Source organism: Hermetia illucens, chromosome 3 (assembly GCF_905115235.1).
Source record: "Hermetia illucens chromosome 3, iHerIll2.2.curated.20191125, whole genome shotgun sequence".
Classification (NCBI taxonomy): Eukaryota; Metazoa; Arthropoda; class Insecta; order Diptera; family Stratiomyidae; genus Hermetia; species Hermetia illucens.
This window is the reverse complement of record NC_051851.1, coordinates 8,208,018-8,280,106: the sequence shown is the minus strand read 5'-3', so window position 1 is coordinate 8,280,106 and position 72,089 is coordinate 8,208,018. Positions and strand designations below refer to the sequence as shown.

The 72,089-nt window shown below is 46.2% G+C and overlaps 1 protein-coding gene across 2 annotated transcripts; it reads left to right on the top strand.

The window, feature by feature from the left end:
* The first annotated feature begins 20,519 nt into the window (after window positions 1-20,519).
* Window positions 20,520-68,795, top strand: LOC119653018 (ninjurin-2-like). 2 transcript variants are annotated; one of them, XM_038057457.1, is made up of 4 exons: window positions 20,520-21,073; window positions 68,158-68,334; window positions 68,393-68,609; window positions 68,667-68,795. In XM_038057457.1, the coding sequence occupies exons 1-3, from the start codon at window positions 20,858-20,860 to the stop codon at window positions 68,588-68,590; spliced, it is 591 nt and encodes a 196-aa protein (XP_037913385.1). In that variant the 5' UTR covers window positions 20,520-20,857; the 3' UTR covers window positions 68,591-68,609; window positions 68,667-68,795. The 2 variants fall into 2 exon arrangements, with proteins under 2 accessions (XP_037913385.1, XP_037913384.1); XM_038057456.1 differs by having other exon boundaries at window positions 20,520-21,118.
* The last annotated feature ends 3,294 nt before the right edge of the window (window positions 68,796-72,089 follow it).

The following is a 72,089-nucleotide window of genomic DNA, read 5'->3' as shown; positions in this document are numbered from 1 at the left end:
CCCGAGTAAGTAGTTCTGCCCCCTAGCTGGCAGCATACCTGCGTCCTAGGTAGTAGCCTCGAGAAAGCTTCTCGGTGAAGAGCGAACCGCGAATGACCGGTACACGTCGGGACACACTGGGAGTCTCCGGAGCCGTCGACAACTTTCTGTCGGCGTCGACGGGGTGATATGAGCCTAGCTCTGCCAAGGTGATAGTTGCGACGTGTATCAGGAGCCAGCCCCTTCGGGACCCTGGTCGGGAAGTGTGCATTGAACTGGTGTTAGTAGACCGCGTTGCCCCGAGCGAGCGCTGATCCGTCCGTGAATTCCGGGATCAGCTAAGTGTAGGTAAGGCCTCAGGGAACTGGGGTAGGGGCTGTGTCCCCGAGGGTATACCCGTTCTTGACTATTGCGGCCCGCTCCCTTGCACACGATGCGCTAGTACCTTTTTCATGGAGAATATTCTGAAAATGATAAAAAAAACGACGAAACAACAGACAAGGAGGAAGAGCTGGGTGCGTTTGGGCGGAGCACAAAAATGCATCGTTCACCGCAGCGATCAGTCAAAGAGGCAACGAGGGCTGATATACTCGATGAGACACCGGGGCGCCCAAATAAAGAGGAAGCCTCACCAAGTGGCGCGACTGACCGTGCGGAGATGGCAACTCCATTACCTTGCAGTGCCCCTGTTTTGGAAGTAAGCTCAGTGAGAAACGCTAGTCCTGAGCAGATGGATTTGGACACAAATCGAGTGGAAGTGCATTCGACCGTCCTCGCTAGAGCCGAAGAGGAAAGGCTCATCAGAAAGTGCGCAGCAGTGGTGAAACGTATGCGGTCGGCAATGTTCCTTCAGAGAAACTTCAGCAAAGGCGTCAAAAACGGACTGATGGAACTGGAGGAACTACTGGATCGCATTTCCTTTTATAGACGCACCTGGAGAGCAGCGGAAGACGATTGTAGAGCAGAAACAGTCGCACTCCCCGCTGAGAATGCTGCTTGCGTCAAACGGACCGCAGATAGCCCTCTGGAAAGTGAACAGGGGAAAAAGCGGAAAGAGGACGACGTACCTGAAGGAGACTTTATCGAAGTAGTCTCCAAGGCCCAAAAAAAGAAGGCGAAAAAGGATAAAAAGAAACAACGGACTCCGTCGGCAGAGACACGTCTGTCCAAAAACAAGGAGGCTGCCAACCCAAAGCCAGTAGCGGAAAAAACGAGGAAACGAAGAAGGACTAGACCGTCGGCTCTGCTCATTAAGCCGACGGAAGGCAAGACATTTGCGGAAGTCCTTAGTGAAATCCGCTACAGGATGAAACCCGAGGAGAACGGAGCAGAGGTGCCTTCGATACGGAAAACGAGGAGTGGTGGAGTTCTCGTCGAACTGGGCCCAAAGACGACCATGTGCTCTCTAGAAATACGGGATCTTGACTGCCTCACAGAAAAGTAGAGGAGGCGCTAAAGCATGAATGCCTAGAGGTAACCAATGCCCGGATAGGTATTACCTCTGTAAATGCTCGAGGCCAAAAACTTGCCGTGGTGGATGTCCCCGAGCAATATGCGAGGAAACTCCTTAACAGCGGGAGAATCAAAATCGGATGGGTAGTATGCAGGGTACGAATGCGGATAGTCCCCACCAAGTGCTACAGGTGTCTGGACTATGGAACACGTCAGCAGCTTGCAAGGGTCCGGACAGGAGGACAACATGCCGGAGATGCGGCCAAGCGGGTCATCAAGCGAAGACTTGCAGAGTTGTGTTCTCTGCAGGGATCGTGGCGCGTCTGGCGAAAGCGTCGCACACACTGCGGGCTCGGGACGGTGTCCGATCTTCAGGGCGGAATTGGAGAGGGCTAGGGTGCGAACGTCATGATCCGCATTTTGCAAATTAACATGCACCGGAGTGCAACCGCTCACCAGTTGCAAGCACAGTTCGCTGCGGAAGTAAATGCTGATTAGCGATCAATACCGAAACAAGGACCCGTCCTCATGGTATCTCGACTTATCGGGCACCGCTGCCATCTGGGTTCGGGACGACGTTCGACTTCGTGTTCTTGCCGAAGGCCGGGGGGACGGATTTGTCTGGATCCGGTGTTTAGGGATAACGTTTTTTAGCTTTTACCTGACGCCGAATGAGTCGATTCCGGACTTTCAGCGCCGGCTTGATGCTCTGGAGGACGCCGTTTCGAGCACGGAGGGACGAATCCTAGTTGGCGGTGATTTTAATGCCAGGGCTCTTGAATGGGGCATGCCTCAATCAGACTCCAGAGGGAAACGGATTCTGGAAATGGCGGCGAGAACCGGGCTCGTAATTTTAAACACCGGATCCACGCCAACGTTTCGGCGCCCAGGTTGTGAAGGAAGCATTCCTGATATCACTTTTGCGTCGGAATCTCTGGCATCATCGGTGGACGGGTGGCGAGTCCTAGAAGACTTCTCGGCAAGTGATCATCAGTACATTGCGTTCGAAGTGTTTGACGCTACTTGCCGGCGAGCACCAACACGACGTTCCCCCTTCGCAGTCCGTCCTTCTCTATGGTGCGGAGGTATGGGCTGATGCCCTTGACAAGGAGGTGCATCGTAAATGCCTCGCTCAAGTGCAGAGGCGGGGAGCTTTGCGAGTGGCGTCTGCTTATCGCACCGTCTTCGAACCGGCTGTGATGGTGATTGCGGGAGTGATCCCCGTTGCCCTCCTTGCCAAGAACCGCAAAGCTATCTATCGCCGTAAGAGCGAAAACTTAAGAGAAGTGGTTGCCCGTGAAGAACGTCAACGCACCCTTAACGAGTGGCAACTTTCTTGGCAAAATGAGCTAAGGGGCAAGTGCACTGCGCGGCTCATCGACAAATTAGACCCATGGTTGAACAGAAAGCACGGTAAGATTGATTACTTCCTTACCCAACTTCTAAGTGGGCATGGAGGTTTTCAGTCTTACCTGCACAGGGTTGGGAAGGCGCGATCTCCTGATTGTGTGTTCTGCAATAGAGTGGCGAATGACGCTGAACACACCTTTTTCTCTTGCGAGAGGTGGGACGGCCTCTGCCAGCAGCTTTATGCAGACACAGGGGAGCTCTCTCCAGACAACATTGTCAAAGAGATGCTGAAGAGCGCTGGCAGCTGGAATCGTATTGCGCATTATGTTCGGGCTCTTCTTACTACGAAGAAGATTGAACTCGACCGGCAGAGGGATCGGACGATAAGGGGTTCCCTGAACTAACAACAACTCCCTTCCTCCCCTCCCCTACCGTTGGTGAAAGGAATTCCCTGACTTGAAGGCTCCCAAAGCCGGAAGAGCGGGAGGGCTAGCCCGAAGTAATGTGTCAAAGGCTAGTTCTCTGATGACAGGGAGGTGTTTAGTTGGTAGTCCGCCAGCGTGCTGTTGCGGGAGTCCAACACTCTGTGCGTAAACGCATTCACCTACTCTACTCCCAAAAAAAAAAAAAAAGTCGGAAACCCTCTTCAGGATCAGTTGCGTGCCCTCCCGCATATCGTTGGAGCAGTGTTGTCTAAGGCACTCGTTCGTGCTTTCGTCGGCAAAGTATCCTTAACATGTTACAGTTCCTTGCAAGGATGTAGTCCTTACAGCTAGGAGGAGTTTCCTCGTAAGCTGGTCGCACTGCTCTGCATCGTAACTGCAAGGATTGGTGTCGTCATACAATACTCATCCATCGACTTCGATAGCCTTGGCTGCAAATGAAGGCTTAGCCGTTGCCGGCCGAGCCTACCTTGTAGTCACTTGAGCCGAAGAATTGGGATCGTCTTCTGATGATCCTCTGTCGCTTTGGTTTGGCCTTAGGCGTGGATGCCCCAGACGGTCGTTTCACTTCAACATTTGCACAATCTGAGGCTGTGTTTTGTCCGAAGGCGATATGCCCAGAGGCGGTTTGCCAGGAGGCGGTTTGGTCGGAGGCTGTTTGCCCGAAGCGGTTTGTCCGAAGGGTTTTTTGCCCGGAGGCATTGTTTTGCCCGAAGGCTGTTTGCCCGGAGGTTGTTGGCTGATTCCCACTTGAATAAGTGGCGATTCTGAGTCTAGTTTCAGGTTCTCCAGCAAAAAACTCAGGGTTGCCCCTTCACTCAGGGTTGGGCTAGTTGGGTTGATTTTTAGTTACTTCATAGTTGGCTGCCATGGCCTTTGTTTTATGGGGGAAAATAAGTCGATCTCGATAGAGCCTCTTTTGCGGACAAGGTTAGTTGAAACTGGGGGTCGCCTGGTACCCAGAGTTGGGTTCACGGCCACATCTCAACCCCTGTGACCATTTAGCCGTCTGAACTGTGGTCTCACCATGGCTTGGGGTTTTGATTACTGCTTAGCTTCAGTTGTCACTTCTGGTTTCTTGGAGAATCCCCCTTAATGAGCTCCCTCACCGCGACAAGGTAGGTAATCGAGGTCAAGGGAGATAACAGAGAAAGTTTGGAGATTCACGAATTTAATTTAATAATGTATGCCTAGTACCCTAGTTTTTCTTGTCCTGAGAGTCTCCCGCATTCTGCTTTCAACTGGAACTGGAACCATATTTTTAGAAGTTCATCCAGAGACTTTCATTACCCGCAAAAAAAATCCTATTATTTCCGATTTCCACGCGTATCTTAAAAATATTGAAAGAAAGTTTGTCCTCGCATTTCACAAAGAAAGTTGACTCTCAAAAATTATCTGATATGTTCGCGATTGTGTTTCCTATTTCAAGCAAAAAGCGTTCATCATGTGAAAGGCACTTTTGTGTGTAGTTACTAATGAAATTACTTTATCACGACATCATTGAATTGGTAGCCATATCTATAAATACACGGGCCCAGATAAGGAATGACGATCTATAAAGTTCCAGATTTACCGCATTGTTCTCGGTATTTTCGGTTAAGTGCTCTTACTGATTTCGCCTGATAGCTCTCCCCCCCATCAGCACCATCAAAGTCGCGGAAAATAGTGAAAAAGGAATTCACCCACTAGAAAACAATCTCTTCAAAGATATCGTTCCTCCAAAGAGCCGTATCTAAAATGTTATCAAAATGTTTTTTAAAGTAAATTACATGATTGCGGAAAATACCTATAATTGGCCTAACATGAAAGACAAAGGCAACTACACGACAAAGTACACCGTGGAATCGAAAATGAAAACAAAGACAAGGCTCCTAGGCACTACCTCATATCGCAAGGACCCATGGACTGAAGCGGTGCCAGGGACGAAACGGCGGAGGAAACAAACAGTCAAGTAAGATTGGGACACCAAAAAAAAAATACAAGAAATTTCATCTGCGGCATTAATCGGAATATCAACAAAATAAATAAAGAAGAGAAAGGAAGAAAAAACTTCCAGGACGAATCTCAAGATGGAACTCTTCAGAGAGAATCCTGAAAAGCCTTTGGCGAAATTTACTGCGTTCTGCTTTCTGGTCCTCGCAATACCCACTCAGCTCAGCCAGCTGGATTAAGAACAAGGAGTTCAATTCCGCCGAAACTTAACAGGCACATCGGTATATCCTTGTACAGGTATATGACTGGCTGGCCTTAGGCATCTAATTATGAATCTTATCCATCGGTATCTTTCCATTTTTATTTTTTCCCAACAGCATTAAGGAGCTTTCGACTGAGGTATTATCCTTATAGTATCTGTGATAGCGTGAATGGAATCGGGAGGGGGTAGTGATTAAGGTGGAATGAACTGAGAGATGTTTTCAGATTTTTCAATTGCTCAGGGATGAACTAAATGTAATTATTATTCGTTTAGGGAGGTCGATCATACGCAGTACTAAGATTATTGAGGCAAGCGTTGGATTTTATTTGGCATAATATGGTTTGGATGGATTTTTCGTTCCTTGGAGACCATTTCTTGATTGGCCGGAAATGTGTGGATTAAGATACGGATTTTCCACGAAATTTAAGTGACAAAGAGATTGGATTCGGGAAAAATAAATAAACAAGGTCACGCAAGTAGGCTCAGTTCCGGAAAATAGAGGTGGCAAAATCTTTCCCCAAAATTATGATGTAAGTTGTAATTGAACATGATTTCAGGAGGTGTGAAAGTAGGAATTGAAGAATGAATGAAATATGATCCCAATTTATTTCCTCCCTGAAGCCGCCAGATAACAGACAAAGTAAGCATTAACGGGGAGATAGGAATATTATATGATTTCAGTTCGAATACGGAGTTGATTACTTAAGTGCTCCCCTTGTAGGGCCCGCGGCTTCGCGACGGGAGAGGAATTTCATTCGCCATTTTTGGGGTAATTTTGCTAAAATAATGCATTTTGTAGTGTGCAATTACCTTTCGCCGCATATTCCATATTATTGAATGAATTCCGGCGAATTGATCGTGACAAAGGGGAATGATCTGCCGCATCCGTCAACTTACTGCGTATGTTGCTGTCAATATGAACTCTGGAAGTTCAAGGCAGTGTTAGCAGCACCAAGACCGGTTCGTGTTGAACAGATGATTAGCGGCTGGTGAACAGTCAACGGCCCGAGCGCCGTGCTGATATTGTGACTGTAGGCGTTCAAAGTTTCACACGGTTGTGAAAACTCCAGGAAAAAAGTGTCCGTGGGAAAATTAGAGATTTGGAACAGTTGAGAAACGCTTGAGTTCTGGCATTAATTATATTATTCGTTTAGGAGAAGAAGAATATAGGCAATACGCCAGCCAGATACAGGATAGTCTTATGTTTCGTTAGGCAAAGAGTGGTGAGTGATAAACATGGAAAAGGAGGAGGAGCGAAAAGGTGTCCGCAAGCACCGGCGTGAGGCGAGCCAGCGGCGCGAGGCTCCAATTCGGATCGTTTTTGGATGAGATGTAAAAGTTGGGATGGTGAAAAATACGCAAACAGTCCAACGAAAGCGAAACAATAGCGACTTGGAGATTATAGTCTCTAATATTGGAAGTGCTGTCGGTCACTGTTACCGGTATTTCCCAAGAGCAACGACAGGACGTTTTTGACTGTTCAGGAGGAAGAAACGGCGAGGGACTGAGAGGGTGAAATAAAAGCGACTCAATGCCAGTGAAATTCTGTTCTCGTGCGACGCAGGGGCTTCGAAAAATTTACCAAGCGAAGTGTTTGTCATGCATGCGACTTTAAAAATTCTCTCTGTCCATGTAGGGACGGAGCCCGTATTCAGGCGATACCTTGGCTCCCATAGTTTATATCAAAATACAAATGATAACGGACACTTCAATTAGCAGTGTCATACGAAATGGAGGTTGGCAGTATCTGGTTTGCGCGGAAAGCGATCCACAAACAAACGTGGGCCTCTCCAGACGGGATCACTTTCAACTAAATTGACCACGTGTTGACTGGACGCCGCTACCTCTCAGCCTTGATGAATGTCAGAACAAATAGGCTATCTCGTTGGCATGGTGCTCCGAGCTCGAATAATAACACCACCCGTAATCCCCTCTGACAATCAGGTGAGAGGTCACACTGAAATAAATTTCGAATGCTGCAGATCCTGCCGCGCCACATCACTCCGCCCCCAGACGAAACCTAGGGGGTTTCGGCGACGGATCCCCGAACTTCGTTCGCCGTTAATCCACAAAGCGGACACGACGCTGCTTCGGGGCGCACACGGGTTTCAGCCTGGACAAAGAGACCGCCTTTTTGTGACCACCGATCTCGAGCTGGAAGAAATGCTCTCCCCTCTCGAGAACGCGGTACGGGCCCTCATATGGAGGCTGCAGCGGCTTCCGGACGGCATCCGTCCTGATCAGCACGTGGGTGCATGTGTCCAGTTCCTTGGGCGAACAAGCAGGTATGGACGAGTGTCGAGTGGGTGGTGGCGCTTTGATGCGTCGGAGATTGTCCCTCAGCAGACGCACCAACCCCGACTCCGTGAGACCCGATCTCTTGTCGAAGACCGGATCGCTTGGGAGTCTTGGGTTCTCCCCGTATACCAGCTCCGCGGGGCTGGCAGCAAATTCCTCTCGGCGGGTTGTACGAAGGCCGAGTAGGACGGGAGGCAAGACTTGAGTCCAGGACGGGTCGTCGCGTGCCATAATGGCGGCTTTCAGCGTCCGGTGCCAACGTTCTAGCATCCCATTGGATTGCGGGTGGTATGCAGTAGTCCGCTGGCGTTTAAAACCCAGGAGTTTGCCTAACTCGGAGAAAAGGGTGGACTCAAATTGCATTCCCTGGTCAGTGATGACCACTGCAGGGACGCCAAAGCGAGGTATCCACTCTCGGCAGAGGGCTTCGGCACAAGATTGCGCCGTTATGTCTTTCAGAGGTATTGCCTCAGGCCACCGCGTGAACCTGTCGATGATTGTGAGGCAATACTTGTAACCGTGCGAGTCTCGCAAGGGCCCTATTATGTCGAGGTGTATCGTGTGGAAACGCTTGGTAGTGCGGGGGAATGAGCCCACTTCTTTCCTTACATGCCTGGAGACTTTACACTTCTGGCATGCGATGCACTCTCTGGCCCAGGAATTGATATCCTTGTTCATGGAGGGCCAGAAGTATTTTCCGGTGACTAACCGGTTTGTTGTCCTGATGCCGGGGTGCGCCAAGTCGTGAACTGCGTGGAACACTTCCTTGCGAAATGTGGCCGGAATGTATGGCCGAGGTCCCTTTTCCGAGTCTTCGCAGCAGAGCGAGAGGTTTGAGCCGAAGATGGGCAACTCCCGAAATTTGTATTTGGGGTTGGACTTGAGGCTCTGAAGTGCTGCGTCATCCACCTGCGCCTTGGCAATAGCCGAGAAATCGAGTGAGGCGGGGATGTTAACTTCGGAGACACGAGACAAAGCGTCAGCAACAATGTTGTCCTTCCCGGACACGTGCTGGATGTCTGACGTGAACTGGCTTATGAAGCTCAGGTGTCGAAGCTGACGAGGGGACGCTTCGTCGGGCTTTTGTTTTAAAGCGAACGTGAGAGGCTTATGGTCCGTGAACACTGTGAACGGCCTGCCTTCTAGGGAGAAACGGAAGTATTTGATGGACAAGTACGCGGCGAGCAGTTCGCGATCGTAGGTACTGTAGTTCCGTTGAGCGGGATTCAACTGTTTCGAGAAGAAGCTCAACGGCTGCCAAACTTGATCCACCTTTTGGTGAAGGGCAGCACCTACTGCGATGTCAGAGGCATCAACAAAAACGGCTAGGGGTGCATCTTGCTGAGGAAATGCCAAAAGTGTAGCATCGGCCAGTTGCTGTCGGGATTTGTTGAACGCGCGGACAGCCTCTTCAGACCACACAATCTCTCGTGTGTCTTTTGTTTTGGGGCCAGACAAGTACGCGTTCAAAACGGACTGGTGATGGGCGGCCTTGGGCAGGAAACGACGGTAAAAGTTTAGCATGCCCAAGAACCTCCTCAACTCCCTCACTGTTTTTGGACGCGGGAAGCTTGTGATTGCTTGCACCTTGTCTGGGTCGGGCTGTATTCCTTCAGAGGAAATGGAGTGGCCGAGGAATCTCACCTGTTGTTGAAGGAATTTGCATTTCTCAACGTTTAGGACTAAACCGGCCTCAAGGAGACGTTGAAAAATGCACTCGAGATGGGCCAAGTGCTCAGACTCAGTGGAAGAAGCGACCAAAACATCATCCAGATAGACGAAACAGAAATCGAGGTTTCGCAGGACTGAGTGAATGAACCTTTGAAAGGTTTGCGCCGCATTGCACAATCCGAAAGTCATTCGGGTGAACTCGAAGAGTCCAAAGGGTGTGCATATTGCCGTCTTTGGAATGTCTTCAGGAGCTACTGGGATTTGGTGGTATGCCTTGGCTAAGTCCAAGGTCGAAAAGATGCGGCAATTCGCGAGGTGATGCGCAAAGTCGTGGATGAGTGGAATCGGATATCGGTCAGGAACAGTCTGTGCGTTTAGCCTTCTGTAATCCCCACAGGGACGCCATTCGCCATTTGGCTTAGGGACCATATGTAAAGGGGAAGACCAACAGCTGTTTGAGGGCCTGCAGATACCCTGTTGAACAAGTTGTTCAAATTCTTTCCGCGCGATAGCCAGTTTCTGGGGTGGTAGAGGACGCACCTTTGAGAAAATCGGGGAACCAGTAGTATTTATGTGGGGCTGCACATTGTGCTTCACTGGTTTGGAGAGACTACACTCGGTAGTAATCTGGCTGAACTTTTGGAGGAGTGTCCGAACACGAGAGTCGGTGATGTCTTCCAAAAGAACGGAAAGGTTATTGTCAGCGTGAGATACCATTTGGCCCGACGAATTTAGGTTGGTTGTGGGGTCTATAAGGGACTTATTTTGCAAGTCCACCAGCAACCCATAGTGACACAAGAAGTCTGCGCCTAATATGGGGAAGCTGACATCCGCCAGGATGAAACGCCACGGAAACGTCCTACGGAAGCCAAGATTCACGTCCACTTGCCTGTACCCGTAAATATTGATGCGGGAGGAATTGGCTGCCGCCAGTTTGAGGGGTTGTGGATATAGTTGATGATGCCGGGGTACGGGAAGAACCGAAACCTCCGCACCCGTGTCGACGAGGTAGTTGCGCCTGCTGAGGGGGTCGAAAATAGTTAGGCGACGTGGCGCTGCGCTCTGGGTGGCCGTCGCCAAGACCCCCCGCGGACCTAGTTTTTTGCGGTAGGAGCGAATTTACAAGGTAGCGTACATCTTGTCGCTTTATCTCCGAAGTTACGATGGTACCAGCAAATACCTTGGTCCGCAGGCTGTCTTGACGACCTGCTACCCGAACGCCCTTTTCGGGGCGGTTTTTAAGTTTTTAAGTCGAACTCGTCGCCTTCCTCTTCTTGTATTAACACTTCCAAGCACATCTCACCTTCATCTTGGGGTTGTTGCTGTGCTGTGGTTTCTGACGTTGTTTTTGTTGCTCTGGTGTTTCTGAAGTTGTTGTTGCTGCTCCGTTTTTGTTCTCGGCATTTTCCCTTCGAAAGATGCCAAGTGTTTAATGATTTCCTGCTGGCAACCCAATTGCTGGGTCATGGCGGCCTTTTCTTGCTTCAACTCCTTGATTCTTTCGAGGAGGCTTTTGTTCACTTCCGAAGGGCTCGTGGTTCCCTCTTCCTTTGTATGACCTGGGAGATAAGGCGATTAGGATCTGTTTGGGCTAGGATGCTTCGATGCAGGGTGCTTGGCAGGTGTCGTAGAGGATCTGGTTAGAGATGTATTTGGAGCGGTCTTCGTTTTTGTAGGCGTTGGAGCAGTGCCGGAGTTCTGCGGTTTTTGAGTCCGAGTCGTTCGATTTGGGTATTGGAACTCTCCGATCAGAAAACAAAGCCGAAAATGAGGAGGGGATGTATAAGCTATTTGTAGCAAAACAGCTTGACTTTCAGAGGTGTTGGGATGTTGTATTTCAGGATTGGGTACAGGGATTTGAAGGCACCAGTTGTACGGTTTAGTGCTCTCGTGATATGTGCGAGGTGGGATAGGCGGGAATTGACCACCCCAAGGAAGGTGACTTCATTTACGGTAATGGGACGTTGTGAATTTTGAGGGATTTGAGAACTTCGGAAAGCTTAGAAACTAGTCCGTATTGCTATGTGGAATCGAAAACTCTCTTCATGTCGAGGAGACAGGTTATGGTCGGCGTGTTCCCGTTGAGATCTAGGAGGAAGTCCGATTGAGCATGCTCAACCGAGTGTTCTGGGTCGGTTGGCGAATTGAAAATCGGAGAGTGAATGTTTGGAGTCACAGCGCTCGTCAATGATGATTTTTATGGTCCGCTCGAAGATCTTGGCGGAGGATGAAAGGGTCCAGATAGGCCTGTAGCCATTGGGAGTTAGAGGATTCTGGTTCTTTTTTGGGATGAGAACTATCCGAGCACTGTTGGGAAGTGGGTATTGATCAGGTAATGGTTGATAATGGAGGACATGATGGGAGCAATGCTAGAAGTGCATTTCTTTAGGACGATCAAGGGGATTTGATCAAGCCTTACCGATTTTTTGTTTTTTGTGGTGGCGGTGGACGCTATGACGGAGTCTGGACTGACAAAGTGAATAGGGAGGATATTTTCGCGCTGATTTGGCTCGGCGATAGTTTGATTGAACGATTTTGGGTAGGTTGAGAGGGGCAGAAGGAAGGGACGGAAAGAAGTTAAGGTTTTTTCCGCTTACCTCGTTGTCAAAACATGGTTCACGGAAGTGGAGGGTGCAGTGGTATGCTTGAACGAAGTGGTCTGCGAGGACGTTTACCCTTTCTGTGGGGCGGATGTCTTGGAGTAGGATCGCGTTTTGTTGGACTCATTGCCTAAACGCGGGCAGGTTTTCCTCAGTTCCCTGTATATACCAGGGTTCAGTTCAGTGTTGGAAAGGCGGTTGTGGAGATATTTGTTGTAGAGGGTCAGGACTCTCTCGCGGATGGACTTGTCCAGTTAGCGAATTTCGGAAAGTATCTATTTCTAAATAGTCCCCGCTTGAGGGTTTTTTTGTATTTGATATTGTTTAGGATATCATCAGGGAGGGTAATGAGGTTGCAGTAGTTTAAGGGACGAAATGGGATCAGTTCGTCACATATTTGCTGAATTGCTTCAGTGTATAGACGAACTGTTTGGTCGATGCTGTCGTTGGAAGCTGTACTGCTGGATGGGGTTATAAGGTGTTGAAATTTAGATTTGAGGGCTAGTTTGATCCGTTTCCAATTTGTGCTTTGGAAGTCTGGGACTGAGGGTGGGGTAGAACGAATGACCGGAAGTTTGATATCTAGAATTATGGCATCATGGTCACTGATGCGGGGACACTCTCGAGGAAGGGAAATGTGTTTGGGTGGGGAATAACAGTTAGGTTGCTGTTAATCAGGAGGTGGTCAAGGTAGGAATGGTAGTAGCCCTTGCTGAAGGTTGGAAGGGTTGGGTTGGAATGGGCTAGGTTGATGGTGGGATGGGTGGTTGTGAGGAAACGGTGGAGTTGTTCCTCGTTCTTGTTCGATCGTGCATTGGTTAGGACAGTAGACAGGCGAGGAAGACCGAGTTTAATTGGGATTTGAAGGAGATGGGTGTGGCTTCAATTGATTTGAATGTGTTGGGAGGTGGGTGGATTTATGCGTCTAAGCATTTTTCGGAGATGAGAACGGCCGTTGTGCCGCAGGTGTTGCGGCCCTAGGGGTTGGCCAGTGGTCGGTCAATCCGGAAGAGTTTGAAATTGGGTAAGGATGGTGTGTATATATACTTCAACCCAGTTTCATACAGGAGAACGATGTGGGGTTTCTGCCAATAAATAGCTCGAACTCGTATTTGCGAGTACGCGTTACTTGCGGGCAGCTCCATTATCGGACCGAGCAATAAGATTCTCAAATTATTGAGGGAGCATGGAATCGCTTACATATTAAATACACTAACTATAACCGGACGATGATCTAATCCAGCCAGCATGCCTTGTACATCAATTCACAAAAATTGAAAAGAAAATCAATGGAAACACTTGGAGTCGAAACAAGCATAATGCCTCCTCTACGCCGAAAGTAAAAGTCTTTCCAAACTCTGAGTAATTTCAACAAGTGCCTACTCTCGTTGTCACACAATCTCAAGCGAAACCGACGCCGGAAAGAAATTCAACACTGTTAATTCCTTTGACAATACCTTAGCGGTTTCGATCCGTCCGGACAAGGTTCGACGAATCCCCCAAATCCTTCACTTCTTCAGGCAGTTATCTCGCGGCAAAATCTTCGACTTCCATTCACCGCGGTCCAAAAGTCTTCCTCTAAATTGATTGCAAACAGAAAAGCACTGTCAGTCACTTGATTTCCCCTGGCCATCAGCCGTCTCTCGATCAGCCGGTCTCGCTAAATTTGCTCTTGAACTTCTCGAGTTCATGTTGCGAGTAATATGGACAGATTATTCCCCCCGAATACGGCAGATCATTCCCCTCTGTCACGATCAATACGCCCAAATGCAATCAATAATGTGCAATGTGCGGCGAAATTTAAGGTAATTGGACACTATGGAATGCATTATTTGGTCAAACTAATCCCGAGAAAGGCGAATAAACTATGGCTCTCGTCACGAAGCCGCGGCCACTACAACTGTGATAACACAGGCCAACTGATGTCGTGAAAATATGAAAATGAAACTGATACCCCGTGGAACATTCCCGAAATGTATGCGAAAAAAATTATTTTGTCTCCTTAACAGGATCTCCTTACTGACATTTGAGTCATCTGTTATTAAGCATTATAGCTAAATATTCGTCCTAAATTAAACAATTTTTTTGTCCTGGCTAGTTAGTTAGTTTAGTTAAATGGGGGGAGCCGCAGCTCCGAGCACTCAGGCCATTATTAGGCCCATTGTACTATCCCCGTAAGTTGCCTATTCAATGGCTTCCCGCCTACGGCGTTCGCAGGCTTTAGCGAATCTGAGAACATTCTCAAGAGGTAGAGAGTGTGCAGATTCTTCATTGAAGAAAACGTTGCCAAGGTGTCTTCGTCTGAGATCTGAGGATGCCGGGCAGCTGCATAAAAAGTGCAGGGCAGTTTCCTCCTCCTCCTCACATTGGCTGCACACAGGCGAAACCACTACCCCAATCTTTTCCATATGGTAGTTTAAGGGGCAGTGTCCCGTCAAAAGCCCTACTAGGGTTTTCATGTCCCACTTCTTAAGGGACAACAAAAATGCCGCTCTAGTGGCCCTAGGCTCCTTTACAAGGATTTTCGCTTGCCGGCAAGAGTCCAAATTTCTCCACTCGGTTGCGTGAATCCTTGCAATTTCACCTTTCAGAGTAGACTTGACAGTAGATGGTCGGATTCCAAGAGCTGGTTCTGGGCCCACCATTGTGGATCCAGACCCTCGGCGAGCCAGTCTATCAGCCCCCTCATTACCGGCGATGTTAGAGTGCCCCGGCACCCACATTAGGAATGTTTCGTTCAGTCGGCCAAGTTTCAGCAGCACCTGACGACAACTCCACACCAACTGGCTTGATATGTTGTTGCCATCTAGTGCTGATAATGCCGCCCGACTGTCGGAACAGATTCGAATGGTGCGACCCCTCCATTTTTGTCGCAGACATTCTTCTGCTGCCAATGAAATGGCATATATCTCCGCCTGGAATATGGTCGTCATTTTTCCGAGGGGTCGGGCCAGTTCTATAATCGGATTCTCCGAGAACACGCCTGCACCCGATCCATCCTCCGTGACTGACCCGTCGGTGAAGATTATTAAGTCTGTAATCTGAAAAGACTCATGGCCACTTGTCGACCATTCTTCTCTTTCGGTGATTACGACAGTGTATGTCTTTTCAAAGACGAATCTGGAAACCATATGATCGGTCGGCATCAGGGCTACCGGATGTTTTTCAAGGAATTTCCATATAGACGCATGCCCGTTGGATTGGCCGCCTTTCCACGCCCCAATGGTATCGAGCCTATATGCGTCGTTTGCTGCTTTCCGTTTCACCTCCAAGTGGATGGGGGGTAAATTTAGGATGGCTTCAAGTGCCGCAGTCGGCGTAGTACTCATTGCTCCAGTAATACTTAGGCAACCAAGTCTCTGAATCTGCGTTAGCAGCTTCCTGCTGTTAGCAAAGTTCAGTCTTGGCCACCAGACGATGCATGCATACATCAAAATGGGTTTTATTATGGATGTATACATCCAATATATCCGTTTAGGTGAAAGTCCCCAGGTCTTACCTATCGCATTCCTACAGCACCAGAGCAATCTGCAGGATTTCTGGTATTGTTCCTGGATATGATGCTTCCACGTTAACTTGGAGTCGAAATGTACTCCTAAGTACTTGACTGTTTGTGCCAGCTGGATTTCCGCCCCTGCTAAGGTGGGTAGCGTATAGCTGCCCCACCTGACATTCTTAGTGAACATAACTAGTCCAGTCTTTCTAGCGTTCACCGTGAGTCCATTGCGGAGGCACCAGCTGTGGATTACATGCAGAGTTGCACTCAAGCGGTCACATACTGTGTCCGCAAACTTGCCGTTAATTATTACGGCTAGGTCGTCCGCAAATGCTTGCGCGAAGACTTTTTTGTCCTCCAGGAGCCACAGCAGGGTATCCATCACCCAGAGCCATAACAGTGGAGAGAGAACCCCTCCCTGTGGGCAGCCCCTGAGACATCCTGCTTCAATAGACTTCTGGCCGACCGATATGTGGATTTTTCTCCACTCTAGCATGTGAAGGATCCAACTGATTAGCAGCGGTTCGATTCCATGCTGTCTTGCCGCATCACAAATTGCCGCAAATGAGGCATAATTGAAGGCACCTTCGATGTCCATGAATGCGCCTAAAGCGTATTCTTTATCGGACATCGCCTTTTCAATTTTTGCCGTAAGTTCATGGAGTGCTGTCTCCGTGGATTTGCCTTTCTGGTAGGCGTGTTGCCTATGGTGAAGTGGCCATTTAGGAATGTGTGTATCCCTTATGAACCGATCTACTAATCTTTCTAGTCCTTTTAGCAGAAAGGACGTTAGGCTGATCGGTCGAAAGCTTTTTGCGTCTGTCTAGGTGGGTTTTCCTGGTTTGGGAATGAACAACACCTTCACATCCCGCCATCTAATTGGAATATAAGCGTGTGCTAGGCATGCCCGATATATATTCCGAATGTGTCGACCCAGGGCATCCATTCCTTCTATTACTAGCGCAGGAATGATGCCATCCGGACCTGCAGACTTATATCTGTGGAACGAGCTAAATGCCCATTTCACTCGCTCCAGTGATACTACTTTGCATGCCAGATTCCAATCTCTCGGCTGAGGGCTGTATGCACCTGTTGGCCCCGAGATTAGATTTGGATGCTGCCTGGGAAGTGTACTTCAAGCAAATGATTTGCCGTTTCTTCGTCGTTTTCTGTGTACTTCCCATTCTGTAAACGTAAGTAACCCAGTTTCTGGCTACGTTCTTTGACCAGAATCCGCTTCAGCTTTGAGGTTGCCTCAAGAGAGTTAGTCTCTTCGCAAAAGCGTCTCCAAGATGACCGTTTGGCCGATCTTATGCTCTTCTTTAGAGCCTTCTGTGCCTCTTTATAGCGATTCCAGCTAGTGCTTGATTCGCCCTTCAGAGCACGATTAAGGAGCATCCTTGTCGTTCTCCTCTGTTTTGCCAAATCCGAGTTCCACCATGGTGTTTTACCCTTCTTTGGCATCCTGAGTGGACAGCTTTCTTCGAAAGCTTCTCTCATGCTAGTTGTGATCGTCTGGGTTGTCTTCTCAATTCCAGCAATGGATTTGATGCGCCTCCCAGGGATCGTGACTCGGCCGTTCAATTCTGTTTGATACATTACCCAATCTGTCTTCCTCGGATTCCGAAATGGAGTGGGTGGAGGTAGATCCATGCCCATAACGAAATCAATGCGTCTGTGATCTGAGAGTGTGACATCGTTTGATACTCTCCACTCTCCGATCAGAGCCGCGATGTCAGGAGATGCCACCGTGATGTCGATGACCTCTCGCCTGACCACGTTGAAAAAAGTGGGTTCATTACCCACATTTAGGATCTGCAAATCGGTTCCTACTAGATACTCCAGTAGTCTCGATCCTCTTGCATTGATGTTCGAACTTCCCCAGCATATATGGTGAGCGTTGACATCACATCCTGCTATTACCCCCATGCCTCTACTTTTGGCATATTGGATAGCTCTGATGAATGTTCCACTGGGAACGTCTTCTGCGTCGTAGGGGAAGTATGCAGAGCACCATAGTATCTCTTTATCTCCCTGTTGACTTTTTATGGTTAGCTTAGCCGATGTGGTGTCGCCATCACATAGATCGTTAACCAGGTTAGCCTGGAAGTCTTTGGAGACTACCATGCAGGTGCGGGGTCGATCGCTTCCATTGGCATACAATAGGTCAGCATGTTGGAAGTTTAGGCCCCTGACTGCCCCACCAACAACCCACGGTTCTTGTATGAGGTATAAAAATGTCTTGCAGCTATTGATCCGACGACTGATAAGTGCAGTCGCCGCTTTACAATGCTGCAAATTTACTTGGGAGATGTGGCACCTCATTTACGTTTCAGATGTAGATGCCGGGGGCTTCATGTCCCCTTCAATGGTTTTAGGAGCCGACACTTGTAACGTGACGGTCCCCAGCCCATAGTAGAGCCGGCAACCCGATTTTTCCCGAACTATCTTAACATCAGGTTCGGGAACGCCGATAGTGAGAAAAGTTCCCGGCCTATCGGTTCTCTCTCCTGTTTTGCTGCCTAGCAGCAACCAGGTGGAAGTGTTAAGGTTGTTCTGTACACCCAGTTGTTCCAGAACCCCGACACCATTTCGCTCTTCTTCTGGAAGCCAGAGAAAGCACTTTTTGATCGATGGCAGCTCAGAGACCCTTTTCAAGGTTAGTCGCGCACCCTCCCACACATCGTTAAGGGAGGAGCAGTACTGCCTGAGCCACTCGCTCGTGTCTTCGTCGGCAAAGTTCAGCCGTAACATTTTACGGTATACCCCTACCGACTCAAAGCAAAGCTTAATGCCTTGCGCGGACGCAGTCCTTACAGCTAGGAGGAGTTTCCTTCTAAGCTGTTCGCACTGCTCAGTATCGTAGCCGGATGGATTAGAGTCGTCATACAGGACCCATCCGTCGGCTTCGATAGCCTTGGCTGCAAATGAAGGCCTAGCCGTTGCCGGCCGAGCCCTCTTTGCCGCCTTTTGTGTCGAAGAGTTAGGATCGTCCGAGGACCGCTGCCGCTTCGGTTTCCCCTTAGCCGCAGGTGCCCCGAACGCTCCTTTCCCCTCAACCTTGGCACAGCTCTTTGGTTGTGCGTTGACCGGAGGCGGTTTGCCCGAAGGCGGTTTGCCCGAAGGCGGTTTGCCCGGAGGCGGTTTGCCCGAAGGCGGTTTGCCCGGAGGCAGTTTGCCCGAAGGCGGTTGTCCCGGAGGCTGTTTCCCCGAAGGCGGTTTGCCCGAAGGCGGTTTGCCCGATGGCAGTTTGCTGTCCGTGGACAGGTGCTTACCCATGGGCAAGACTTTAGCCTCAGCAGGTGGCGCCGATTGGAGCCTGGGGTCAGGAGTACTGACAGAAGGGGCCTGCATCGGCTCATCCGTTAAGGACTGGGTCCCAATTGAATTGGTTCCCACTTGAATAAATGGGGAATCTGAGTCTAGACTCATGTTCTCCAGCGATGAGCTCAGGGTTGCCCCTTCACTCGGGGTTGGATCGTCACGACCGAAGTTTATTTGTGTTTGCTTAGTAGATTTGTGTTTTTGTTTTTTTATTTTTTCATAATTGGCTGCCATGGCCTCAATTTTTCCGGGGAAAGTAAGTCGATCTCGGCAGAGCCCCTTTTTGCCGAGACAAGGCTAGTTGAAACTGGGGGTCGCCTGGTACCCAGAGTTCACCGTTTGCGGCCACATCTTAACCCCTGTGACCATTCAGTCCTCGGCACGGTAGTCACACCTTGGCTTGGGGTTTTGATTACCGCTTGGCTTCAGGTGTCACCTCCCGTTTCCTGGAGGATCTTCCTTACTGAGCTCCCTCACCACGTCAAGGTAGGTAATCGTCGAGGGAGTCCTGGCTAACTGTGATTCCTACGATTTAAATTGGGATCACACACATTTCTCCAAAGTAATTTTCGTTAAAATATGATAAAATTCGATCCCACTTCTTCTCAGGTCGTGGAAGGTCCTGGACTATTCTCTACCCTTATCCAATTGAGTTCAGGATATTTTCTGGTGAAGAATAATTTCTGATGGAATGTGGAATTTTGTCATCCTTTTTTAAGCAATTTTTTTTTCTTAATTTGAAATTGAAGCCATTATTTTCACAGCTTGCGTAAAGTATCTGCGTCTCATTATCTTATCTTAATGAAATAAATCGAAAATAAATTCTTATTTCAGTTGAATTTTAAATGTACTGAAAATTAAATTATTGCATTTTGTCCTCTTCAATTGAAGAAAATTCCTTATTTCGACATATCTCACCTCAAAAAGGAAGTATTTGCTCCTTTTTCTAATTGAGGAAGCTATAGTTCAAGTTCAACAATATCAGCCTCGCGCAGATAAACTTTACATGCAGGAGGCAAACCAAAACAATTTGGTTATTCCCCGAAGCATGCCAAGAAGAAAACATCCCTTTACGCAAAGGTAATTATCCCATTCCCTCCCAATTTCGTTGGCCATAAATGACCTTATTTTTGTTAGTGAACTTGAGTATTGCCTAGAACTGAAGGGTCCTTAACTAGATACGTTTTTGCCCACCATGAATACAACACAAGGACAGAAAGCAGGAATCATGACCAAATGAAAATGAAAGAATTTTGCGCGATAGGTACGTGGCGTGAAACTGATACTCCCTCAGGATTTATAGTGTCGGGAATCGGCCCTATTGGATTTGTGTTTGGTATATGGGTATCTACGTGTACGTTAGGTTTCATTGCAGGATGTGCAGAAGAAGATTGTCGGGAATGTAGTTGAACGAGGCTCCCGAGGAAGCTTTGAGTAGAAGACTATCCAAAAATTCGGCTGAAAAAAAGGGAACTGGGTTGAGATGTCCTTGCAGCTCCCTTACCTGATCTGACGTTGCGGGATGGAGAGTTTGCAACCACATAAGATGCAATAGCACTCACTTTCCCCGATTCATACACACTTTCAATTTCCCAATTCTCAATATATCGCTATCGGTACACTATCGGGAAACGTACATATGATATCGCCCATGCCTCTTATCACTATCGCTTACCAAAGAAAAGCCACTTAACGCTCCTCGAAGGTGCCCATCAGCAATTCGATTTCCCACAGGTGTAATTAGTTCACGCTTGGACGCTTATGCGATTGTTCACGTTTCGTTCGTGGTAAGGCTGGTGTTCACCCTCCGTTAGGGCAGAAATTGGTACGGCAGATCCACCTGGACCCTTCAAAAGTGTTTGCTCTCGGTGCGTGGAGTGTTTTTCATAGTCGTTCTGTTGGCTTTCGCTTCATTTCGCCATTTTCAAGACTTGCCGTTTTCCTTTCTGTTATTCATTGAGGATTTAGTGGGCAGAAGTGCCACTCGAGTATCTGAACGGAAAGCATAATTTTAGCTTTTCAACTTGCCATATATCCGAGATAATTTATCATGGCCGAACAGGAAGACAGGAAGGAAAGTTCAGCAGCCGTAACGGCCCCAACTACTCCTGTTATTTCACCAGCTACAACCCCAACACCACCGGCCACTTATGATGAGGAAGCTGCTATAGGTGGTGGTGCTAGACAGGCGGAAGGTGCAAACAATGTGGCTAATAATAACAATAGCAATAATGAGGAGAGTTCGAAGGTGCAGCAGGAAGAAACGGTAGGGGATGGTAGAGATGAGGCCGACTTTAATTTGATCAAAATTGTAAGCATTAATTCTTGTAAATATCAATGCATTGTAGATAATTCATCGCTTATAATGATGTTAGGTTTAATTTTAAGATTTTTTGAAGATTTAAGGTTCCTAGCTTAAGAAATATGATAGTTGCATTTCGATTAATAACAGATTTGGGTTGGCCTTTTGAAGAGACCTCAAGGTGGTGATGGATGGGTCACGGCAGCGTGTGGGATTCTCACCCACTAACCCACCGCCCCACTTCTCCGCTCATATCCTTGCGGAACCACCGTGAAGTATTACTTCGCGAGGAGGACTTCGGTTTACACCAGCACAACTAAGTCACCCGTTCGTCGCGCTTTCTGCGCTCGTTCCAGTTCCTGCAGCCTTTCCTGTATTGCAGTTACTGCTGCGTTTATTGCTGCGGACTTCAGCATCTTCTCCACGAGTTTATGGGGTCTGATAACTGCGCTGAGGGCGTCTGCAAAACCAATTAATGTTGCCTTCCTTGGCACGCGAGGGCCGATCCCTCCATCATACATTATGTCCCACAGCAGGGGCCTTAGTACAGAACTTTGAGGAACATTTGCTGTCACAGAAGAAGAAGGAAACTCTCGATCATCCGAGCTAAATAACCAGGGACACCCAGTTTAGCCAGGGTGCTCTTAATCCAATCCCAGTTTGTCAAGTTGAAGCCATTCCTAACATTCAGCGTCACCTCGGGCAGCACGTACCAGCGGTCAATGCCTCCCGCGCCACGGTCTACGACCGTTGTAATGGCATCGTTTGTGAACCGCGCTCTGCGATTGACCACGCGCTATATATCACCCTCTACAACATCTTCCTCATAGTGTCTAAAAGACAGATAGGGCGATATGAAGAGGGTGCATCAGGTGGTTTTAGGGTCTTCGGTAGCAGAACCAACTTCTGTCTTTCTGACTGAGCGGGAACACTCCTTCCACCATGCATGTTTCAAACGTACTTATCAACCAAGTAGGGCTTAATGTGGGCTTAATGTTAGCTGCCAACTTTAGTACTTTGTTCGGAATCTCATCCAACCCCGGAGCCTTATTATTCCCAATTCGTCCATAGGTCTCCCGTAGTTCCGCTTCGGTAACCCCTGGGATTGTGAAGAGGTCCTGTTGAACCGTTGATTGAGATTCACTTTCTTCCTGTTGTTTGGAAAAGAATTGCGATTATTTTGAACTCGTATTTCCCTCAGGGCACAACTGCTTATAGCAATTCCGCTTACTTTCCTGTATAGCCTCCTTCTTAAGGTTACTTTGAAGATCGCTGTTTTCCGTCTCTGACTGCCGATGTTCTGGCTTCCCACTGGTCCTTTGGCAAACCCTCCTCGCTCGCAGTCACGATGGTCTCAATAGCGCCATTTCATGATTCCACCAGTAGTTTGGTTTCCCACTGTTGTGAAATTCCCGTCGCAGCATTGTAGAGTCGCATGCTTCAATTCCCTGTTGACATAATCGGTTCACTTTTTCCAGCGCCATTCCCTTCGGGTCGTAGCTTCATTCTAAAGCCGCTAGGAACGTCTCTTCCTCGAAAGCTGCAGTGGACCACCTAGCTATCCTGGTTTGTCCGCTTCTGTTACTCACTCGACTGTCACCCTCTCCTTTTCTGATGTCGAGAAAGATGATGGTCTCTGTGGGTGTAGAGATCATTCACCCGCCAGATCATTCCTCTCGCCAACGCGGTACTGAGGTAAGTTAGATCGACGATTGAGCCTAGCTCTCTTCCTCGGAAGGTGGACACGCATCTAACGTCGGTTAATACAATGTCCAGCTCCGCAAAGGTTTCAAGCAAGATTTGGCCCCCGGTGTTTGTTACTTGACTTCCCCAGTCCAAGGCCCACGCGTTGAAATCGCCGGCAATGATTTTGAGGCTGTGGTCCTTAGGATCCAACACCAAGCTGTCTAGCATCTTCTTAAATTGCGCTAATGTTGCACTTGCTCTTAGAAAGCCGGCTCCTGGGAATGCTATTGCTTTTTGAACGGCTTCTCGTCTACATGCCCATATTGCCGTCTTGAGTTGATTCGCAATGGTTGAGATTGATTTGTATCAACCTCGGCATATAGCTCCCTCTTATATGCTGGGCACCTTCCACCACCTGTAACGTGTCGGTCGTCCACTCCCTTTTTTCCCTTTGCACAATCTGCATTGTGGATCTTGCCTGCAGTCAGTCAGTTTAATCCCTGATTCCACCGGCAAGCTAATAATAGGGGTCTGCCTTCTTCATCCTTTTGATGGCACTTTCTTCTATTTCGCTAAGGTTGAATTGTTCCTTTAGAGCAGGACAGATATCCTCTCATTATGTGACCTCGTCTAGGTCTTTACACTCGATTACTGATGCTTCTGAGCTTTCGCGTCAGCTTGCTCACCTATCACCTTCTCCACCTGGCCGCGAAAACTATCCACTCCTGCTAGCTTTGTTTAGCTCCAGCATCAGATCCCCCTTTTGCGTATGCCTTATACGACTCACACTGCCGCCTAAGTCTGTCAATTCCGAATGCACTTTGACTTTCCGAAGGATATGGGCGTAGCACATATCTCCTTTCTTAGAAATAATGATTTTTTCCGGACGAATGTTCTTTTTCTCCTTCTGCTGCTTTTTGCCGCTCAGCTTAGTACATTCTTCGGGTTTACGAGCTGTAAGCTCTTCCCCTTTTTCAAAGTTGGGGCCGTAATCGAAGAACTACCGGAAATTTTCGGCGAAGAGGGCTTTTTCTTCTTGGCCGCTTGTTGGACACCAAGGGATTCACTTATTTTATCCCTACTCCATTTGCTCGCGTTCTCGCCTACTTTATGTTGGGGAGGCATCACCTGCGTCTCTCGTGTGACTTTGCCACATGACGCTTGGGCGACAAATTAATGCCACGTATCAAAACCCTGATATTTTGCTGGATATTCCGCCTATCCTTAATGAACTCATAGAGTTCATTTATGAAATAAACCCTGTTGTAGTTTGCTGCCTTCCACGATCGTCTTTTACAGCATCGATAATTATGTCAGTCGTCCTCCATATTTGGTTTGATTTCTGGGTGTCCATCCCATAGGCAATTTTTTTCTATGGGTGGGCATTTACTTCACACTTACCCCGGCCTGCGCATAAGCATGTCCAGCCAAGCCCATCTCCTGATGCGCGCATGTGTATGCCCATAACGCATCCACCGAGCGTTCCCTTATATGCACCAAGGGACGCGCCTGATGGGAGATTTGGCAACTCTACACAGGCTCAGGGTGGAGTCTATGAGTCCTTTCAGCTGGCGACATGAGTGACGCGGAAAGCTTCCCTTTTGGAGCTTACTCTTTGTGGAGTGAGACTTTTTCGCTCCGCAGGAATCCGGCTTTATCAATGTCAAACTTAAGAGCAAGTTGGTCAAAAAGGACTGCAGAGCTTTTGGGGGAAGACCCCTATCCCCCACTCATAAGCTGCCCAGCCCAAACCCCACACTCGCTCAAAAGAAAGAATAGTTTCTATAATCAATATCTGTTTGCGATATTTCTAGCGAAAAGTTTAAGAAAACTCCCTTCTTAAAGGGGATATACCCCAAACTTCCTGTTAATCACACTTCCAATATCATTTTCTATGCCCATTATACGTTCAGGAAAATCTTCCCGGGGCATATCGACAGAATTACTCTCGAAAATGGCATTAGGTCGAGCCTAGATAATCTTAGATTCTCTAAATTAATCAGGGGTCTCAGTATCAAAGGCATCTTAAATGTCAAAAAGCCTGGTTTCGGACGTCTTAAAGTATTTGTTGATAATGCTAACACTTTTATTCAAAACTCGAAAGTCAGAGTCCTTCTATGAAGATCTTTCATACCCTAGGCTTTCACCGATAAGGAGATTTTGATGGACGCAATCACTGAATTGACACTCGCCAAAGTTAGACGTCTCAACAAGAGAAACCCTAAAAAAACACAGGGGTTTATACTGTTAACATCCGCAAAGTTTGCCTTTTATGGTTCCGACTTGCTGGAACACATTATATTCGGTTACACCTGGATTCCCGTCGAATACTTTGTTCCTAAACCCAGAAATAAATACACTGTTAACCAAGCATTAAGGGGTACAAAGACCTACTCCTAAATCATCGTTGTGAAGGTCCTGAATAAGCAAAAGTCGAGTCTGGGCAGACGCGACACACCTCCCAGACGTCACGTCCCTCGCCAGTTTCGACAGCCCTGACGGTGGGCAGTCTCCCCTGAAGGCCTTAACTAAGGCTCAGTCAGATTATAACCTCATTGATAAATCTAGGATGGATGGATACGGTAGAGTCGCCATTACGTTTACCAAAAGGATCCGTTTCCTCAAAGTTCATTATCAGACGGACATGGATATTATTATCGTGAAAACAGCAAATTTAATCCTTAATCTAATCATCGTCTTGGCAGGTTTTCTTCCTTCTACTGGCAGGGAACTTCCGCGAGGTCAGGCAAAGTGTTCTAATCACTGGGGACCTTAATTCCAGCTGAAATTTCTCCGGTGATCTCTTCACTGCCGCCAAGTGCCGAGCCTTGGAGAAAGTTGCCAGCAGCTCTACTTTTCGCCTGCTAAATAATGTAAAACCCACGCTTGTTAAGTCTCCCCCGCTGGGCCAAATCCTACGAGCTTTGTCTCCGACACCACCATGTCCAATTCAGTCTCCATGAACTGGCCAAGGGGTATTCCTGAGGAAAAGATCGTTAACAGTCACCACGGGTCAATCCTCATCCAAAGTAACAAAGTCACCCGAAACAATGCGTCCAAAATCGGGCACACTCACTTCCACCTTAGGCTCTCCATCATCATCCTTCCCCTCGGTATTCAAAACACAGCAGAAACTATCAAAAACAAAATCAAATTTTCAACTTTTAAATGAAATGGCAGGGGATCTACCCAGAAACACTGGTGGTGCGCCGAGCTTAAGCCTCTCTTCCGGGCCAAACTGCTAGCCTTCAGGAATTTCAGACGGTTGACGAATCATGATAATTTCTGGCCTCGAGTCGTGAGGAAGGCTAAAACAAATTTTGATATTTCCAATTGAAAATACTCAAAAGAATTTTGAAATCAGATTAACTGGCTCAAATTTCTTCAGGACCATTATGAACATCTGGATGCTTGGGATGACACAGAGTGGCTCCGTTTTCTGAACCTTATGAAAAGCCACTATAATAGTGGTTCCAAATACTGCCCCCTGATAATTCCTGTTGTCTCTCAGCCTTTCTCCCCGCTTGAATTTCAGGAGATCCTTGACAGGCATAAAAAACGCTCAGCCCCTGGCACGGACAGAGAAATTTACACGGCCTCTTCACATAAGAAGTGGAGATTTACCAATATGCTGATGACTTCTTTATTATAGTCTCTCTAGATTCCAGGCGAAGTAGTAGATACCCTCCGCCAGCAGGACGATCTCTTCGTAAAGTAATGCATCTCCCTCAAACTGCCTGTCAACCTTGAAAAATCCTGCACGATTGCCTTTCCCCGTTCTTGCATGGTTGTATTTAGACTGAACATTAATAACGTCCAACTTGAACATAATAGATTTATCAGCTTCTTGAGCAGAGTTATCACGGCTTCTCTCTTGGTAAAGGAGCACATTGATTCCATCTCGGCTAAAGCTAAAAAGGCGACCAAGGTCATTAATTTCGTTACAAGAGCCAGCTGTGGTCTTCATTCGATAGACCCTTCAAGTTATTCAGAGGGATTGTGAGACTATGCCCCTTCTTCGATTTTTCCTCCCAAATACCTCGAGAAGAAGATTTAATCCCTATTGACCTCATTGTGCCCACCCCGGCTTATGTCCTCTTTGCCCAAGCCTCCTCTCTCCTTGAGAAAAACAGTGCTGGCTGCAACAGAAATTCTATACTTCGCACAGCGGAAATTTTTCAAATGAAAAGGTGGACGAGACCGCCGGACCAGTGTCAGACCTCGAAGTCAGGTCGGTTTCTTCAGCGCTGGGAAGCTTCTCCTAACTCTGAGGTAGTTTTCCGAATTTCGTATGAGAATGCACCATGGGTTAATTCTCATCCAAAGCAATAAAGTTACCCAAAAAAGTGCGTTCAAAATCGGGTACACTCACTTCCATCTTAGGCTCTCCATCATCACTCTTCTCTTCGGTATCCAAAACACAGTCAACACACAAAAACAAAGTCAATTTTTCAACTTTTAAATCAAATGGCAGCGGGTCTGCCAGGAAAGACTGGTAACGCGCCGAGGTTAAACCTCTCTTCCGGGTCAAGTAGCTGGCCTTCAGGAATTTGGGAAGGGAGGCTAAGAGAAATTCTTGACACAATACATGGATGAATATTTCTGACCACAAACTCTCAAAAGAATTTCGGAATTAGATTAATTGGCTCAAATCTCTTTAGAATTATTATGAATGATGACAGAAAGTGCCTCCGTTTTCTGAACCTTTAGAAAATTCACTACAACAGGGGTTCCGAATCCTTATCTTTGACCCAGGCAACTCTTGAATTTCAGAAGATCCTTAACAGGTATAAAAGGCGCTCCGTCCCTGGCACGGGCAAAATTATATACACGTAAGTTCAATGGCCAAACCTCGCGGGTCGTGACGTTATCTTGGAGGCCTTAAACAAGGCATGGCTCAGCCAAAATCTGTCTGAGGACTGGCATCAGGTTAAACTGGTCTCGATCTTCAAGAAGGGAAAGCTCAAAATGGCTTTATCAACTTTAGACCGATCTTTCTTCTTAATGATTTCTCCCAAGTACCACTGTCTATGGTGAAAGCTAGACTAATTTAATCCTCGAGGACTTGCAATCCTTCCGTGATAATTGTTTTGCCTACAGAAGACGGAGGTCCACGTCCACCTGGCTGAACCACCAGATTCTTCATATCTCCACTGAGCGGAGTCATCAAAAGCATGTCCTTGGCTTATCTATGGACAAGGCCTAAGAGAAGGTGGACCTGTCTCTGATGATGGGTATTATAGCCGATATGAGACTCCCTCCTGACATCATCCTTTGGATATGGAACGTCATACGCAACAAGAAGTTGACCATGCTCAGTAATTATATCTCGGCAAACAATGGCCTTTTTCCTGCAAGTACCTCGAAAAGAAGATTGAATCCTTCACAGCTTCCTCCCTGAGGCCCTGTCTTGGCCTCATTAGACCCACCTCGACTCATGTCGTTTTTGTCCTAGCTAAAGAGTCCCTCTTCCTGCAATTGAACCTGCTGCACCCAGTGGGGAGGCTGACACTCTTATTCCTATTCCTGCTCTCTCCCCAGATACTTGGCTCTCTGTCCGCAACATCTGAATGGAACGAAGCCATTAAACACATCTCTATGGACAAAGGAAAATTTTTCTCCCGGATCTTCCCCGACGTTCCCACTAAGCCTTGGTTTCGGGATATCTCTCAACTCCGGGGATGTAAAGACCCTCAATCGATTAGTTTACAATTTTTCCATTCTTATTAAGATTGGTGTGGTTCCCTTGCGGACCTGTAACAGCTGTGGAGCGAATGAGGCGAACGAACATATCATATTTCAGTGCGACAAATTCTCTTGACGTAGGATTGATCTTGAATGGACTAAGTTATATAACTTTTTACTGGACCTCCTCGCGGCGGGTGGCTCGTCCCTTTGATAGACCTGGTCAGTTTTATAAGAGAGACTAGAATCGGCTTGGTTTTCCCCTCGTCCTGTTGCTTTATTTGCGCTTTGCGTTACCCAAAAACATCTTACGAAGGTCCGGAGCCTTTCTGGCGCAAGTTGACTTACAAGAGAGAGAGAGGTACTTCTTCAATCGTGTTAGGTCAGTACAATGGTGCTTGATGCGAAATAACCAACGTGAACAACTTAATTTTTAAGTGGTTGGGTCTCTTTCAGGGCTCCTGACTTGAAGCTCATTGTCAAATAAGTCTTCCCAATTGTTTAGAGCCTTGCCTTTGAGTAGTGATCACGGAATTCCTCTGTCGCTCATCTGCTTTATATGTCGAATCAAGATTTCCAATTTTGACGTGGATGGTGATCAGTGACTGGTTTTATTTAATTCGCCATCTTCCTTCACTAGGGCTAAATTTGTTTAAAAATTGAACATCGAAGTTGATGGTAAACGACCAAAAGCCAGCCCGAAACAATGGTGGCTTGATACGCTGGATGGGGATTTAAAAGCCTCGAGATTGCACCCAGATCAGGCATTCGATAGACCCAAATGGCAAAGCCGATCACGACGAGCCGACCTCGCTTGTAAACGGAACAAAGGCTGAGGAAAAAGAAGAAGACTATCTGAATGAAGACATTAATTTCCCACCCTTCGGCCTGGTTCATAATTCAAGTCCTGTTTCAGTAACCAATTGGCCGAATCAGTGGCTTGTAGATTGTTATATTGGTTTTCCTGTGTAGTTTTTGGTTTTTAATACAGTACCACGTACTGAGGTAATACTCCAGCATGAATTCTGGGCGTTGAGCCCCTGTCTGTGACCGCCTCAAATCTTGTACTGTGCGTGGTAAACCTGGGGCAATCATATATGACAAGCTCCATTTTCTCGACCATGTTACCACATCTTGGCAGCATGGTGACTTGTCGTGACCAAACCGATAAATAGGTTACGTTTTCAGGAAGGCGTAGCATCAACACTGCATCATACACAACTAAACACTGTAAGGGACCTAGGAGAGAACCCTGTGGAACCTCGTAAGTTATTGGGAATATATGAAGAGGGGTCACCTGGTTTACCTGACTTCGGAATGAGTAGTTTACATTGTGTGCGAAATTCTCTTCCACTAAGACTGTGAAAATTTGGGCAAATAAACCTAGCGCTGCCCTGACAGTCACTGTCAGGGCAACATTAGGAATTCCATCTGGCCCTGGAGTCTTATATTTAGAATCTCTTTGCGGCACTTAGAATTTCCTCATCTTCCACAATAGGAACTTCGTCGGGGCTTTTACATATACTGCAAGAAGACTTGTGTAGTTCACATCTTCGAGGAACAGTGTTCACTATATTCAGCAAGATCTTAGGGAAATAGTCAGTGGGAAACATTGACTTTTTAGTGACGACATCATCGACCTGTATCCGCCACCTCATGGATCAAAGTCAGCATTGGTACACATTCGCTTGAACTTTTTGGATTTGCTTTTCGTGATAGCTACCTGCTATTTTGTCCTTGAAATTTTCTATTGTATGTGTGACCCCCCGAACTCAGGTCGGTTTCTTCAGCGCTGGGAAGCTTCTCCTAACTTTGAGGCAGTTTTCCGACTTTCTTCGATTTCTGAATTTCGCATGCGAATGCACTCCACTGCAAGTTCTTGATTAAGGTATCACTGACGAAGGTGAGGTCCACTATCGGTTGTAGTTCTGTCTTGACTCCCCCAGATTTGACAAGCATCACATTCTGGCGTGAGAATGTCGCCAGCAGTATGCGTGCCTTTGCATCGGTTTTCTGCTTCCCCATTCTTTTGCCTATGCGTTGAAGCCCGCAGCTATTGTTTTGGGTTTCTGTCTGCCTGATTGGAATTGTTCACCCTACAGATGGCCTGAATGGCGGGGCGATCACGTAAAAGAGGGGTGCAGTATTTTGTCACTGAATATAGCTATGTAGGGGTGAAAAGGCAGACGGTAACAGGTGCCATGGGGGAAAGGGGTTCGGAGCGCGCAACGAAGGTGGCGAGCGTATAATCGATTTTGCGGACACCCATGACCTTGTACTTATGAATACATGGTTCATCAAACGATTGTCTCATCTTCCCACATTTTATAGTGGGAACAATAAAACGCAAATCGACTATATTCTCATAAGACGTCAACATTTTACCACTGTCACTGATTGCAAAGTCGTTCCCTATGAGACCATCGCACCTCAACATCGGCCGTTGATTGCTGTCCTGCGAATTAAGCCACCGATAAAACGGCGTGAGGAACGCACTGGCCCGCCGCGCATTAAATGGTGGCGATTTGGTGAGAAGAACGAAGAAACGGTCTCACTCATACGATTGCCAACCATTACGAATGTGGAAGAATCATGGAACCAAATGAAAGACACGATCCACAAAGCGGCCTCTGCAACCCTCGGGGTCACCAAGCCGGGTAAGCGGTACATCAACCGAGATACTTGGCTTTGGAATGATGATGTTGAAATGAAGGTCCGTGAAAAGAAACGCCTCTACCACAAATTTCTCGACGATAAAACGCCTGCTAATTGGCAAATTTATAAGAATGCCAACCGGGAAGCAAAGAAAGCGGTCGCTGTCACCCGAGCGAACCATTTCAAAAATCTTTACGATAAACTGGACACTCGGGATGGCGAGAGAGATTTGTACCGACTAGCTAAAAGCCGTGATGAACGCACACAGGATATCGAACACTTCTGTTGTGTTAATGACAAGAACGGTACTTTGCTTACTGATCGTCGAGCCGCGACGGATAGATGGCGAGAATACTTCGAGCAGATTTCAACTGAAGAATTTGCTCATCCTCCACTTCCACAATCATTGCCGACATTTGGAGCAGTTCCACCAGTCAGCGCAACTGAAGTCGAGGAGGCAATAAAACAAATGAAATCGGGGAAAGCAACAGGACCTGACGACATCGCATCTGAGCTCTGGAAAGCGAAGAGCTGGGACCCAACACCGTGGCTCAGTGAATTCTTTAACCGGGTTATTCAGGAAGGAAGAACACCATCTGACTGGCAGGAAAGTACCACTGTTCCAATATGGAAAAAGAAAGGTAGCCCAGCAGAATGTTCAAATTACCGTCCGATCCGGTTACTTTCCCATACCATGAAGATTTTTGAACGCATTCTTGACAACCGTATTCGCGAAATCGTTGAAATAACCGTGAATCAAGCCGGATTTGTCAAGAACTGCGGAACTACTGACGCAATACACGCTGCGCGGTTACTCATGGAGAAACACCGTGAGAAGCATCGCCCTCTTTACATTGCCTTTCTGGATCTAGAGAAAGCGTTTGACCGTGTACCACACGAACTCATCTGGTATGCTTTACGACAACACTTCGTGCCAGAAGAACTCGTGCGCTGGGTTCAATTGCTCTACCACGATCCGAAAAGTAAAGTTCGAAGTATGGCGGGTGTATCAAAACCGCTTCGTGTCTCTGTTGGAGTTCATCAAGGAAGTGCCCTCTCACCACTCCTCTTTGTCCTTGTTATGGACACCGTCACACGGGATATCCAACGTCCAGCGCCCTACACACTGCTTTATGCAGATGATGTTTTCCTAGCATCTGATAGCAAAAATGATCTCGAGCAACTTGTTCAAAAATGGAATGATCGCCTCATGCGACACGGTCTCAGATTGAATTTAAACAAAACTGAATTTTTGACGACCGATCCCCATGAAACAGGCACAATCACTGTCAGCGGCAGTGATCTGCCCAGATCTGAGCGATTTAAATACCTCGGGTCAACGCTATCAGCCAATGGAGAGCTGCGTTATGAAATTGCTTCACGCATTAACGCAACCTGGATGAAGTGGCGTTCCACAACTGGTGTCCTTTGTGATCGACGTATCAACGAACGTCTCAAATCTAAAATTTACCGCAATGTTGTCCGTCCAGTCGCTCTCTATGGTTCTGAGTGTTGGCCGACCATAAAAGACAATGAACGGCGTCTCGCGGTAATGGAGACGAAGATGCTACGTTGGACTAGTGGCGTCACACGTTTAGATCACATCCGAAATGAGGATATCCGCGATCGTTATGGGGTTGCACCGATCGTGGAAAAGTTGCGAGAGAGGCGTCTTCGATGGTATGGTCACGCAATTCGTGCAAACGAGAATTCACTTGCAAAGATTGGTCTGAACATCGAAGTCGATGGTAAACGACCAAAAGGCAGACCTAAGCAACGGTGGCTTGATACGCTGGATGGGGATTTGAAAGCCTCGAGATTGCACCCAGATCAGGCATTCGATAGAGCCAAATGGCGAAGCCGATCACGACGAGCCGACCCCGCTTGTGAACGGGACAAAGGCTGAAGAAAAAGAAGAATATAGCTATGTAGGGTATCGAATGAAAGGTCTCGATTAGTACATTTTTAATCAAATCTCAGTTTTGAGATTGGTTGCACAGGATAGGAGTGCTGGGGTTAGAAGGGCCAAATATTTCAAGGACCCGTTCTCAGAATTAAAAAAAGATATGGTGTTCCATGCATATGGTATCTAAGCCCTTATTAAAAAACACTTTTAACAGTGCCAAACGGCAGGACCTCCTCTCGGCGGAATCCTTTGGGCTTAAGAGTCCTATCACCCCAACCTCTGCCCTTGGAGCAGCCTGACCAAAAAAAAGGAAGGTACAATGAGCAATTTCCGCTACAACGAGAAAACTACCAGCTACCAAGGAAAAGATATGGCATGAACAACTGTACCAAATAATTTTATCACTTCACTTGGAATTCTTCCAATTATCGTTGGACCCATCGAAGATATATTTAGCTAAAAAAGCGAAAAAAGATAAAATCTAACATGAAATTTCACTTAAAATATTTGAAAGGTGAGAGCAGTTCAGCAAGAAGCATTTCCCCAAAGTTTGTAATTTCAAACAGACACAAAAGATCGTAAGGTATTAAACAAGATAAGAAAAACAATTTAGTGCAACCTCAGAAAGAATGTGTTTAACGAATATGACTTCGATGTTCCTATGAGAAACTGCACTTTTCCGTCCTAGATTGCAAAATATAGACTTTTGAAATTTTTATAATTTTCTCTGGTAAATTGTCTTTTTTTTGTATTATCTAAAGAGGAAAATGAAGTTATTGGGAACATCTTTTCAGTTTCTGGAGAGCTGGGTTTAATTATCGGGAAAGTGTTAACTATTGATGGTGAAACTATAGTTCTGAAGTGAAGGATGTGAATCCTTGACATGACATAAGGGTACTTGACATAAATATTTTTTAAATTTTGACATAGTAATTATGAGTCAGCGTCTCGATGGCTTAGCTTTGTGTATTTAATCGCAGTTATCGATGTTTCGGAAGCCAGTTGCTCTCTTCCTCAGTACTCTTATAAGCTCTTGTAAGCACTGAGGAGGGGAGCAGCTGGCTATCGAAATGTGGTGGTCAGAAGGCGACACTATGTGGTCGGAGTCGGCCAAGAGGGCAGAGCCATCCCAAAAACCTAAAAAGTTCAAGCTCCGTTGAAGTGTTTCGTCAACAAGCGCCTGCAGGCTCCTAGCAGGTTCGGGAATGCCGGGGGGGGGGGGCACCTCAGGTGTCGTTATACAAAAATACTGCCACGAAGCCAACAAGCCAGCTCTTCCCAAGCACCAAGAAAGAACCTTAGCGGAAGTGACGAGCCTCCAGTTTATCTCGCTTCTAAAACTACACTTCTTCAAATGCCACAGCGTCCGATCCCTTTTCAGTTGAAATCCCCAACCTTTGCACTGTACCTTAAATATTCTTTCTACCCAAGAAGCAAAGAAACCACATCCAAAAATTCGACTCCTACTGCAGTCAAAAGATTTACTCGCCCATTCTCGATCAGCCCCTCAATGTCCTGCTAATTTTGGCTCAGACAATGAACCCAGAATTCATCATCAGCAGCCTTGTTTGGGCAAAATTTCTCTAATCTCAGCGTTTGCATGCATAACATGTCGCTGTTGTATTTTTATGATTGGGAAGGAAACCATAAGCCAGTTCTCTTTCGACTTCAACACCTCCGCAAGTAAGTTTACTAGGTTCACGCTCCTGTCCAACGTTTGGTTCTGGTTCCTCTTTTCCATTGCAAACCTTGGGCGGTGGAGCATTACACACTTTGGGTCTTCCGATGCGCCACCGCATCTAGGGCAATTCCGTGAATCATTTAATCCAAAGCAGTGCAGACACTGCCTTTAGCCACCAATGGGTAATGTGGTCGTTGCTCCCCTCATTTTTCCGCTCAAACTACAACCTAAAGTTGGGGATTTGCCTATACGTCTACCGATCCTTCGCCAATTTGTCCTATCTGCGTTGCAAGAGATCATTCGACTCTATCCTTCTCCAAAAAGTCGACTGGGATCATGGCCGGTACCGCTAATACCGTATCATCTGCTGTGATTCAAAAAGTACTGCAAACCCTCAAAACCATCAGCCAGTGAACCGAATTCACTTGCTTTCGTCTCTGAGAGATTGTAGGCGCTTGTGTCCACACAGGTGACGAGTAAAGCAGGGTAGATCGCATCACGCTAGAAGCAACCAACCATAGTGTTTTGACCCACCATTATTCGAAAACATTTTTGTAGGTGTCGTAGGGGCACCAGCTGTCATTCTAGGTGTTCTCAAAAGCTCAGTTTGATGTAAATTATCAGCCCCAGGTATTTGATTGCTGGCTTGAACACCGTATATCCACCGACTTCCACTGTCACAGTGTCCTTTTTCGTTATTAAGTCCGCTTCCATGAAGGTCGCCCTGGCTCATTTTAGCCAGGACTTTATCGCTTTGACTGTTTCCGTCACATAGGCTTTTACATCCTTCTGGGTGCTTCGCTGTAATAACCACAGCTAGCTCATCTGCCAAGCCGACAATCGTAGTTCCCCCTGGGACGGGAAGAGGAAGCATTCCATTATATTCCACAACAGAGGACTCTGTACCGATCCGTCTGGTACTCCCGCTGTGTTAATTCACTCTTTGGAGTCCTCATTCGTCTGATATCAGTAAGTAAGTTTAGGTTCGCTTAATGCCCGGGAACACTTATGCCAACCAACGCCCCTTTAATTCTATTCCAGTTGGCCGACTTGAACGTGTTTTTGACATCCAATGTCACAAACTAGTGCATCATTTGCCTGGTTCTAGATCATGCTTATTGCATCCACCGTAGAATAGGCAAGTCGGAAACCAAACTGGCGCTCCGACAAGCCATAGCTCTTTTCAACGATGGGTAGCAGTTTGTTAGTGATGATCCCCTCCATCATCTTCTCCTTTGCATCCTGCAGCCAGATAGGGCGATATGATATCGGGTGCCCAGGGGAATTATTGGGTTTGGTAAGAAACACCCACTTTTGCTTTTTCCACTGGGCAAGGAATATTCCTTCTTTTAGGCATGCTTCGAAGGTTTTGACGGCAAGGTCGGGCTTAGTTTCCACTGCAGCCTTCAAAGCTCTCTTAAGGATGCCGATCCTATAACATATTTCCCGAAAATCCTCCGCAGTTACTGGAGGTATTATGCCTCGTTAAGCTGGACAACCGTTTATCTTCCGTTATTTTGTGGTGAGGAACCAAAGTGGTAAAAATTTCTTTTGTAAGGCGAGGACAGGTCGGCTGAGGTGATCTCTGGGACCTTTTCATTACCACCTTGTAGGCCTCACCCCAAGTGTTTTTATCGGTATGGTCGCACAGTTGCACAGCACTCCTCGGAATGGCTTCTTTTAAGCCGTCATGCAGTTATCTGTATGTCTCCTCTCCACCGTCGCTGAGCCTCTAGTTAAGCCTCCTTTCCCAGAGACATACGTTACGTAAACTTGCAATTTCGTTGATTCACCAGTAGTTGGGTTGCCTAGTGGGGAGCAATCGCCTTCTGGGCAAAGTAGTGTCGCATACTTCTGTCACCCATCGGATGATTTGGGTGACTTTTTCTCTGGCCGTACCATCAAGGGATATGTCGGACTTAAGCGCCACGGAAAACGTGTCCTTGCCAGAAGCTTTTACTGTCCAGTCGAGCAAATCACCCGGCATTCTGCGAGAGCTCTATTTTGAGCTTGATTCGCCCTTGATTTCCTCGCAGATTGCCTGGTGGTCACCGTGGGTATAGTCCTCACTAGCTTGCCAAGGCCAGGGCCCTTCCTCTGATAGTGTACAAGGCCCCAACATTCGCAGGTACCACGTTTAGCTCCGCGAATGCTTTGAGGAGGTTGTCCGGATGGCCCCAGTAGTTAGGGCGCTGGGCTGTCGCAGTGGAAGGTCGCGGTTCAAATCTCACTGCTCACAGATGGATTTGTTATTGTGACTGGATGCCGGACACCAGTCGACTCAGCTGAGCTCAATGAGTACCTGGGTCAAATCGCCTGCCTCCTTTAATAGCCCAGGCACTAAAATCACCTGATATGATTATCGACCAACGTTTTCTTGGATCCAAAACCAGAGCGCTCAACATTTTATCAAACTCGGCAACAGCTGTACACAGTAACTCCTTTCACCCTCGCTCTGATAAAGTCTCCCACTTTGCGCTCCATTATTTGCTGAAAGGCTTGTTCTTCACAAGCGTTTGACCCAAATGTCACCTCTGTGATTTAGATATGATTCACTAATTACAGTCACATCGATGTATTTATTGCGGATGGTTTGCGAGAGTAGCTCCAGCGACGCTTGGCAGTGGCTGAGGTTGATTTCCATCAACCTCATCTGCGATTTATACTGAAGGATTGTTTGCATTCGAGGCATTTGGTGCTGCCTGCAATGTGACGGTGATTCACTCCCTCCTGTCCTTTGCACAGTGAGCAATTTGGATCAGCTCCATAGTCCTTCCTTGGCCTTCCATTCTGCATCTCTTGCATTGCTTCGATCTGTCATTTGGACTGGTGCATCGCCTCGGAATCTGACTGAAGCCAAGGCATTTAGAGCATTGCCTCAGCACCTGTTTCCTATGATAATACATAACCCAGTCTATTTTTGCTATTTCTGTTGCTAACTGCTTGAGTACTGCCTCTATATGTAGGCGTTTTCACCGCTGACTATAGTTGTCCGGTAAGATCGAATTGCTTCCCCAAGGTTTCGTAAATATTTTTCTTCATGATGATCTTATATATATCTTTGCAGATTGTGATGATCTCTTTTCTTCTGTCGATTTCCTGTCCTAATGACTTTTCGATTTAGCTCAAGAATTTATCTGCGGTGATATCATTAGATTTCTTGAGCTCCAACATAAGGTCTCTTTTCTGGGATCGTTTAATGCGGCTCCCATTGTCTTCAAAAGGGTCAGCATATGGCCTTTCACTTCGTCTTATTTTCCTCCGATCCTTTCTTTTTCTAGGTACCATCTTTCTCCAGGTTTCCAGATCTACCTGTTCTCGGAGTAGCAACTACCTTAGTTTCGCCGTCAGCTCCGACGTCGTCTTTGTGCTCTTTTCTCTTTTCGGAGTTTGGCCTGTTATTTTATTCAACCTTTCGTGCAGCTTCTTCCCCGATTTCTCCTCTTTTGTATTTTGAATAGACGTTCCTTGTGCCGCCTGACTCACTTTGCATTCGATGCCTTCTCCACTTTTTCATCTTCAGCCTTGCCGTACGTCAAACGAATACCTCCTATCATGGCCTTTAAATTTTGGTGAATATTTCGGCGCTCATACACAGCTCCATAATCTTTTTACCCACAGCAATAAAGGCAACTCCCTGTTGGTCATTGCCTGCACTATTACTCGGATGGTACCACGTCAAGTTGTCTTCCTTATCGTAAAAACTCGCTGCACAATTTCTATTGGGGGTAGCGCTTTCGATCGCGGGGATTGTGCCCGTGTAAGAGGGGATCTACGAAGAATCGAAAGTTCTTTTGAACGGGTCTGTCGATGGAGTCAGCTCCAGTCCCCTCCGTACGCTTGTAAGACTAGATGCCACGGTAGCCAAAGTCTCCACTATTGAGGCACTGCGGTTGTTGGATGTTGACGGTCGGGAGCCCGCTTGCCCACTACCAAAACCACCGGTAACTGTTCTGCTCCTCTATGTATAGAATTGTCCGTCCTAGCAAGATAACGGTTAGATGGTACTCAGTAATGTGGTATGTCTGTAATTGCTGCACTGTGTGATATGCTTCTTTCAATGTATTCGACAGGGTATGCCTCGTTGTCGGTCATAACAAGTATATCCGCTTTCTTAAACCTTGGGCATAGGCTGATGAACCGCTTGGTGTGGTGGGTTGCTTCCTCATTTAACCATCATCATCATCATCAACGGCGCAACAACCGGTATCCGGTCTAGGCCTGCCTTAACAAGGAACTCCAGACATCCCGGTTTTGCGCCGAGGTCTTCTTCTTCTACCATAGATATTGCCCTTATAGACTTTCCGGGTGGGATCATCTTCATCCATACGGATTAAGTGACCCGCCCACCGTAACCTATTGAGCCGGATTTTATCCACAACCGAACGGTCATGGTATCGCTCATAGATTTCGTCATTGTGTAGGCTAGGGAATCGTCCATCCTCATGTAGGGGGCCAAAAATTCTTCGGAGGATTCTTCTCTCGAACGCGGCCAAGGGTTCGCAATTTTTCTTGCTAAGAACCCAAGTTTCCGAGGAATATATGAGGACTGGCAAGATCATAGTCTTGTACAGTAAGAGCTTTGACCCTATGGTGAAACGTTTCGAGCGGAACAGTCTTTGTAAGCTTAACCAGTTCGGCTATAATTCCATCGGCTCCTGGAGGCTTGTGATTCTTCCATGACAGACGCAACAGTGTTTGTTCGCCGTCTTCAGTTGATGGGACCTCTAAGTGATATTCTGACTGTTGTACAGTTCATTAAACCTTCCATTGCGTCGCTCGTATACAGTTGAAATCAGATTTCCCTCCCTGTTTTGGCAGGATCAGCATCGAGATGTATATGAATTTATCCTGTTGACCTGTTGGTTAAACTTATGTACCTGGTGTGGTTGCTGTCTGTACCTTTTGAGTTCACAGATCAATTGGATTTCTCAGGCTTGGTTTTCGTGCCTGTGAAATGGCTTCTCTGCTCAATGGAGTTCGTGATTAATCTCTGCCTGTACATGCAGCAATCTTCCGTTCTGTTGCTAGCTTACATTTATCGCCGTCCCAACCTTTTTTGCGATGGGTGGCAAAGTGGTTATGAAGATAATTTTTCCATGATTCATCTCCAGTACCTCTGTTAGTTGCTATTATTTCTATATCCATTTCCTCCTCGTAGGCGTTGTTGTGGATTGGGGCAAGAGTAGAGCTGTTGGCGATGGTTTAGAAGGTGGTTCCCAGTGTGGGTTGCAGTCCATAATTTCGCCCTCGGAACTAAGCAACCCTTTGATTGCCTGCTGAATGGTAAGACTATTCCATCCACTAACACTGAATTGAATTTGGTGCTCCTCCTTGATAACAACCCAGTCGTCTATGGGAAGTATAGGATTTGGAAGGCGCAGAAATTGGACGAACTTGTCCTTATCCTAGCGGATCTTCGGCAACCAGATGCGAGCTTTACACCCTCCCAGGCGTCGCTGCTCTTAGCGAAACGAATAAGTTCTCGGAGAATTGGTCCTAGCATGCTATAATGTGGAACCCTCGGACCACTTGAGAGGAATCAAAGCAGGAGCTGGATCCTGTGTGTTTGCCTTTGGCGTCCGGGAGATGCTCAATGACCATTTCCGACAGCCTGGCCTCAATACTGGTCCACACCTCCGGCGCTATTTAGCCGCTAGCTAAAACCACACGGCCACGTCGCTCAAGGGTTTCGGTGTTCGTGGTTCGTCGGCTGGCTGTTGCTGTATACTTTTCTCCCTCTTACCCACTCTATCTTGATCTTGTTCGACCTCGTTTTGAGAACGATTGTATTTGCTTGTCTGTCAGGGTGTATCCCTCAACAATCGCCTGGTACTTAGCCAGATCTCTTGCTGAGAATATGCACTGGCTCTTGAGCAGGATACCAGTGAACCTTCACGTTTCAGCCAGTTTCCGTTGACCGACTTTCTTGTGGGCATGTCCTGGTACCACTAGTAATCCGTTAAGATTGTCCACCTTGGCGAGTCTGGCCACCAGGGTAAGGGTCTTATTTAAAAGTGAAGGTGCCCAAGGTATCCAGAGTTCGCATACTCCAACCAAGCTCCTCATTGGCCACGCAGCCCTGGGCATATGCTGTTCCACCTTGGCTTGGGGTCCTATTAGAACCTTTTCCAGTGCAAGGAAAACGACGGCTGTTGCTTCAGCTCATCCTCTCACCACATCCACTTGGCCCTAACACATGGCAGACAAGCAAATCCTCGTCAGTTGAATGAGTCTACCCTCAGCCCGGTTCTACCCACTTTTGGCCTGTCCGTTTGCGGGTCATAAGCCTAGAGTGGCAGGACAAACACAAACGTAAAGACGAATATCTAGAATCAAGGTTTGAGCTGAGGCCACAGAAACTGAAAAGTTCAGACTATGGTGCCTCGGCTCTGCTACTGTCTGTTCTTCAGGGCCTCGTAAAAAATGCCTGCAACGTTGTATCATTAGGTAAAAAGGAGCAAACTTTTTATTTCAAATGAGGGCTTCAAGTCTTTTTGTATAAGTTTACTGTTTGAATACCGAGCTAGATTTCACTTAAATAACTGTTTGTGTTTTCCACCATCACACAAAACAGATACATCCATTTTTCTTACAAATCGTTTCGATTCCAGGTGCAAACTTTCCACCATCCACCGACAGCAACAATAACTCAACATTGTTTCCAAGCATACTTTTTACTGGAAAAGAATTGTTTTCTCCTTCCAGGAAACAACTTGAAGATATTCTCCCATTTTTCTTTCGACTTCAACCAAAAAACTTTCAAATGGAAAACATTGCGGAAAAGAAAACAAAAAAGCAAAAAAGAAAAAAAAACTTTCTCTTCCAAAGTCGCAGTCAAAGAATTGTTCGCTTTTCATTAAAATTTCGTTAAAAGTTCTTGAAATATTTATGCACCAAAGAATGGGAAAGTTCCATGATAGCATAGCACTTAACTGTGAACGTTAAGGATGAACGGAACATATCCTTGCATTCTATAGCATTTTATTGTGAAGGGAAAACAAAGCGGTGAAATGCTGCACAAAATGCAGGCAGCAATCTTTAGCAGTAATGGCGAAGTTGGCAAGGTGCGATTACTCTGTTAAAAGATAGTCTTGAAAACTTAGAGTGGAATGCTTTCAGTCATCCTCGTAGGATAATAGAAGGCAGTTTCGATCGTAGAGTAAACACTTTTCTAGATGGTAACAGGATATTCGTGATAGAGGCAAAAACTTTTTAGAACTAAACAATGGCATGAGGGGGTGGGAAATGAGGGTGGCTGCACATGTCTTCCACTTCAAGGAAAATAATAAGATTCCTTGCAACACAGAGGACACTTACGCTAACTTACTAATTACAGAATAATTTCATTTATCGCTAAAAAGATTAAATAAAGTGGAGGATGCTCAGGACCAAATACGCTCCACTGGCCTTAGTTAAAAATTGGGTTCGACACTAACCCTAGAGTAAATATGCGACACTTTTACGCGCAATTGATTGAAGAACGTTGAACAAGTGCAATGCTTTTCTTCCATCATACAAATTCATGCAATGCATCGGAAAACGAATCTCCTGTATGTGGTCTTCTCGCTCGAATTTCATTCCAGGTTCTCGAGTGTAGCAGCGCATTCCGGACAGTCTGAGGACTCATTCAATACGAAGCGATGCAAGTACTTCCTATATCCACCATGTACCGTAAGAAATTCTTTATGATTTCACTCGACCCACCTCTCAATATAGAGGATCTCTGTATGGATCCATTGGTCTTTTTCGGAATTATCACACCGTTCTTGTCATCTCTTGTACAGCTCCTTCATAGTGCCGGCGACTAGATTTCGGCCCTCCAATATTAGGCATAATTCTTACGCGCTCATACTCCAGATGCCCCTTGAAGTTCAACGTGGCATCGATCATTACCCCCAGGTATCTAATGATCGAATTTGAAACTACTCCGACATTACCAACCCGGATGTATTGTTTTTCCTGCGATTTGTAATAGGACCCCTTCCGTCTAATCTTCCGCCTGATCCAGTTTCATTATTTGGAGTCATGATTTGATGCATGAGTGGTTTCACTTCCATACAGTTCCATGTACCGGGGGTCGTCTGCAAAACCAATCAATGTTGCCTCCTTTGGCACGTGAAGGCCGAGCAATCCGTCATACATTATGTTCCACAGCAGGGGACCAAGTACGCAGCCTTGAGGAACACCTGCTGTCGCAACATAGTCCTTCGGCCCGTGTCGTCCGTATCGTACTAAAGAAGTCTCTGCGAAAGGTAATACACGATTATCCGAGCTAAGTAACCAGGGACACCCAGTTTAACCAGGGCGCCCTTAATCCAACCCCAGTTGGCTGAGTTAAAGGATTTCCTGACATCCAGTGTCACCACTGCGCAGCATTTACCAGCGGCGAATGCCTCCCGGATAAGGTCCACTACCGTTGCTATTGCATCAACAGTGGACCGTGCTCTGCGAAAGCCATACTGCTGCTCTGATAAACCATTCGCCGGCTCGACAAAGAGAAGCACCCTGTTGTATATCGCCCTCTCCAACATCTTCCCCATAGTGTCTAAAAGACAGATAGGACGATATGAAGAGTGTGCGCCAGATGGTTTTTGGGGCTTCAGTAGCAGAACCAACCTCTGCCTTTTCCACTGGGCGGGAAACACTCTTTCTATCATGCACTATTCAAATGTGCGTATAATCCATGCGGGCTTGATTTTAGCAACTAACTTCAGGGCTTTGCCCAATTCGTCCACAGATCTCCCGTAGTTCCTTCGCGCTCACCCCGGGGATTGAGAAGACAGCCTGAGGTCCACCTTATTCCGATTATTTTGCACAAGAGTCGCGGCCACGTCATCAGAGGTGATTTTTGCCCACGAATCTCGTCCATTACAACCATTGCCCCACGGGTTTCAATTTGCCTCAAGGCACAGCTGCTCGCAGCAATTCTGCTTACTTTCCGGTATAGGCAAAGATCGTGGTGTTCCTTCTCCGACGATGTGAAGTTTCGTGAAGGTTTCAAACAGGATTCGGTCCGTTGTGTTCGTTACACGACTTTCCCCAGTCTAAAGTTCACCCATTAAAATGGCCGGCAATTATTTTGGGGCTACGGCCTCTAGCGTCTAACACCAAGCTGTCTAGAATCTCCTCATATTGCGCTTATGTAGCACGGTTTATATTGATCGCTCGTAGGCTTATTTGAATGCGGAATAAGCATTGGTTCTTGTTGGTACCATAGTGCGGGAAGAAACCCCGTTGAATGAAACAATTTGGAACTGACTTGACCGCCACTAACAGATCTTTCTTCAGGATGTCATCTAAGTCTGAGGCTTTAATTGCGATAATCTCCTCGCTTCGGGACTTACTAGAATAGCTGGTAGTTCTTACTTCTCCTGGGACTTCTGGGAGAAGAGCGCTGATAATATTCCGTACCAAATTAGCATTGGCCATCGGCGGTGAGTGAGCTTTGATTGATGACATGATGACTTTGACGCACCCTACAAGGTTCAGAATCCATTTTCCTTCCTAGAATCGATTCGATCTTTGTCTGCCCGTCTGTCTGTCTCTGACACCCGATTTATTCGGAAACAGCTGAACCAATTGTCACGAAATTTGGTGAGAACATGTGGTTTGTGAATCCTTTTACATGCAGTGGGTGGCATCATTTTTCACTGGATTCAAGGGGGGGAGGCTTGTCATAGATCTGAATGGCGGGTGTACATTTTTTCTTCACAGAATATGAAAAGGCTCAATTAGTACTGGTGACATTTTTGATTCCGGGTGAAACATAAGGGGAGTGAGCGCTCGAAATTTATGCCGCAAAAACTGTAACAGGTCTCATTTTCAGAATCTAACCAGCTGAAAAACCTGAAAAAAATCATAATGGTGCATCCCTACATGAAGTCTAGGCTATGATATCCTGACGGTCATGCGTATTTTTCTTGCTCACTTGCCATTGCAGGTCTTTGGATGTGTCACCAACGAATGTAAGGTCTATTATCGAGCCCCACTTCTGAAAGTATTGTCCCTGCCGGTATTTATCAGAACTACATCCAGATGTGAAAGTGCTTTAGTAATATGCAGCCCCTACTTTTATTCCATGACTAGTTCAATTAAAATCTCGATTTGTTATTCTGTTATTATTTTCCGCAAGTTAATATTATGAACGATTGTTCCCGCGAGAAACTGAGGAAATTCACGTTCATCAAAAAGCAAGCTCCTCTTGGACAACCGCGAGAAACTGAGGAAATTCACGTTCATCAAAAAGCAAGCTCCTCTTGGACAACCGTTTTGCTGTTCGTGGATTACGTGCTCCAGGCATGATTTCTATGATTTCTGTGGCTTTTTATCTTCCACCACACATCCAAGCACAAACTCAACGTCGTTATAACATCCAAAACTTTGCACCGACTACTCATCCACGTCAATCATTCCTCTTGTTCGCCAACTTTCCCTTCCGATTAACAGAGCTATTCCACTCTAGTCTTATACAAATTACCTTTCTGCTTGCCCAAAGCCCAAATTCGGGAGATCATGAAATTACCTCTAGCTCTACTCTCTACGGCTCCGGCACAAACAATGACATTTTGAAATCCCATCGTTGATCAGCTGTCCACCCACGAACCGGTCTCCATGGCGCTACTCTCGCCTTGAACTCGGTTGAACTCCGAGAGTTCATGTCCGCGCGCCTACGGATGCGGCAAATCATTCCCCTCTGTCAAGACCAATTCTCCCGAATGCATTCAATAATGTGCAATCTGCGGCGGACATTAGGGTAATTGCACATTATAGAATGAATTATTTAAGCAAATTAATTCGGAAAAAGGCGAATGAGATTCCGCTCCCGTCGTGAAGCCGCGGTCACTACAAATTTTTATCTGATTGATACATCGTCCAAGTTCTCACTAAGATATGCCCTAGGCAAAAAATATGCAGAGAAAGTGACAGCTTTCCAGGGGCTGCTTGCCATTCACCTCTGAATTGGGTATACCGCATCAACCACATCAACGAACTATCGTTCATGGTTTTTCGAAATGCACTTTAGCTCTCCCCAGGACTTTCTAAGATGCTTCCACTCCTCCTCGACGGTTTTGTCCCTTTCTTGGGTCAAAATCTTGGTGTAAATTTTTCGTAGTCAGCTATCTATTTTGTTGCACCGAACAAAAAAAAATATCCTTTTCAGTTGCTTTCATCTCGAAATGTTCTTCACTTAGCGGAATCGTGTACATTCGATGGATTATGAAATTGGAAGGGGGTGTTTTTTGACTCCATGAATGATTAGAAGTTATCCTTTTTTCTTTCGTTGGATCATGTGCATTTAGGAGCCAAACATTTAAAAACTCTGCTTTTATTCAAACTGTACCCTTTTGATCATTATATGGTTTCAAGCTAATAATAACTTGGGTGATTATAAGAGGGAAATGGATGCTGCATTAACCACAGTTAACAGAGATCCTGGAGCATCAACAAATGCTGCATACCGAGTAATGCTGCATTCTCAAAGAACGCGGGCACGCGCGGAAACTTACCATGAACTCCGGCGAGCGGAGAAGGGACTTCACAGACGGAAAAAGGAAACCTGGGAGAACCAACAGGTCTGTAAACTAGGGAGTAACCGTGGAAGTTTTAGCAACAAGTCAGCAGAATGAAGTCTTACACACCTCGATGTTCATCCTGTTAAGACAAAAGGGGAAATCTGATTTCCGACAGAATGGGCATATTGGAGCGATGGGTTGAGTACTTTGAAGAACTAATGAACACAACCAGAACATCGGCGAGTTGGAGGTCCCGCCAACTGAAGATGACGGACAAATACTGCCACCACCAAGTTTAGGAGAAACAGTCCGTGTAATTCATCGGCTAAAAAATCATAGGTCGCCAGGAGCCGATGGAATTACAGCCGAATTGGTTAAATATGGAGGCGACCAGTTACACCAAGTGGTTCATCAACTTGTGCTCAAGGTATGGGACAGCGAATCAATGCCTGACGATTGGCAACGAGGCATTATCTGTCTCCTATATAAAAAGGGAGATATCACAAAGCGCAGCAATTATAGAGGTATCACGTTGCTGAGAACCATCTATAAGATATTCTCCACTATCTTGCTAGGCCGGATAGCCCCGTACGCCTAGAACATCATTGGCCCATACCAAAGAGGTTTCACTCCAGGCAAATCAGCAACAGATCAGATTTTCTTTCTGCGGCAAGCGAAGGACTGTTGAATATGGACATCAGTTTCACCATCTCTTCATCGACTTTAAAGCCGCCTATGATAGCATACCCAAAGTAAAACTGTACACGGCCATGAGAGAATTCGGTATCCCGACGAAATTAATAAGACTGACTAGGCTGACCTTGACCAATGTGCGAGGCCAGATAAACGCAGCAGGATGACTCTCAAGACCATTCGACATCAACAACGGTCTACGACAAGGGGATGCCCTATCATGCGTCCTCTTTAACCTGGCCCTCGGGAAAGTGATCCGTGATGCTGAGGTAAATGCAAGAGGTATGATCCTCTTCAAGTCCACCCAACTACTGGCCTATGCTGACGAGATCGACATCACGGGAAGAACCTCCCGAGACGTACAAACTGCCTCAACTCATCCAGATCGAGCAGGCCATATTTGGCGCGAGATCTTGGGTTGCACATAAATGAAGGCAAGACAAAATATATGGTGGCAACGTCAGCACCGAAGAGCAATCAACCAACAACATCAAACCGCACTGGTCAAACGGGAAGAATAAAGATAGAAGACTACAACTTTGAGACCGTTGATAATTTCTCCTATCTATGGTCGAAGATCCCAACCGATAACAGCTACGATGATGAAATCCGCGCACGGTTGTTGTCAGCCAACAGAGCCTATTTCAATTAACAACAAGTCGGGAAACCGGAAGCTTGACGCTTCAGGTATAAAAGGTTTTGTATTTCCATAACGCAAGCATAACGTAGTTCTCCATTGGCTTATAGCATTGACCCGAGATATTGAAATCGTTCAGTTCTGGGCAGGTTACTGCCATTGCCAGAACTGAGCGATTTAAATATCTCGAGTCAATGCTATCTGCCAATGGAGAACTGCGTAATGAAATTATTTCACACATTAACGCAACCTGGATGAAGTGGCATTCCCCAACTGGTGTTCTTTGTGATCGACGTATCAGCGCACGTCCCAAATCTAAAATTTACTGCAATGTCGTCCGTCTGCCGCTCTCTATAGTTCCGAGTGTTGGCCGACTATAAAGGACAATGAACGGCGTCTTGCGGTAATGGTAACGAAGATGTTGCATTGCGCTGGTGGCGTGACACGTTTTGATTACGTCTGAAATGAGAATATCCGCGATCGATATGGGTTTGCACCGGTCGTGGAAAAACTGCAAGAGAGGCGTTTTCGATGGTGTGGTCACGTAATTCACACTAACGAGAATTCAACAACCAGTATTGGTCAGAACATCGAAGTCAATGGTAAGCAACCAAAAAGCCGGCCAAAACAATGGTGGCTTGATATGCTGGATGGGGATTTAAAGGTCTCAAGATTACATCCTAATCAGGCATTTCATAAAATAAAATGACAAAACCGATCACCACAGGCCGACCCCGCTTGTGAACTGATGGCTGACCAAAAAGAAAAAGATGTGAGGAGCGACGAGTGCACGACAGCTCCGTGTAATATAGCTAAAAATTCCATTGCCCTCTATTTTCTAGAAAGCGATTTAAATAAATCATTTGATGGAAAGCCCTGTGTTGATAATAGTCAACCTCATACGCCTCACACCCTGAGTTTAATATTATTAGCAAATGCCAACGATTTAATCAACATCAAATATAAACAAGTCCGGAAACCGGAAGCTAGGCGCTTCAGGTATGAAAGGTTTTGTGTATTTCTTTTATAAAGAGTGTGCATTTGTCCCATTAGCATGTAGCACGTAAAATATGCATATATTATGTGAAAATAGCCACTTTCAAGTGATATTGACATTCATAGTCTTGAATTTACAGAGGAGCGACAGTTTTGACCTAGTATAACTTTGTTAGTAATAGTGTGATTTTCACCAAATTCAGCAGGATCATGCTCTATATTGTAGCCTACCTTGCTGCAAAATTTTGTAATTCTAGGGTGAACTTAAGGGGGGTCTTCAATCAATTATATCAATTATAGTAATGTGCTATTATTAACTTTATTTGAACAACTATCGATATGGAGCGTATTTCGGAGCCTACGGACCATATAGTGGCAGCCCCCTGTTTTTTTTTAGATTTTTCGGTTGGGTAGTTTCTGAGAATGGGTTCGTTAAAAAAATGACCACTTTCAACCCCCCGCACTCCCCACCTTTTCAGCAAAAATCAAAACTAAGACCGGCTTCGAAAAGTACTAACCGACACCTTTAATTTGATATCCCACATGACCATATTTGATGAAAAAAAATGTACACCCCCCTTTTGCATGTATGGGGACCCCCCCCCCTTAAATTCGTCGTAAAAGGATGTAACTCACTATATGCGTGAGCGTTCACAGTTCCCACCTTTCTACCAAATTTGGTGTCAATCGCTATAACCGTAAGAAAAATGCTTGTGACGGACAGACAGACAGACAGACAGACAGCAAAACGGATTTTAATAAGGTTTTGTGTTTACACAAAACCTTAAAAAGGGCTAGGGAGAATTAGATTCTTCTTGAATGGAATTTTAATATTTTACCCGAATTTCAATTATTCTCGTTAATTATGACGTCAGCATCTTATTTGTATGGCTTAGGATTCTGTTAATTAGCACGAAATTGATAAGTTTGAACTGCTATAACTTTTCCACTAATAGTTGGATTTTCATGAAACTTGGCATGTGTATGCACGAGGCTGTCCTCTATGTCGGTGCAAAATTTAGTACACTTAGGATGAACCTAAGGAGAGTTTTTTAGTCTGTTTCTAAAAGTTGATAATATACTATTAGTAAATTTTTTGAGCAGATACCGGAATGGGACGTCTCTCGAAGATTCGATTTCACATAAGTGTTTTACACAAAACCTTAAAAAGGGCTGCAGATAAATAGATTCTTCATAAATGCGACTTTAATATTCCACGCGAATGTCAATTAATAATAATAATAATCGTTGACGCAACAATCCATATTGGATCAGGGCCTTGAAGTATGTTAAGGCACTTCATTCAAGACCGTAACGGTACACTAGGAGGCAATGTGGTCAGCATTGCGCTCGCCGAATGTCAATTATTCCGGGTAATTATGACATCAGCATCTGATTTGCATGGCTTTGGAAGCAGTAAACTCGCGCGAAATTGCCAAGTTTGAACTACTATAAATTTGGCGTTAATTGCCTGATTTCCATGAAATTTAGCACATATATACGAAATATTGTCCCCTATGCTGGTACAAAATTCGGAAGTCGTAGGATGAATTTAAGGGGGGTTTTTCAGTAAACTTCTAAAAAGTAGTAATATACTATTAGTGAGTTTATTTGAGCAGATATTGGAATGGGACATATTTTGAGGCCTAGATTTCATCGTGCCACCCTGATTTTTTTTCGGATTTTTAGGTTGAGTAGTTTTCGAAAATGAGTCCTGTCTCACTTCAAGTGCGTACATTTTGACTCCTTACTCACGCACTTTCCAATTTATGCCAAAACTAATGTGAGTTTCGGAAAGTACAAATCGGGACCTTTCATTTGATACCCTACACAACTATATCCGGTGAAAAAAATGTTTGAATCCCCCCTTTGCATGTATGGGGAGCCCCCCTTTAAACTCCACCTAAATTTATGCCACTCGCTGTATGCGTGAGATTTCATAGCTCCCATCTGTCCACCAAATTTCGTTCGGATCGGTTTAGCCGTTTTGGAGAAAAATGCGTGTGACAGACAGACAGACAGACAGACATTGAATCGATTTTAATAAGGTTTTGTTTTACACAAAACCTTGAAAACTGTTTCGCTCGAAACGTCTTACCATAGGGTCAAAGCTTTTACTGTACAAGACAATGATCTTGCCAGTCTTCATGTATTTCTCGGAAACTTGGGTTCTTAGTAAGAAAAATTAGGAACTCTTGGCTGCGTTCGAATCCTGCCAAGAATTTTTGGCCTCCTACATGAGGATGGACGATTCCGTAGCCTACATAACGACGAAGTCTATGAGCGATACCATGTGTGTGTGTGTGTGTGTGTGGTGGGGAGAAGCTACAGCTTCTGAGCACTCAGGCCGTGTTGGCCCATTGTACTCGCGTCCCCCGTCTAACGGAATATTCCGGATTCGTTAACGTATCGTAGGATTTCCGTTAGTGGATGTGATGCTACCCGTCGTAATTGGAGGACATCGGCACCAAAGATCTGATGCCTGATGCGTCCATAGGCGGGGCATTCACATAGGAAATGCTCCGTGGATTCCGCTTCCTCATTACAGGAGGGACACGTATCATCTTCGGTAATTCCTATTCTGAACATATGCCCAGCTAGTGAATTATGGCCTGTCAGAATGCCCACAATACACCTGCAAGTAATCCTGCTTTTCGACAGGATAAACTTTGCGGTACGTATGTTGGGTTCTGGCAGGAAAAATTTGGTGTGTCGAGCAGCATTTAGGCTCTGCCACCTGTCATTATGGGAAACTTGTTCCCCGTTTTTGAAAACAGATTTAGCCAATGCTACTGATACCCCGATTGTTGGCTCCGGTCCCGTAATAGGGGAGATTGACCCCTCTTTCGCTAAAGCGTCCGAGATTTCATTTCCCTCTACGCCACAGTCACCAGGTACCCAGAGTAGTTCCACCGTATTGAATCTAGACATAGAATTCAAACGGTTTCTGCATTCCTGAACGATTTTCGAGGTGATCTGCTCAATGCCCTCAGTGCAGCTTGACTGTCACTGCAGATTGCGATGCACCTGCCCTTCAATAGCTCGTCAATCACCCAGTTTGCCACCCTTAGGATCGCATAAACTTCGGCTTGAAAAACCGTTGCATATTGTCCCAAAGGAAAAGCCCACTTCTCGTTTTTATTCGAGAGGTAGACTCCGGCTCCAGAACCCTCTTCTGTTTTTGAGCCATCGGTGTAGAAGACTTCCGTATATCCTCCCACGCATTCCTCTGGGTCTTCCCAGTCCTCTCTACGCTTCAGGGTAACTACATATCTTCTACCAATCAGATGTATGGGGACACGAGAATCGGAAGGCATTGTAAGAACTGGATTCAGTCCTCCCAGTAACTCTTCCAATGCTCTGTGCCCCCCACATCCGTTGTTTTCCCATAGATCTAATCGAATTAGCCTATGAGCTGCTCTCATTGCAGTGCTTTGAATAAATATATCCAGGGGCTGCAAATTGAGTAGTGCATTCAGAGCTGCGCCGGATGTCGTGCTCATGGCACCAGTGATACCCAGACAAACAGTTCTTTGCAGTGCAGCTAGTTTACGGCGAAAACCTTTTTGTCTCACTTTAACCCACCACACTACGGATGCATATACGAACATCGGCCTAATGATGGCAACGTATATCCACATTACCACATGAGGCCTGAGCCCCCATGTCGAGGCAAAGGTCCGTCTGCACAGCCCATAAGCTGTGAGAGCTCGTTTCATCTTTACCTCTACATGTTTGTTCCAAAGAAGTTTTTTATCTAAAGTCACCCCCAGGTATTTCACTTCTTCGGAGAGTTGAAGGGTAGTACCCCTCATCTCAGGAAGGCAAAGTCCATCCAGTTTTCTCCTTTTTGTGAATAAAACCATTGTGGTTTTATTTGGATTAACTGACAAACCATGTCTAAGGCACCAGCTGTCTATCAAATCAACGGCACGCTGTATATTCCTACACACCGTTCCAAGATCCCGATCAACAGCAAGTACAGCCACGTCATCAGCATAAGCTTGAGCGTGTATTGGCAAATTTTGCAGTTCACATAGCAGTGAGTCGATCAGCATACTCCACAGAAGCGGCGAAAGCACACCTCCTTGGGGGCAGCCCTTCGTTGCCTCCGTAGTCAGGTAGCGATCGACCCCTACCTCAGCGCACAGCAATCTTTGCGTTAGCATAGCATGGATCCACTTAATTAAAGCATCATCAACACCATGCGCTCTGGCGGCATCACAAAGTTTTCGAAAAGGCGCACAGTCAAAAGCCCCTTCAATGTCCACGAACACCCCCATCGCGTACTCACCATTCAAAGTTGCATCCTCTATCTTTGTGACCAAAGAATGAAGAGCAGACTCATAGGACTTTCCACGTTGGTAAGCATGTTGGTTTTCACTAAGTGGGTGTGACCTAAGTGCCTTTCCACGAATGTGACGCTCCACCAGTCTCTCCAAACCTTTCAGCAAGAATGAAGTCAAGCTGATCTGTCTGAAGTTCTTTGGATTAGAATAGTCATCTTTCCCAGGTTTCGGTATGAAAACTACTTTAACCTGTTGCCAAGAAGAAGGCACGTAGCCCAGAGCAAGACATCCTCGAAAAATATTTGTTAGAGGTCGCTCTAAATGCTCCATACCCTCCTTTAGCATTGCCGGATAGATGCCATCCATGCCAGGTGCTTTGAAATGTTCAAAGGACAGTATGGCAGCTCTCACCTTTTCAAGGGTAACAACCGCTTTCGCAGTATTCCAGTTCCTCTTGCAACACTTGCATGTTGAAGGGATTGCAAGAACCGTCAACTCTCCCCCTACCACTTCTCTCACCCGTTCCCCCGAGTGGTGTACTTCCAGGAGGGTCTGTACTGAGTCCAGTCTGGAGTTCGTGAAAGTACCGTCGGATTTTCTAAGAGAATCCAACTTGGCCGACTCATCCCTTTTGAGGACTCTGCACAGCCTCGAAGTCTCCCTTTCGCCTTTCAGTTCCTCACAGTACGCTCTAAAGGAGTCTCGTTTCGAGCACCTCACGAGCCTCTTATATTCACACTGCGAGTTCCTGAAATTTAACCAGTCTTCGTCCTTGTACACGATTTAGAAGTCGCCTGGTTGATTTCCTGAGTTTTTGCAGTTCTCGGTTCCACCAAGGAACTGTTTTACCGCTTTGGCCTCGGGAAATAGGACAAGCCTCTTCATAACACTCTAAAAGTGTGTAGTTCAGAGTTTTCAATTCATCTTCCAGCACCAAATTAGTCCTTAGTCGCCTAGGGAACTGTACTTTATTGCCAAGAAGTTCATTGAACTTTGCCCAATCCGTTTTCCTAGGGTTACGTCTTTGTACTGCAGGCTGTTCGCCCGCAATAGTCAGATTGAATTCTAGATATCGGTGATCTGACAGTGAGATCTCGTCTAGCACTCGCCAGTGTGTAATCAACTCTAACAATTTTGGGGTACAGATTGTTAGGTCAATTACTTCGCTTCTTCTCGGTCCCACGAACGTAGGGGCGCACCCCACGTTTGCAGTCATAAGACCAGCTGAAGTAATTAAATCAAATAGCTTCTCCCCTTTTGGATTGCATTTGCTACTGCCCCAACAAATATGTTGAGCATTCGCATCGCAACCTATTAAGAGTTCGAGACCACTTGATTCTGCATACGCCACCAGATCCCTAAGTTCTTGCGTCGGTGGAGGATACAAAGAATCATAGGTAAATAAGCGGAGGCAACTATGATGCTTTTCCTCTCGCCATTTATCTGGTATTGTATGATGACCGTAGCTACGTCCTGGGAACAATATTGTCTCAGCATAGTTGACTCTAACCGTCTTGACATCAGGACGCAAGCTCTCGGTTTTATGGATCTTTCGTCGTAGAAGATCCTAGCCCCCTTTACTGATCCAATACCACAGATTCTGTTAAATCGAACCCACGGTTCTTGCACCAGAAAGATATAGGGGAAATCCTGCAGCTTTGTCATTCTCGCTGCCAACAGGTAGGAGGGAGCTTTGGCATGCTGCAGGTTGATTTGACCAATCTTTATGTTTTTCGACATAAACTTAGTATATTGTCTTATGGAAAACAGTTAGAAGCGTATGCGGCAGTCCGCGTATGACGGGGTTTCCCCCACACCGTACCGCCAGAGACTCGATCCCCTCGTGATTGATTTCTCTGAGAAAAGCCGTACTTGGGAGTACGGCAATTCCCATGTTCTCATCCACGAAAGATCTCACCTCATCCCGCAGAGCATTCGTCTGTTTTCTACTTAGCACCTTACTTGGTTTGCGGTGTCCGGGTTGCATAGATTCGATCACTCGAACTGGCATCAAGTCAGTTCCCTTCACGTCTCTGGCTTCCCGTCCTTCCGCCTGTTCCTTGGAAGGTGTAGGAGAAGTTACTAGCAGGTAGGATTCACTCTGTAGTCCCTTCCCCAGTGCGAGCCCCCATACGGGGGTTCCGCCCCTGTATGCACTATCCTCCGCGCACGTCTCCATTGTGGGAGAGCGCACCGAAGATGCTGCAATTTGCTCTATGTTGTGTAAGTCGAAGACCATCATTGTTCTTCGCTCTCAAAATGGAGATGATGCCCTACAGTCTCCTGATATGACTGAATTTCAGTCTATATAGGAAAAAGTGGAACACCATATGGTGACTTCCCCTGAGCACATTCAGACTCTGTTGGTCCAGTTCGAATATCAAGTTGAAGCCCTCCACGTTTGTACCTTGGTCCTTCCTGGCATTCATGAACTTCACCCTCCAGTGCCCAAAGTCCATGCCCGGGTTCTGTTCACCCAGCAAGCGGATGATGTCCTCTGCCTTCCTTCGAGGGCCCGGTAGCCAACATCCGACATGTTCTGTCCTGCGTAGCTCAGTGTTCACACTAGTGAACTTGGGCCGACCGCCGGAACTCAAAGTTGGGATTACCTGCTGGAGCCACTTTAAGGCAGCCTCGTCAGCGCACTCCAAATGTGGAAGCCCATCACGAAAACCTTGATCGTTAAATCGTGGCTTCGTTCCAGGCTCCATCATTTTCTTCCACAGGCATTCCTGGAGGATGGTAAATTGTCCCTCTGACATTTTGCCATCCTTGGAGGAAACTCCCACGGCAGCAGTCAGAACAGAGGCCGCAGCTTGCGCATACGTCCTCTTCCTTCCCGCCTTCGTGTTCGTATTCCTGTGGGAGGGACCAGCTTCATTGAGATCTCTCTCGCTGATTTGATCACCTCCCGGCACACTGGTCCTAATCCCCGCGAGACGCGTGGATGTAAGCCCTGGTGCGGAGCACAATAAAGCGTCGGCCACAGCAGATGTGTTGGTCTTACGCTTCTTGCGCGCATTACCGCTGACTGAAGAGGCTGGTGCGTCCAGTGTGGATCTTACCGGGGTTTCCAGTTTATCCCCACCTTCCGCCGGAGATTCCGCTACCTTGTGTCCGATTTCTCTGGGCGTTACCGCGCCTAGTGGTACAGCCACGTCCATGTCCTCATTCCCAAGGTGCTTCATCTTCCTTCTCAGTGCTCTCTTCTGCCGTCGGCTTAGGGCCTTTCCAGGTTCACGGTGTTCGGACCGCTTGGATCCATTTCCACATACTGGCGTTGAACCAGTAGCGTCCACTTCACCAGCTTCCCGTTCTTCCGCTCTTCCCAGTAAGGATGGCGGAGAAGGTTCTGACAGGCAGGATTCAGCCTGTAGTCCCCCCTCCTTAGTGGCCGAAGTTCCCTTCTGCCAGGCCTTTCTCTTCCGCTTGCGGGTAGATTTGGGCTGTAGTACCGCGGACGGGCCGGCCGTATTCGGATTTCCACTTTCTCCCAATTTGAGAGTTTCCGTACTTTCCTTTCTGGCTAACTTCGCCGTAGGCACTAAATGCAAACTCTCCACTGAGTCGGAAAGCATGCCTTCTACAGATTGCTCTATAGGCAAACATGAACGTGGTGAGGCCTCCAAAATCCGCGCCTCGGCCGCGACATGATTGCTCATGGTCGCGGGTGGATTCGAAGTCTGTGACTTCTTACCACTTGGAGAGTTTAAATCCATCGTTTCCATATTCATATTTTTGGACACCCTTAGTGTAGTAGTAAACTACTACAGGCTCCCCCACCACGACAAGGTGGTGTCCGAGGGGGAGAGCGATACCATGACTGTCAAGTTGTGGATAAAATCCGGTTCAATAGGTTACGGTGGGCGGGTCACTCAATCCGTATGGATGAGAATGATCCAGCCCGGAAAGTCTATAAGGTCAATATCTATGGTAGAAAAAGAAGACGAGGCAGACCCTGCCTGAGATGGAGCGTCAGATTTTGGGGATATCGAATTGGTAGACCTCGGCGCAAAACCTTATTCCTTCCTTATTAAGGCAGGCCTAGACCAGATACGGGTTGTTGCGCCGTTGATGATGATGATTGAACACCCCCTTTCACCCGAGTTTAGGGTCCTCTTTGTCGGAAGTGTCTGCACCCTAAAAGTAAACACTCTATCGCTGGGTGAATCAAGGTACTCCGTAACTGAGCCAAACCGCTGATAGTTGGAGCTTTCAATAACTGATCAGAAGTATCTCTTCAAACCAAGCTAGCCCTATCAACATTAATTAATATCGTAAAATACCGATCAAAGCCATTTAATAAAGAAGTTCGATGAGTGCCTATATCTTCATCTATTGTTCTGATTTTTAAAAACATTAACAAACAATTAGCGACGCGGAAGAGTTGGTTTGATGTCTGTCAATATCTTATCAAATACAGAGAAATGATAAGGTTACTGGAAGTCAGTGGTTGGAGATTTTTCTGTGAGTCATAGGTTACAAATAGATTTTTTTCAAAAGAACTTGTATTTCTAAGCTTCGACAAATCTAACGCAGATCTATTGATATATTAAATATTCCTCCAATTACGAATACAGATTATATTGTATATCTCCAGATAACATTGATTTATGAGTAGTCCAGGCGTGAAAATCTTGTTTAACCCCTAAAACGTAGGGTATTAAATTTATCTAATCATTCGATAATTACCTGGTTCAATGCAAAAACATTCATTCTTATTTCTCACCCTTTGTAATCATTGGCAATCGCATTTGTCGATATTTAACACAAATGTCCAATTTAGAATAAATAATCTTATCGGGCAAGTTGAAGGTTACCAAAATGAATTAGATGGACAAACCCCAGACAGGGGGCTTTGTTCGTTTGAATAATAACAATTCAAAATGGAATTTATATTTGTGGTGAAATTTTTTTAATTGGAACAAAGAAGTACAATTGCCCTGGAAAGCAAGAAATACCAAGGTTGAACTACTCATTATGCGATTTTTGTTTAAAGAAAAGATTGTATTGCGAAATTGAGAAATTGATTCACTCATCATATCTACGTCAAGGAACGATAATTATTTGTAAAAGATTTAGTAACCTTTTTGCCTCGCATAAAATACCTAACTTTAGCCCTGCTGGCAAAAAACAAGGGGGGGGGGGCGTTGGACCCGGAGATTTCTCGAGAGCCCTTAATAGAAACTGCAATGAAAAAAGGAAATTAGAGCACCCCCTGCATGATCAGGCAGATGTTCTTATGTTAGTTCTCCAAAGTAGGAAGCTGCTAGACCCTGAGACCCCGAAGGAAGAAGGGTTGAGTCTTTTTTTTTTGAGGAGGTGGAAATCTTCAAAAGACACTGGCTTGGACACGCCAGTTGTGGGATTTTTACCCATTAAAACCACCCCCGACTCCCTCCAAGCCCCGTGGAACCACCGTATTACATCACAGGGCGGAGTCAGCTCATTTTAGCTTCGTCCCCTTTCGTCTCTACACGGCCTACGTTACCGCGCTTTTCTGGTCTCCTCTGCCTTTCGCAGTTTGCTCTGGATAGATACGACCATGGAGTTGATCGCATCCCAGTCTTCCTGACATACTAGCATTCTTCGCACCAGATTCCCTGGTACGAGCACCTCTCCTAGAGTCTCCTCTAGGTTTTTCCTTTCCTCCACAAACCTTGAACAGTGGAAGAATATATGCTTTGGGTCCTCTGGGACTCCATCGCAGTTTGGACAATCGGGTGAGGTATCTAGTTTAAACCTGAACCTCCATGCCCCGTGAGAAACTGAGTAAGATTATAATTAATCTCACCGTGCCGTCTCTCCAACCACTCCTTGATGGCAGGGATGAGCCTGTGTGTCCACCGACCCTTTTCCGAACGTTCCCAACGCTCTTGCAATCTATTTAGCGATCTCTCCCTTTTGGCGTTCTTCGTCTGCAATAAAGGAGAGATAGACTTCGGATTATATATATTCGTCATCTCATCTGCCAAGATGTCAATAGGCATCATTCCAGAAATGACGAATGGTGCATCATCTGAGAGAATTCTGAATGGCGAGCACACCCTTAGGGCTGTTCTTCTGTAGACTGAACTCAGTTCGTTAGCGTTAGATGTAACCTGCAATGCCTTTCCCCAAACTGGAGCTGCTTAGAGCAGGATCGAACTCACCACCCTAGCTATAAGCAACCTGGAAGCATGCCGTGGCCCTCCCACGTTCGGCATCATTCTTGCCAGTGCCACACTCGCAGTGGATGCTTTCTCATAGACATACTGTACGTGTGCCTTATAGCTAAGCTTCCCATCTATCATCACTCCCAAGTATTTGATGGCAGGCTTAGAAGTGATGATATGATTTCCAATTTGAATACGGGCAAAATTTCTTTTACGGCGCTTGGTGATGAGGATCGCTTCCGTTTTTTCCTCCGCAAGTGTCAGACCAGAACTCTCTAGCCAACCCCTAACAACCAGCGCTATATCATCGGCGTAGCCCACCACCGTGGCTTTCTCCGGAAGAGGAAGATTGAGAACATCGTTGTAAATGGTGTTTCACAGCAGTCGGCCCAGTAAGGATCCCTGTGGGACCCTCACAGAGACAACGTACTCCTGGCCTCCGTTCCTGTAAATAGCTGTTGACAATAGCTGCAAGATAAGCGGGAATACCAATCTTCGCCAGAGATTCCTGTATTAGATTCCAATTGGCCGAATTGAATGCATTTCTCACATCCAGGGTCACCACTATGCAATATTTGCTGACACTATCCTTTCCGTGAATTGCATTTTCGGCCCAGCCAATAACCAGTTTGATGGCATCCATGGTTCATCTGGCTTTATGAAACCCATACTGCTGATCTGAGAGACCTCCCTGGCTCTCAACAACCGGGAGTAATCTATTATAGATTACCCACTCTGGCATTTTGCCCACAGTGTCCAAAAGGCAAATAGGTCTGTAGGAGGTCGGCTCACCTGGAGGTTTGCCAGCCTTAGGCAGCAGCACCAACTTCTGTTGTTTCCATGATGCAGGAAGTATCCCCTCGGACATGCACGCTTCGAACAACATGTCCGGTCTGGATGTCACGGCAAGCTTAAGGGCCTTATTCGGCACGCCATCCAGATCCGGAGCTTTGTTATCTCCTATCCTAGCGCAGATCTCCAGCAGCTCGTCACTGGTAACTGGCGGTATTGCCGTGTCGTTCAGAGGTCGCTGGAAGCTGTCTGTGCCCTCCTCTTACTGGGGGAATAACTCCTGGATAATTTTTAACAAGAGTGAAGAGCACGTGATCCGCGGAAATGATCGGCCTCTGAATCGCCCCATCACGATTCTATATGCGCTTCCCCACGGGTTTACGTCCGCTTCTAAACAGAGCTCCTTAAAGCATTCCCTCTTGTTCCGTTGGATGGCGAGCTTCCTTATAGGCGCGCTCCTTTTGCCCTTGTTTGATTCTGCCTACCGCTCTCTGAGCCGCTCTTCTGGCTCGTTGACAGGCTGATCGAAGGCTGGCCAGTTCAGCATTCCACCAGTAGTTTGGTCTTCTACTGGGGAATGAGCACCTCCTCGGCATGAACGCGTCACACGCTTTGGCGATGCATTGGGCCACATGGGCAGCTCTTTCCGTAGAGGCGCCTGCTTTATTAGTTTGGTCTAACCATACCTCCATGAAGGTCTGCTCATCCAGAGCTTTAGTGAACCAGCCTGACATATTTCTCGGTTTCGGGCATGATGATCTTATGCCCGGTGACTTCACCCATAGCCCAAAGAAGATTGCCTGGTGATCGCTGTGGGTGTAGTGCTTGCTGACGCACCAAGACATACCACGTGCCAGTGCAGGGCCGTCAAAAGTTAGGTCAACGATTGAGGTAGATCCCCCTTTCTGAAAGGTGTTTACATATCCTTCGTTGGCCAGAACGACATCCAACTGTGCGAAAGCGTCTAATAGACTGCGACCCCTTGCATTTGTCTCTCTGCTACCCCACTCACGGGCCCAAGCATTGAAGTCACCAGCAATCACCCTTGGACTACGACCCCTTGTGTCGAGAACAGGACTGTCAAGTATTTCCTCGAATTCGGACAGTGTCAGGCTTGGGGGGGCGTAACAGCTGTACACATATACCCCGTTTATTTTCGCCCATACAAAGCCGCTGTATGTCTGCTTCCCAGTACATTGCATGGCTTGTCGACCGGACGCCCATATCGCCGCTCCACCAGACAAATCTATAAGCCACACGCAACCGTGACGGTTTCTATAGGGTTCTCCAATGATGGCGATTTACACTTGGGATTCGTAGATGGTCTGCTCGAGTAAATCTTGAGCGACCCTACAATGATTGAGGTTTATTTGAATAAACGTCATTTTTTCATTGAAGTCAGCGCCTTCCTAAATTCCGGGCATTTAGCACTTCCGACAATATGCCGGTAATCCCGTCCCTCACTTCCTTCGCACAATAAGCATTTGGGGTCCCTATTGCACGCTTTGGCAATATGGCCTTTCTCCCCACATCTTCTGCATCGATCGGACCGATCAATGCCGCTGGTGGATGCCTTCGTGAAATGACCAAACTCGAGGCACTTGAAGCACCTCTTTAGAGAAATCTACTCTCTCAGACGGCAAACAACCCATCCGATTCGAACCTTCCCGACCGCCAATAACTTCTGCGCAGCGTCCACTGGCAATCGCAATGTGGCCGTTTGAGTATTGCCATAGGCTTTCCGCAAACTCACAATGGACTCTTCGGCAAGTTCCTCCAACTTGAACTGTTCCATCAAGGCAAAGTAAATTTCTCCTTTGGATGTCGCTTCATCGAGATCCTTGCACTGTATATAGACCTCATGTTTTTGGGTCCGCACTGTGACATTCTCCCCAAGTGAGTTTTTAATCTGAGTTCGGAAGCCACCAGTTTTCCCCAAGCTGGTTTTTTTCAGCTGAAACATGAGGTCACCCTTTTGGGTCCTTCGAATCTTGCCGACATTTCTGTCTAGATCTTTTAGGTCGGGATCAGCTTTGACCTTTTTCAGTATCTCCGCGTAAGACAAACTTCCATTGCTGGAGATTACAATCGCTTCTGGGCGAAGTCGCACTTTTGCCTTTTTCTTCGCCTTTTTGTTAACTACCTTGGTCCATCCATCGTTTTCACTCCCCGTGGATTTTGTCAAGTCGATTGCCGGAGCTCGCACTTGGGGGACTTGCTTTCTCTCTTCGGTGCCTTCAGTTCCGTTTTTCGGAACTATCTGTATGCCTTTTTTCCTCATAGGCGTCTGCTGACTTCCCAGAGGATCCACATCTCCTTCCCGCACTCTCTTGTTTGGTGGCAGGCCGACTGCAACACGATTAGGTGTTACTTGGGTCGCTTGTGACACCGTTGGGGCAACAGATTTCGACTTGCCCTTGGAATTTTGTTTCTCCTGCTGCGATTTGTTGTAGACCACTCTAATTGCTTTCACCATATTTTTTATGGCTTGGTGGACGTTGTGCTTGTCCTTGATGTCCTGTCCAAGCTGTATGAAGGGTAATTCCTCTGCTTCAGGGCTCGGCTCTTCATGATTCCTAACCATATTACTACTTTTAAATAGTCCTTCACATTTGGCATTCATTGACCTTCCCTCCGTTTTATCTTTTGTGATGTTTGACATTGGCGGAGATCTCAAAGTTGACGAACTTCTTCAGAATGGGTCCTTTTCCTAGTCCGGGAGTACCTCCTGCTGCTCCACTTGAATATATGCGGTCGATGTTGTTGCTGTTTTTGTTGTCCAACAATCTGCATTCAATTCATCCTTCTTGGGTTTTGTTACTGGTGTCCTTGGTAGAATGGTACTTCGCTTGAACACTTCCTTTTCCAAATCTAAAACACTTGTAGCATTAGATGTCACGGTAGCCAAGTTGTCCACCACCGAGGCACTGCGGTCGAGGGATATCGACGACTGGGAGCCCCCTTGCTCACTCCCACAAGCCGCCGGTACTGGGGTTCCGAGCCCCTGCACCGTAAGTTTTCCCCTTCTTACGTCTTCCATAGTGGTTTTTTGTTTTGGATATCGTTCCCATAGCCATTTTGGTCCGCGTACCAGAGATGAGCAAACAGTAGCCCATGCACAGTCAGAAAAGAAAAGTGCATGAACACATATTTACACATGAATAGGTATGCCCCAATCTGCCAGCTGGGGTCGCGCCTGATGGGAGATCTGGCCACTCCTCACAGTCTAGGTTCCTGCCTAGACTCTGGTGCTTGTACCTTTACGCAACTGACAATGTGGACTTTGCCTCCACACAATGACAACTTGGAGCGCTGAAGGTAATACCGCCTGAAACCGTTGATAACACAAGAAGGTTTTGAGACCAAGCAAGCGTTCGATTATTGTAGAATCCTTGCCAACTGCTCTGAAGTAAGTTGTTGTGCCGTATATTTCCTCTGAGGCATCTGTGAAGACATGCAGCTGCATGAATTTCAGAATGCGTATCGCGAAACGATGGCTAGGAATTGTAATTTTACTGAGTTTTTCGGGCTTTTTTAGGGGACAATGCTGTTTCGAGTCAAGGTTTAGTACACACAGAGTTTGAAAAAAGTTTCGCCCCCAATACGACCACACCCATCAGTCCCAGGGGGTCGAAAATAGGGGCGAGACCAGAGGGAACCGTCTTTTTGTTTACCTCTATGTTTTCGAAATAGATTGTTTTTATGCGGAACATATCGGTTTTGGGAGACCAGGATAATTCCATCGTGCAGTATCCTTCTTATCATTGAAGTCTACCTGAAGCTTCTGATCCTCCTCCATCTATGATTCTATCACTGTACAAGTCACTTCGCCAAACGTACGATCCATTATGATATTCTGAATATATTTCCTCTGCTTGCGCCTTCCCCCTCTTCCTCGAATATTTCTTTGTCAGATTATTAGAAGTTCTAACTATTTTGTTCGCCTTTCTTCTTTTCATCCTCTTTCCTCTTGGCCTACTACTCGCTTCCCTTCTCATTAATTCCACCCACCCTTCTGTTCATGGACACCTGTGCCGCCTTCCAATTTAACCTTCCCACAAATCACTTAAATCTCACTCTCGTCTTCTCTGATTTTCCTGTGTGTTGCCTTCCCCAATCTCCTCGTGTTCTCTTTTACTTTGCTCCTGACGGCCATAATCCTGCTCCCAAGTTTGGTGCTCAGATCACTCGATTCTGCTCCCTTGTCGTGACTTGACTCGTCTGAATTCAACTCTGGCGACAATCAATTAGGCTGCTCCCTTCCTCTCTCCCTTAACATGTGACCAAACACTCAACACCTTCTATACCATTTTAACAGATCTTCCCTGTTATGTCCCACCTCTCCATGTCTGGTTCACCACTGAAAAAACTTCGTCTAAAACACACTGCGAGGAAGAAGTTCCTGTCTTCTAGAAACTATGTTGACTTCCTTGTTGTTCCAATCTTTGCGTTTTTCGCTCAAATCTTAGAAAGGAATATTTGATTAGTGTTGAAGTCTCACTAGCGTGCGGAAACCTCAAATCATCCTGGTCCCGCATTCGCAACTCTCGCCCAGTTGTCTCCGCCTTCAACTAAATTTTCTGGTTCCTCTGCGAACTTCCTCCAACTATCTTGTGATTTACTTTTTCGTTACTTTTTCTCAGTCTGTGTTCCCTCTCCTCCCTCCTCTTCCCTCCCACTAGTGGATATAGCCTGCCCCAAATCTTCTGACATTTCCCTCTTTACCCCTTTCCTTGTTGAGTACCTCATTGGTCAGCTTGACACCAGTGTCAGCCCTGGTTATGATGGTCTTCCAAATCTCTTTTTTCTTAAAATTACTCGGAAGGGAGATGTTTCCTCCTCCCATTTTTCCGCTTATCTCGCTGTGGTCGTGTGGTTGTTTTTATCAGAATCATTTGTACCTTTGATAGCATTAGACCTAGTATTAGACATGTTCCGTCTTGTGCAGCTCAGTGTTCCCAATAGTAACTTCGGCTGATCGTCAGAACTCAAAGCCGAGGTTACCCGCTAGAGTCACTTCAAGGCGGCCTCATCAGTGCATTCCTAATAGCAGAGCCCATCGCAAAAACCTTGATTCGTAAATCTCGGCTTCGTTCCAGGTTCGAGCATTATTTTTCCACAGGCATTCCTGGAGGATGGTGAAATCTCCCTCTAACATTTTGCCTTCCTTGGAAGGAACTTCCACGGCAGCAGTCAGAAATGAGGTTGCAGCTTGTTCGTATATCCTCTTTCTTCCCACCTTCGTGTCCGTATTCCTAGGGGAGGGCCTAGCTTCGTTGAGATCTCTCCTGATTTGATTACCACTCGGCATACCGGTCTTAATTCCCGCGGGACACGCGGAACACAAAAAAGCAATTCTCACCGCAGATGTGACGTTATTACGTTTTTTTGCGCGCATTACCTTTGACGAAGGAGCCTGGTGTGTCAATTGTGTGTCTCACCGGGTTTAAGAGTTTTCCCCACATGTCACGGAGGATTTCGCTTTCTTTTGGCCGATTTCGCTAGACATTATTGCACTTGGTGGTGCAGTCACATCCATGTCCTCATTCTCAAGGTGCCTCAATTTCATTTGCAGTGTTTTATTCGCCATCGGTTTCGAGCCTTTCCAGATTCGCGGTACCAGGGCGTTAAACCAGTGGCGTCCACGTCACCAGCGCCCCTTTCTTGCGATCCTTCCGGTAAGGGTGAATGAGAAGGTTCTGGCAGGCAGAATACAGCCTGTAGTCCCCCTCCTTAGTGGCTCTGCTGAGAATCCCCTTTACTGGTTGATTTGGGCTGCAGTACCGCGGATGGGCTGGTCGCAATCGAAAGTTTCCGTACTTTCCTTTCTGGTTGCCAGCTTACCATCAAGTCGGAATAAATGCCTTTTAACGGCTTTTCCGTAGGAGGACATACATTTATTAAGTCCTCCAAAATCCGCGCCTCGGCCGTGACGTTATTGCTCGTGATCGCGGGTGTATTCGTGTGTGACTTACCATTTGTTGAGTTAAAATCCTTAGCTTCAATATTCACGTTTTTTGACACCCTTAGTGTAGCACAGGCTAATACAGGCTCCTCCACCACGACAAGGTGGTGTCCGAGGCTAATGCTAAATGAGTCGATGCCAAAGAAGTTTACTATGCTGTGACTGGTAGGTTGACTGGGTCTGTAATGGTTGATATGATGGCTCTCACCTGACACATCAGGCTTGTAGCGACGAAATATCGATGTATTACAGGTGCAGCCTTGGAAGGAATCTTTATCTGCTCTGAGAGAAGCACCCGGCTCCAGGTTTTAGTTACTGGTGATAAGATGGTGAAGAACTCATTTATCCGTATTATATCCAACTTTCTTTTCGGCAACGTCATGGTGAAAGCTGAAATCACCTTCCTTGGTACTGAAAATTTGGATCGCAGATCTGTGTCGTCTCCCAGCTCCACCACGTGAAACCTGATCTGCAGTGTTCACACTTTGTAGTGGGTCGTCGTTATGTTTTGCGCAAACATTGTTCCGAAGGATTGCATTAGTATTTTCAGGTTGAACACGGGGCTATCTTTGGCTTTTTTGGCTGCTGGTGTGGTACGAACTACAGTTGACTGTCACCAGATTTTTCTGGGATACGGGATTAACTGCTGTGAAATTCCCGTTTACGGGATTTGGGGCCGGGTAAGTGGAGAAAGTTTTCGCTTTGCAGGATTTGCTTTGAAGGATCCTACTTCTTGGTCGGTTGGTCGCAACTGCTAGGACTATGCTGTCATCTCAAGGAAAGATAGAAAGCGGGAATAATGCTTGTCTCATCGAATACGCATTCCAAGTGCCGTTTTGCCCACTTTACTTCTGCTTCCCAGAGACCGATGTTGTTGACCGGTATGAATTTCCATGTAATGCCGTCTTTGGCCATTGTAGCTGGGATCTTTTCTGATGCTTGAAAGCCATGGGTCAAAAGATCGCTAAGCAATTTAAAAAATCTGCCTTCGTGACTATACATATGAGGACGCAAACATACCCTTTTAAGGTGTTTGAAGTTCAGTCCTTCGAAATCCGCGCCTTGAAGGGGCATAATCTACGGCACAGTGCCTTAAAGGTGGCTTGGCTAGATCGGGACTGCTGACTCCGCTGGCTCGAATCTTTCACACATGTAGTTCTGTACTAAAAGGTGAGAATCCAGTACCGCGTTCCCAGCTAGTTTTGATTTGTGGAACTGCCACCTCGAAAAATACGGCGATTAACTTCCCGAATGATTAGGAAAGTTATATGTTGATCTCTCCCCAAGAGAATCATATTCTTCTGGTCTTCGGATATATTCGCTCGGATGGTCCTTCTTCAAGTTGTCGATGTTCTTTGGTTCCGTCTCCTGGAGCAATCGCAGGATATTGCGCCGACTTTATTCGCAGATTAGTCCCCTCTTCCGAGTGATGGAACGGGATATATATTAGCCGCAAGCTTTATCATCTTTGGAAAAGTCAAGCACCGCCCAGATCCCCTAGTTTGGCAGTCTCCGTGAAACAGGCTACTTTTTCATCCGATAGATATGATAGGACCTGCCACCATAAATGATACTTTAACAACTCAGTACGAGAGATGTCTCTTGAAGTGCAGTCCGCAACCGGTGTAGCTTTCCAGTTGTGAAAGTCCTTTCTTTCCCATGCCAACGAGAAGGTAGAGTGGGACCCACAGTACACAGCACTCTCGTTTAGTTGTAAGGACAACCTCACAACAAGCGTCAGTTCAGCAATCGGCAAAGTATCTTTCGGTTCTAGTTTCCGCAAAGTCACCTTGGTTTTCAATGACTTCATCCAGGTCTTGGCGCAGAGTACTGATTTGAGTCAGTGATGCTACTGTATACTACCGCCGCGTCGACCGATTCGAAAGCATCGCAGAATACTTGTTTGGGGAATGGTATTCCCCAATAATTCAAGATTCTTTTCTGAATTTTCGGAACTTCATCTATCTAACCAATGCATCAATTATCACAATTTGATTACAGTTCTCTATAACGAATTCTAATACGAAAACACTCATTGGAATTTGACGAGATAACTTAATTTGGCCTTCTCTGGCCGGCGGATGGGACTTGAGTTCCTGTGAGACAGTTGACGAATGTCGTTATTGACATTTGCTCCACAATCTCGTGTCAGTCCGTCAGCTGGCTTCTGCGGTCATTGAATGCAGCGGTGGAGGCGAATCTAGAATGGCGTCCAGGTTCGCGTCTCCGATGTGCCGCCCCACTTGCATTTCGCAGTGATGCCTCTTGGTACATTAGACCTTGCCAGGCCAAGCTTTTGTATTCTGTTTATTTGAAGAAAGTTCACTTAAGGTTACAAAGAGATAAATTCTAAATATAAATATTTTTTTATTAAACGACGTTTTTTTTTCAGCTACGCGAACTGAACCTCAATTCTTACGCAACAAAGAAAACTATTGCTCAAGCCATCTTAGATCTAGCATTATTGGCCGCAAACGCATCTCAGTTGAAGTTCATTTTGAGCGTTGGTGAAAAACACGAATTCTATCACATAATCCTTTGGCTTGTTGTCGCATCGATTATCCTTCAGGTATGGAAACGCCTTTACGAACAAAAAGTGATAAAAATAAAGCCAATCTTTTTTTTAGGTTATTCAAGCAATAATTTGTATAATTCTGGGTTTGGTGTTGAATATCAATCAAGTGGATGAGCAAAAAGCTGCAGATATTGTCAATAATATTTGTCTATGCGTCGTTGTACTGATTGTTGCTGTCAATGTTATAATATCTGGATTTGATATGAGGGCAACGGACGAACTACAGGCGGACTTCAGGAAATATACTTGATTGCATTAAATAGTTTAAGGTAATTTGAAATTGTCCCGGCTGGAATCTTCTTTGACAATCTTATCTTTTGTTACAGATGATGAAAATTAGGTTACGCTTCCAGGTAGCAGCATGAACAGCTATTTGACTGCAATTTTAAAATTTAATTTAATGAACTTATTTTGATCTTATAAGCAAATAATGCAAAATAAATATTTTACTTTTATAATTATTTATTTCCGGCTCACCTGGTGACATACTGGCTTGTAGTTCAATGAACAAAGGAAATTTATTTCTGTCATTTTCAGCTATTATCCAACAACAGACTTGGCGATTGACCCTAATGAAACAGGTACAATCAGGGTCATTCATAGTAACCTGTACAGAAATAACGGATTTAAGCATCTTTGATCAATGCTCCTAGACAAAGGTGAACTGCGCTATGAATTTGTTTCAAACCCCGGTGCAACCTAGATAAAGATGCGCTCAACAATTAGCGCTCTCAGTGCTCGACACGTCAATGAAAGATTTGCCCTGTCACCGTCTATGGTTTCGAGTGCTAACCAAAGGTAATGAACCACGCCATGCGTTAACGTAGACGAACATGTTGTATTGAATCAGTAGTTCTTGACTGCACTTGGACCATGCCTATGACTGAAAAATTGGGGAGCTTGGTCTTGACAAGCTGACGCGGCATGGAATGGGTCGTCATTTTGCCGACTATGCAATTGGGTCACTATTTGTTTTTTGTTTTATCGATAGGCGGCTAAATTGTGCATAATTGTTTTAATCATGGCAAGTGAAACTCTTGGAATTACTCGCATTATAGTTTTCGCAGGAGTTCGGAGAATATGTGGTTTGTCCATCAAAAATAGTCATAAAGTGAAAGATTGGGTATATGCAGAGGACATTTCATATCCCTATGCCTGAAAGTGTCGCCTCGAGAAGCCATTTTCGGTTTTGACGTATGGTATGTCTTTCTGCAACCATGTTCTATTGGCGATAACGCGTCGTCTTCTTAACTTTGGCAAGAAATAATCACGCGACGTGACCAGAAAGCGATTTGTGGTCACATTTACTGTTCGTCCGTTTTCTCGAGAAAATAATGCCCACAATCAAATTGTAGGTTTCTGTGAGCGATTGGCGCTTCGACCGCTTGTTACACTTCCAATGATTTCTTGGGTTCTTAAAGTTCTATAACCTACCCAGATAGTACTGAATCTCACAGGACCTATTGTTTAAAAATTATTCCCCCGCTTCCTTTTTCGGGCCTGAATTTTCTTCCCAACGCTGGGCTGATTAAAAATCCAGCTATTATCAGGACTATTCCGGGAGCTATGTTTTGATTGCTACTAGTGTGCAAGTGGAAAAATTTCGGGAATATTAAGATGTCACCGGGACATGTCTGTGGAATAGGATGGAGACCAAAGTAGTTTCTTGCCAAAAAAATTGTGAAGTGCATGTGAAACGCTACTATTTTTTATATTGTTGGAATTCTGGGCATAATTCTATAGTGGCCAGGCCCGCAAATGCGAACAGATCTCCTCCTGGATATTTTAACCCCTTTTAAAGGACAAAAAAATCGTTGGACTACACGTTGAGACGGGAGACCATCATTTGCCCACTCAGTTTTTCCACTACTTCTGAAGCATTCCACCCAATCCGTGGATAATCACAACCTCTTATGATGAGATTCAAAAATTTTCGATCAATGTTGAGCGGTATTCTCACAGTATTATTTTGGGTTTCTTCCCCAAACTGAGAACAGTTCTGCAAAGTACTAATCAAGACCTTTCATTTGATACCCCACATAACTATATTTGGTGAAAACATTGTATGTCCCTTTTGTGCATGTACGGTGATCCCGCCCTCTCCCTTAAATTCATGTTGTAACTCACTGTATGCATGAGCGTCCACGGTTCCCACCTTCCCACCAAATTCGATGTCAACAGGTATAACCATTTCAGAGAAAAATGCGTGTGACAGACAGATAGTGCCTCATATTTAGACACTTCACGAAAGCCGCATTGACCGATTCAATCGATTCAGAAGGTATGGGGAGAAAGGACATATTACCAAGGAGTGTAATAGGGACTCCAACTGCCTATTGTGCGAAGAAAAGGAATATGGAGTGTGCGGAAGCAGGAAGGGTAGCGCAAGCGGCCAAAGGCTCTTGCCTAGTTGGATTTAGTTTTGGCTAATGAAGGTGATGCTAGCACCTTTCACAAAAGTGTTTTTTTGGGGAATATTTTTTCCTAATAAATTGAAATGACTATTGCCCTCTCTTTATTTGGGTGACGGCTAGCGAAGCCTCGTTACATGTCCATAAACAGCTGCCACTTCCTCGAAACTATTGGGATTAAGAAAAATTAAAATCAATATATCACCAAACCATTAAGTCATTTTATTTCAAGCAATTTGTAATGGTATGTCCTGGTACAACAATCACCGGACAATCATCTTTGAACTGAGGAGAGAGCCACAGGCCAGGGAAACAGGATACCAAAAGCCGAGAAAAGCATCGTTTGCAAAGGCATTAAACGGGGGAGGCTTTTTGGAATTATGGCTAGGCCAACCTGTTAAAGCAGGGCGGTCCTACGAATAGAGCTCTGCATGACACACAATGCATCGCCAACGCATGTGACGCGACCATGCCTAGGAGGTACTCATTCTCCAGTAGAAGACCCAACTACTGGTGGCATAGTGAATTGGCCAGCCTTGAATCAACCTGGCACCGAGTCGAACGAACGGCTCAGAGGGCGGTAGGTAGGAGTGATCAGGAACAAAAGGAGCATGTTTACAAGGTAGTCCGCAAAGATCTCAAACTTGCGGAGGAAGAGGGAATGTTTTAGGAGCTCTGGTCGGGAGCGGATCTAAACCCGTGGAAGAAGAATTGTGATGGGACGTTTGAGAGGCTGGTCATCTCCACAGACGTGCCACACTTTCTTGTTGAAAATCATCCAGGAGTTATTTCCCCAGTAAGGGAGGGGCACTAACACATTTTAGAGACCTTTGACTGTGACGGCAATTTCGGACGAACTGTTGGAGATATGCTGCAGAATAATTGAAAGAAAGGTCCGGGCCTGGACGGCATACTGAACAGAGCCCTTAAGCTCGCGTAGAATTCAGCCCGGACATGTTCGTTGCATTGTTCGAAGCGTGCATGTTCGAGCGGATAGTCCCTACAGCATAGAAGCGGCAGAAGCTGGTACTGCTGTCTAAGGCTAGTAAATTTTCAGGTGAACCATCCTCCTATAGATCCATGTGTCTTCTAGACTCTATGGGGAAAATGTTGGAGCGGGTAATTTACAACAGATTACTTCTGATCGTCAAAAACCAAGGGGGCCTTTTAGATCGGCAGTTTGGGTCCGTAAAGCCAGATCAACTATTGATGCCATCAAAATGGTTACTGGCTTGGCCGAATGTGCAATTCAAAAAAGGGGTTGTACCAACAAATGGTAGTGACCCTGGACGTGAGGAATGCATTTAATTTGGCCAATTGGGTCCTTTTAGGAAAGTG

Excerpts from the sequence above, each read along its gene's own strand:
- LOC119653018 (XM_038057456.1), top strand. The coding sequence starts at position 20,858 with ATGGCCGAACAGGAAGACAGGAAGGAAAGTTCAGCAGCCGTAACGGCC. Across the intron at positions 21,119-68,157 it reads ACTTTAATTTGATCAAAATT|CTACGCGAACTGAACCTCAA; the intron begins GTAAGCATTAAT and ends TTTTTTTTTCAG. Across the intron at positions 68,335-68,392 it reads TCGCATCGATTATCCTTCAG|GTTATTCAAGCAATAATTTG; the intron begins GTATGGAAACGC and ends TCTTTTTTTTAG.